The 61,082-nt window shown below is 35.6% G+C and overlaps 4 protein-coding genes, 1 long non-coding RNA gene and 1 pseudogene across 10 annotated transcripts; 2 read left to right on the forward strand and 4 right to left on the reverse strand.

The window, feature by feature from the left end:
• Nucleotides 1-15,151: 15,151 nt before the first annotated feature.
• Nucleotides 15,152-15,559, reverse strand: LOC140878861 (epi-neemfruitin B 7-O-acetyltransferse L7AT-like). Its single transcript, XM_073282483.1, has one exon. It carries the CDS (start codon nucleotides 15,557-15,559, stop codon nucleotides 15,152-15,154), a length of 408 nt encoding a protein of 135 aa, XP_073138584.1.
• Nucleotides 15,560-20,824: 5,265 nt separating this feature from the next.
• On the forward strand, nucleotides 20,825-23,455 carry LOC140880607 (uncharacterized). Its single transcript, XM_073285190.1, has 3 exons — nucleotides 20,825-21,263; nucleotides 22,388-22,665; nucleotides 22,879-23,455. The coding sequence occupies exons 1-3, from the start codon at nucleotides 20,996-20,998 to the stop codon at nucleotides 23,191-23,193; spliced, it is 861 nt and encodes a 286-aa protein (XP_073141291.1). The 5' UTR covers nucleotides 20,825-20,995; the 3' UTR covers nucleotides 23,194-23,455.
• Nucleotides 23,456-23,487: 32 nt separating this feature from the next.
• On the reverse strand, nucleotides 23,488-26,403 carry LOC140880606 (filament-like plant protein). Its single transcript, XM_073285189.1, has 5 exons — nucleotides 26,134-26,403; nucleotides 25,744-25,892; nucleotides 25,348-25,543; nucleotides 23,960-25,230; nucleotides 23,488-23,859 (listed from the first exon to the last, which is right to left on the reverse strand). Exons 2-5 carry the CDS (start codon nucleotides 25,852-25,854, stop codon nucleotides 23,497-23,499), a joined length of 1,941 nt encoding a protein of 646 aa, XP_073141290.1. The 5' UTR covers nucleotides 25,855-25,892; nucleotides 26,134-26,403; the 3' UTR covers nucleotides 23,488-23,496.
• A 2,305-nt stretch (nucleotides 26,404-28,708) lies between these two features.
• Nucleotides 28,709-32,869, reverse strand: LOC140884626 (uncharacterized). 2 transcript variants are annotated; one of them, XR_012150682.1, is made up of 3 exons: nucleotides 32,739-32,869; nucleotides 30,515-32,590; nucleotides 28,709-28,854 (listed from the first exon to the last, which is right to left on the reverse strand). It is a non-coding gene; the product is annotated as an uncharacterized lncRNA (long non-coding RNA). The 2 variants fall into 2 exon arrangements; XR_012150681.1 differs by having other exon boundaries at nucleotides 30,512-32,590.
• A 13,349-nt stretch (nucleotides 32,870-46,218) lies between these two features.
• LOC140878862 (phosphatidylinositol/phosphatidylcholine transfer protein SFH6-like) lies at nucleotides 46,219-48,737 on the reverse strand (annotated as a pseudogene).
• Nucleotides 48,738-52,322: 3,585 nt separating this feature from the next.
• Nucleotides 52,323-56,843, forward strand: LOC140880575 (IAA-amino acid hydrolase ILR1-like 6). Of its 5 annotated transcripts, XR_012149678.1 has the most exons (6): nucleotides 52,325-52,951; nucleotides 53,239-53,364; nucleotides 54,567-54,899; nucleotides 54,984-55,112; nucleotides 55,207-56,251; nucleotides 56,345-56,843. XR_012149678.1 is itself a non-coding variant. In XM_073285139.1 (5 exons), the coding sequence occupies exons 1-5, from the start codon at nucleotides 52,436-52,438 to the stop codon at nucleotides 55,251-55,253; spliced, it is 1,122 nt and encodes a 373-aa protein (XP_073141240.1). In that variant the 5' UTR covers nucleotides 52,323-52,435; the 3' UTR covers nucleotides 55,254-55,382. The 5 variants fall into 5 exon arrangements, 4 of the variants coding, with proteins under 4 accessions (XP_073141240.1, XP_073141242.1, XP_073141238.1 ...); XM_073285139.1 differs by lacking the exon at nucleotides 56,345-56,843 and having other exon boundaries at nucleotides 52,323-52,951; nucleotides 55,236-55,382; XM_073285141.1 differs by lacking the exon at nucleotides 56,345-56,843 and having other exon boundaries at nucleotides 52,324-52,951; nucleotides 54,567-54,881; nucleotides 55,236-55,382.
• Nucleotides 56,844-61,082: the final 4,239 nt, after the last annotated feature.

Below are 61,082 nucleotides of genomic sequence, written 5' to 3' on the forward strand. Positions count from 1 at the left end.
GGGGGAGGTACTTTTTTCAAAAAAATCTTATTTTAATATTCTATCTCTCTAAAATATCCTTAAATATTTTCATAAATCTCTATCATATCCTTCACCCATTAAATATTAAACATTATTTTAAAAAAATTACAAATCACATAAATTTTTCTAAAGTAAAATATTAAAGCAATTTTAATTTTTAATATAGGTTTATGGAATAATTCAAATTTTGGTCCCTCATTTTAGACCTCATTCTTGATTTGGTCCTCCGTTGTTTCATCGACCCAATCAAGTCCTTTGATTTTTACAGTTTTTTCGCAATTGGTCCATCCGTCCAATTAAGCGTCAAAATTAACAGGGTTGACCTCCAAAGCCCATTAAAGCATTACTTTTGTCTTCTTCAACCGGTCTTCATCAATTTATTTTTTCCCAAAAACGCTGTAAACCCTGAATCAAGAATGAAATTGATCCCTCGAATTTTTTTGTGAAGCCAAATACCTCAACCATCAGAAGCTCATCAAACAACATAGGCAGATTGTTTGAAGCGCTCACAGTGGCAAAACAACAAGCACTTGGCGGACAGAAAGTAGAAGACCCGTCCAATAGCAACGTAGCACTCCAAACCAGCTCCAAAATCCAACCAAAACAACACAAAATATAAGGCCCTGAAATATTACGTTCTTAATCGAAATTTGAGATTTAAATTCTGAAAATGGAAAAAAAAAATATGAATTGAAGAATTTATGAAAATTCGAGATTTCATTTCTGAGCTGGAAATATTTAATTTGAGAATTTACGGATTTTGAGATTTAAATCCCAAGTTCCAAGAATTAACGGATTTACTTTGAATTTAAACTCGTGCAGGGACTGATTTGCAAATATCAAAGTTTTGAGGGCTAAAGTGCAATTTTCCTTTTTAATTTTAATTCAAAAATATTTAATTTGAGAATTTTGGAGTTTAAAATTAAATTCTAATATTTTTAAATTATTTGGTATTGAAATTGAATTAAAACAGTTTACCGAGGGTTGACTTGAAGTTTGGAAGAACTTTCAAGGACCAAAATGCAATTTGGTTGCAAGTGGCCCAATATACTTAATATATATCTATATACGTGTGTATCAATTCCCAACCATCAGAGAAGCAGCCGAGGATGAGGAGAGGAAGAAGAAAATCAATTTTCTTCACTTTTGAGTTTGGTTCTTGTGATCCGCCCGGTAAAATTCAAAACTGATCGTATATTTGCGATCACGACTTCGAATGCTACGTTTTAACATAAATATTATGAAGTTCTATGATGTTTGAAATTTTATGGTATTGTTAAAATTAAGATTTGATTGGATAAATATGTTCTAGTATAGACGACGATAGCATATCTATGACGGATCGAGAAAAGATCGTCGTTTGAACATGTTTTTGATTTATTGAATTATTTCTTGAATTCTGAATATTTGGGGGCTGTTGAAAACGTGTATGGCTTGGAGAAATGAGATAGATATTGAGTTTAGATTATTGTTATAATGATTTTTGAGCTTTTAGAATTATCGAATTCGAATCGTTACGCCGTCGATTTGCATTCCGGTTAATTGAACAAAGAATTGAAGTTGAATAAGCTTTGTTTCAATTGTAATTTGATATAGAGAAGATAAGTTAGATTATATGATTTTATTTCAAATTTTAAATGAATGATATCGAATTCGAATCGACAAATTTAGTTCGAATGATGATTTAGTTGAAGTGTTTGAAGTTGAAATAAGACTTGATCAAGAAGTATTATGCATTCTGGCATGTGTTCGACTTATTACACATTTGATTATGCTGGTCCATGATGTTTTCTATGCTGATATATTGGGATTGAATTGGAGAAGACTGATACATATTTCTTGAATTGAATAGAGTCGGTTATCGATTTTGATAGCGTCATGCTACCGATTCAAAAATTGAATTACTTTCCAGTCTTGTTGTTTGAGGTGAACATGAGATGAGTTAATTGTTGAGCTTATTAGCTTATGATTACTTAATTTAAGATTGTGATGAATTTGAAGGGCTCGATAATTCAGTTGTTGAAACGGGATCGAATAGCTCAAGGTTGAAGTTATTTCACTTGAAGATTTGATAGTGAACTTGAGCTAAATTGTAATTGAGTTTGTTGTGTTGATTTCCAGATTTGAGTTTGTTGTGTTGATTTCTAGATTTGGAGCATCGCAAACACGACTGACAGGTATAAGATATATGATATCGAGAGTCAGGGATTTGAAACTCAAGAATGATGCTTCTTGAGTTATCCCGAATAAATCACATACTTGTTTATTTGATTTTTCTTGATGTAGAACTTGTGATATTGTCGATCCATCTCAGGTAGTGGATCTTTGATTTTGATTTTGATATGATATGATATATGAATTGATTCTTATGCCAAGGTCTGAGGCGACCTTATTTTCGAGTCAGATATGACTACGATAGATGGATATTCATGTCAAGATCGGATACAAATCTTGATGGCAGCGATTTGATATAAATCAATTCTTGATATATGCGCGCTATATAAATTTGAAGTATTGAATTGATATGTTTTGATTTGATAAGACTTGAGTTGATATGATATTGATCATATTTGTATATGTCTCTTATACTGGGAATTATATTCTCACTGAAATTTATCCGGCTGTTGTTTTGTTTGGTATGTGTGCATGACAACAGGTGGGACAGAATCTGACCAGAGTTGATATGGATAGCTTGGGATGAGAGATTAAATGTGGAGACTCGGAATTTAGATGTTGAATTGTTGTCAAAGATTTAGTTGGAACCATGTTTAGCATGATCATGTTGAATAGTTGGTTTAGCTTATTTTTACTTGCTCAAGATGAATGTAATAAAGGCATGAGACTATATTTAGAACTTGATATATATGTTGGACATGTTTTAGACTTGATAGCATGTTTATAGCATTGTTGGATTGAGATTATTTATGCCATGAACTGAATTTGGACAGCAACAGAAAGTCTGCAGTTTTTTTTCGAAAAGGGAATGTCAGGATCGATCCTGTGAGTTCTTAGGATCGATCTTGGCACAAAAATGGATTCTGGCAGAAACTTGTGAAAAGTTCCAGGATCGATCCTGGGAGTTCGCAGGATCGATCCTGACCAAAATTTTTTTAAAAAAAAATTTATGTCTTGCTTTGATTATTCTTTGACCAAGTATGATTAATTGTGTTTAAATATACTTTGTCCCTGAGATGAGATTAGCAACCCGAGGTCCCCACACAAAACCAGCCAACAACCATCCCTCTACCTGTTGATCGTCACCTTGTACGATAATCTACGACAGACATCCATCATCAGCTACTATCATTTTCACCTTGATCTGCTCCTTTCTCGACGCTCTTGTCCAATAATATGTGCCTATGTTGTATTAGTATGTACAAGTTTTTGGAAATAAGGGATTTCAATTTTCATGTTTGAGTCGAATAAATGAGCAGCAGAGTGCAGTGCACTTACGCGAGGGGACTCAGAATTGTAAACCAAAACCAATTGTTTCTAATGTCCGAAAACGTTACTGTAAAGAACGATGGAAACACTTGATAGGCTTATACAGGTGCAGAAAGTAAGAAGAGAAGCTTGACCACGGCTTGGAGCCATCATTCCCTCGAATCTAAAAATTACCAAAAAGTTGGAAATAGTGTTTCTACAAACAAGAAAAAATCAAGATTTCTTACATTATTGTTTTGCCCCGTTCCACCAAAGAAAAAATATTTCGGGTAAAGAAAGAAAGGATTTCCCCTGCCACCTTGTTAGGCGTCTTCTTCGCCTCCCCTTCTCCAATAAATGTCTTCTGCACAACCTGTGAAATCAAATATATCATATTTTAGCCTCTTTGGTTAATTTAAACTAAAGCAATACGAGGGCCAGAAACATGATACCTTGGATTTGACAGAACGTTTGATGAGGGACCACAGACCGGGAACTAAGATGATGAAGAGACAAAGAGAAGTGCAGTAACTGAGCAACGAGTAACTGGAACTCTTCGCTAGCCAATGATGGATTGGTTGTAGCGACCCTACCCGGATCAACTACCTAATCCAAGTTAATTAGCGCATGCATTAATATTAAAAGCGTAAAGAGCGGAATATTTATAATACAACAAACCCAATCGGCATAATACAACCGACGATAACAAAAGTGTATAATACTTATACAACCAAATCGAAAGTCTTTAGGGTCACAAGCCCTTCCGCTAAACTCTCACTGCAACAGGTAATAACCTCAACCCTGTTGTGAGTCACCTGGACCGTCCAGCCTCAAACCTGCCCCGCCACAAGGTATCCAAAAATACCAAACGCAGGGGCACGAGCGACAACGCTCAATACAAAAGCAATGATATATAAACTAATATGATGCAAGCAAATGACTTTAAAATATTGGGTAAAACAGTCTACTCAAGGCACAATGAGTATACAGTACCGTGCTAAGAGAGCGACTCCGAGGGGTACTCGTATATTCTCCTATCAACTATAGCGTCAAAACCCACCGTCGTTGCCGCTCTTAGTGATAGGAAAACCAGGGGCTGAGTCTCCCCTCCCCGAAACGAATCCATAAGGAGTAGCCCTCACCGATGGAAACTGTCAATGACTCACACCATACCAGATGCAGCCTACCGTAAAAATATGCATGTGCTAAAGCCGTAAAACGTGGTAAAACACATAACACATACTCATGCAACATATAAGCATATATATCATGTTGGCTATCTCGGTCAGTACTTACGTACCTCTAACATTACAGAAAATCCTAGCACCACTGGTCTAGATCCCACGCCTACCAGTCCACACTAAGGTGTCTACAATGCAAATACCCATGCATCATTAAATATGCTCTAAAAGTCTTAACTAAGCTATTTTATACTCCTAAATATTTTTAGGAAGTCAAAGCTATACCTGCATCCGTCGTCAGCCCTTTGCTGTCGCTTGCCTCAAAACTAGGCTACAGCTCCGATACGACGCCTGGATCGCTATGCCACTTCCGGATTCCCCATAGGATGCCTAGAATTCCCTAGATCTGAGTTAGAAGGAAGGCTAAGGAATCGAGAGAAGAGAGGAGTTTGGTGCGCTTGAAAATTAATTTTGGCTCCCCTATTAATAGACGGAGTTCGGACCGTCCGAACACGATCGGATCGTCCGATCCTGACTTTGGATCGTCCAAAGTCCCATCCACACATAAGCAATGACGTCACCTTGCTGACGTAGATGATGGCGTAAGCCCTGGCCCTGTTCGGATCGTCCGATCCTGTTGACGGACCGTCCAAACACGTTCGGAGCGTCCGATCCTCTATTCGGATTGTTCGATCCCATTCGATTCCTCCTAACCTAGTTCGGATCCTCCGATCCCTCCGAACCCTCGAAACCTCCCCGGCCATTTTCGAGCGTTCTAGACCCATTTTTTAACTCCTTAGATCCTTTTGGAAACCTCTTAATCATGTTTTACTTAATCTAAACATGATCATTGGATTAATTACAATTAATCCTTAATTCTTGATACGGGTCACTACATTCTCCCCCCCTTAAGAAATTTCGTCCTCGAAATTTAAGTCTAGAGGAAAACACGAAAAGTGAAACAATGTTCTTTATTACAACTGAACATTACAATTTACAAATCGTCCTCACAAAGAAAAGTACAAAACATCAAAACAACTCTGGATGCTCGGCTCGCATCCGGCTTTCCAGCTCCCAAGTTGCTTCTTTAGTTCCCCTGCGCTGCCACTGCACCATCACCAAAGGTATGTGTTTGTTACAAAGCACCTTGTCCTTCATGTAAAGAATCCTGAGGGGTCTCTCCACATAGGAAAAATCCTGATCCAATTGGATCTCAGTCGGATGCAAGATGTGCGACTCATCTGCCACGTACTGCCTCAGCAAGGACACGTGAAACACATCATAGATACTGGAAAGATACGGTGGCAAAGCTAAACGATAAGCCACGTCTCCAACTTTCTCAAGAATCTCGAATGGACCAATAAATCTCGGCAACAACTTTCCCTTGATTCCAAATCTCATCACCTTCCGGAAAGGTGACACTCGCAGGAACACATGTTCCCCTACCTCAAAATGTAAGGGTCTGCAGTGAGTGTTAGCGTAGCTAGCCTGGGCTGCCTTAATCCTCTTACGGATCATCTCCACTGCATCGGTCATCTGCTGAATCATCTGTGGACCTTCAACTTGATGCTCTCCAACTTCGTTCCAAAACAAAGGTGTATGACAGCAGCGTCCGTATAAAGCCTCAAATGGTGTCATGCTAATGCTGTTGTGGTAACTGTTGTTATACGCAAATTCTAGCAACGCCAAATGGTCATGCCACGCTGGTCCAAAATCCATCACTGTCGCTCGAAGCATGTCCTCGAGGGTACGAATAGTCCTCTCACTCTGACCGTCAGTCTATGGGTGGTAAGTTGTACTCAAACTCAGAGTAGTGCCAAGAGCTCGCTGGAAACTACCCCAAAATCTAGAGGTAAACCTCGGATCTCTGTCGCTGACAATACTCAACAGAATCTCATGCAGACGAACAACCTCTTGCACGTACAGACGTGCCATCCTAATGAAAGTAAAGTCCCGATTGTAGGGCAATAAATGCGCGGACTTCGACAATCGATCAACAACAACCCAAATAGCATCACAATTCTTGGAAGAAATCGACAAATGGTTGAAAAAATCTATCATCACATGCTCTCACTCCCACTCAAGAATCTCTAAAATCTGGAGCAATCAATCGGGACGTCGAAATTCTGCCTTGACCTGCTGACACACAAGTCATCGAGATACAAACTGGTAAACACTGCGCTTCATTCCTTTCCACCAGAACCTCGTACGTAGATCCTTATACATTTTCATGCTGCCTGGATGCACAGAAAATCTACTACGGTGAGCCTGTGACAGAATATCCTCTCGTAGTGTGGAATCATCAGAAACTATCACACGTCCAGAGATACACAACAGACCATCATTATACAAATGAAAATAAGAAATATTCCCATCCTGAGCTAATCGGGCTAACTTCTGCGTCTTCGGATCAACGGCCTGTGACTCACGTATACGAGTATACAAGGCTGGTTTGGCAAGCACTGACGAACGCAAACTCCCTGTTGTTCCTCCTTATGCCAAAAAGTAAAGCCCAAGGAACAACACTCCTCTTCCACTCGCGCAACTGAGCTGGTGCAAAGCATACTCACATAAACTTTGCGGCTAAGAGCATCCGCAACTGGATTAGAAGAACCTGGATGGTACTTGATCTCACAATCGTATTCCTTCAGAAAATCCATCAAACGTCATGTTCAACTCAGCCTGAGTGAACAAGTACTTCAAACTCTTATGGTCAATGAAGATCTCAAACCTTTCACCGTACAAATAATAACATCATATCTTAAGAGAAAAGACAATGGCCGCAAGCTATAAATTGTATACGGGATAGTTCTCCTCATGAGTCTTCAATTTCCTAGAGGCATAGGCAATCACATGACCTCTCTGCGATAACACACATCCCAAACACTGAAGAGAAGCATCGGTGTGAACTACAAAGCCACCTGATCCAGACGGTAGAGCCAACACTGGAGCTATAGTCAGATGGCATCGCAACTCGTGAAAACTCTCCTCGCACTCTGATGTCCAAACGAAAGGCACATCCTTCCTCGTCAGCTGCGTCAAAGGCTTAGCAGTCTGAGAAAAGTTCTCCACGAATCTTCGATAGTAGCCTGCCATTCCAAGAAAACTATGAATCTCTGAAACTATCGTCGTCCACGACCAATTCAAAATGGCTTTTGTATTACTAGGATCAACGAAAACACCGTCTTCTGAAATCACATGACCAAGGAAAACAACTAGGTCAATCCAGAAATCACACTTGCTCAACTTAGCGTATAACTGCCTCTCTCTCAATATCTCCAATACTGTACAAAGATGGAAAACGTGCTCGTCCATACTGCGAGAATACACAAGGATATCGTCGATGAACATTACTACGAACTTATCCAGAAAGTCATGAAATACTCTGTACATCAAATCCATGAAGACTGCTGGAGCATTTGTCAAACCAAACGGCATCACTAAGAACTCGTAGTGACTATACCGCGTACGAAATGTTGTCTTAGAGATGTCCTCATCTCTAACCCTCAGCTGGTGATATCTCGACCGCAAATTTATCTTCAAATAAACATAAGTACCCTGCAACTGATCAAACAAATCATCTATCCGTGGAAGACGATACTTATTCTTCACCGTCGCTTGCTTAAGTTGTCGATAGTCTATGCAAAGACGCATCGACCCATCTTTCTTCTTAACAAAAAGGACTGGGGCTCTCCATGGCGAAACACTCGGCCGAATGTAGCCCTTATCAAGAAGATCTTGAAGTTGCTTCTGGAGCTCTCTCATCTCAGTAGGTGCTAATCGATACTGTAAGGCCCGGGATTATTTAATTTTAATTCGAGAATATTTAATTTGGGAATATTTAGAGTTTATAATTAAATTCTAATATTCTTAAATGAATAAGGATTGAAATTTAATTAATCGCTTTTTTGGGGACTGAATTGTAAATAGCCCAAAGTTCAGGGACTAAACTGCAAATATACTTATATTTATCTATTATTCACGTGAAAACCATCAGAATTAAAAGGAAAAGGCAGAGAACACGGCTGAAGGGTTTCAAGACGCCATTTTTGTCCGTAAAATCTCCGATAACTCGTGATTCGGTTGTCAGAAATTTGAGATAAATATATATCTGCGATCACCCCTTCGAGAGCTTCGTTTTGGTACAAGTTTCATTCACTTTTCTCAGACTTTATTTTTATGTTGAAGATGGAATTTCATGATTTTAAGATATATGCATATATGAGCTGTACCGATTGTGTATTCGCAGACGGTTCGAAAAAAGACTATAATTCGGATTTTATATGAATTTAGAAGTAAAATTCGAAAGTTACTCTTTCTGATATGTTGCTGAAAGTCTATGTATATTGATGTTTTGTTGGAGATTATGAGTTATCTTGATTGTTGGATTGATTGTGATATTGATTTGGATTGCCGGTTTTTAGCCGTTATGTCGTCGATTCGAAAAATGTCAATACTTTAATATTGTTGATTGAAAGAAGCATGGTTTGAGTTACATCTGATCTTGTTAGTCACTCTACATTTCATTTCTCAGCTTTATATCGAAGTTGCCGAACTCGAGATCTCCGATTCGAACCGAGAAGGATTTGAAGAAGGTTTGAAGTTGTTGCATTGAGCAAGTAGCCATGACTTGAGCAGATTTTAATATATGTTCATCATGTTATGTTTTCAGATTTGAAGCATTGTCAGACTCGACATTGAAAGGTATAAATGACAGCTAATCCAGATGGGATAGAATACTCGAAATAGCTATTATTTTCGAGTATTCCCTTGTTAATCACATACTTGTTTGAGTTTGTATTCTATGTGATTTAGATGACTTTGATGCTTTGTGTGATTATGTGCTTATATGTTCAAGATAGTTTATAGTCTTTAATGCATACAGATTATGTTGCATTCATCTTGAACTCCAGCCTGACAAGCACAGAGGGTTGAAAAGCCTAGAGTGCATATAACATTTGGAGGGCTTTAATTGAGTGGCACGGAATTTAGACTTACTTCCAAAGCCAGAAGACTCGCTATAGTTGCACCAAAGTCAGAGAAAATAAAGTATTTGACTTCACCTCGATTGGGTGAGTTGGTGTTCGTTGAAGATGTTATTTTCTCGGGATCCCAAGAACCAATATCCTATTGTTATCAGATCGATAGCCTCTCTTTGACATATGCATTGCATTCACGTATATTATCTCGCGCTTTATGTTGTTTATACTGGGATTTTATTCTCACCGGAGGTATCCGGCTATTTTTTTGTTTTGTATGTATGCATGGCAATAGGTGGGGCAGGAGCTGGTCAGAAGCGACAGGGATATCTCAAGAGAAAGAGAGTCTTAGCATGTGAGGACTCGGGTTTTAGCAGAACAACTTGTACTTTGAGTTGGTTAAACATGTTAGAAATGATACAAGAACTTTGTATGTTGCTTTCAAGTACTTGTTAGCTTTCATATTATGTTTGTGAGATAGCATGTCTATTATTTTGTAGCTTGACAAAGATTATATATACATGTTGGGTTTGTGTTTTTGATGTTATCATCTTCTCTTGTACATATTTGGCATGTATAGATGCATTTCCATCATTTCAACCTTCAAGATCAGCAATAGAGCAGCAAATTAGCAAGTCGGGCAGAACTCAGCTTGCTCGAGTGAAGCCTGGGCTCGCTCGAGCGAGCCTTAGGTGTGTCAACCCGATAAGTGCTCGCTCGAGCGCAAGTGAGGCTCGCTCGAGCGAGCCACCTAGTTAAAAAAAAATTGTTGTTTCTTTTTGCGACGAGGTTTTGGTGTCGCCAATTGTCCGGTATTGTAGATTAACTATTTTAGTTATTAATCGCCCTATAAGATTTGATTAGCACCCGAGGTCCCCACAGATACGGAGCTCTAGAAATCGGTGCTGTCCCTGGCACTAACTCAATGCCAAACTCGATCTCCCTCACTGGTGGTAAGCCTGAAATCTCTTCTGGAAACACATCGGGAAACTCATGAACTATGGTATCTCCTGGATGTCTGGTCCCTCCAAGGATGCATTGATGGCATAGATAAGGTAGCCTTCCTCGCCAGACTCTAAAGCACGTCGGGCTTTCAGAGCAGAAACCACTGGCATCGGGGGTCGCGCTCCCTTACCATAGAAGTATCATTCCTCACCATCCTCAGGATGAAACTGAACAAACCTCTGATAGAAATCCACTATCGCTCTGTAGGTAGTCAAGAGATCAATCTCAATAATGCAGTCAAAATCCTCCATAGCCAGGATCATCAGGTTAGAACTAAGATGATACCCCTCAAAATCCAAAGAGCAACCAACTACTAGATTCTTAGCTAAGACCTCGCTACCCATCGGAGTAGAAACCACTAACAACACGTCTAAAGGAATAAACGACAATCTATACTTCTTAGCAAAACTTGCTGATATGAATGAGTGTGATGCACCAGTGTCAATCAAGACATACGCAGGAAAACCACACAAACTACAGGTACTTACAATCATACGGTCACTATCTGCCTCCACCTGCTCCTGGTTCAGTGCAAAGACTTGCCCCTGAACACGTGGCCGTAAGGAAAAATGACCTCGAGAAGAAGTCTGTCGTGGTGATGGATGCGACTGCTGGCACTGCTGATGAGAAGGCTGCTGCTGATATTGTTGTTGCTGCTGCTGTTCGGACGCCTGGGAACCTTTGGAACCACTAGCCGCTCCTATAAACATAGGGCAATCCCACTTCATATGTCCCTCCTGACCACACTGGAAACATACGCTGGCTGAAATAGGGCACGGTCCTGCAGGATGTCTTCGCTTGCATTGACGACACCGGATCATCCTCTGGCTACCGAAACGTTGCACTCCACCAGATCCGAAAGAAGAAGAAGAAGAAGTACCACCTTGTTTCTTGAAATACTGGCCCCTCGGACCCAAAAAACTAGTCGGTCTGGATGAAAAGGAAGGAATCATAGACCGGTTCCTCTGTAGACTGTCCTCGGCTTGATGGCAACGGTCCACCAAACCCTCATAGGTCATGTTGCTCCCAACAGCAACCATCTGGTGAATCTTAGGGTTAAGACCCTGAAGGAAATGATCATACTTGGCCACAGAACTCTCAGCGATATGCGGACAATAAGGAAGAAGATCAAAAAACTTCTGCTGATACTCCTCAATAGTCATCGTCCCCTGTCGCAGTCCGAGCAACTCACTAGCTTTCTCTTGATGAAGGGCTGGAGGAAAATACAACCTTTGGAAAGCAGTACGAAACTCAGTCCAATTAGCTGCTCCTCTTGCTGCTACAAACGGTGCGGAAGTAGATCTCCACCACTTTCTCGCTCGACCCTCTAGCAGAAAACCAAGAGTCTCCATCTTTTTCGCATCTGTGAAACGGAACTCTCTGAAGCAATGATCCATCCTCTCTAGCCAGTCCTCAGCGGCCTCTGAGTTCTCGCCTCCTGCTAATGGCTTAGGGCTCACTTGCATAAACCTATGCATGTTGACTCTCCTCCGCTCTTCGCGGTGTCCACGGCGATGTCGACGACCGTCTCCGCTGTCCCAACGACCATCACCTCCACTGTCGTGGCTCTCGTTGTAATCTGCCATCTGTCAATTAATAACAGATAATGTATTAATCCGTTTTACTAATTCCCAGTTGCAATGCGCTCTGATACCAATAAATGTAGCGACCCTACCCAGATCCACTACCTAATCAGAGTTAATTAGCGCATGCATTACTATTAAAAGCGTAAAGAGTGGAATATTTATAATACAACAAATTCAATCGGCAGAATACAACCAACGATAACAAAAGTGTATAATACTTATACAACCAAATCGAAAGTCTTTAGGGTCACAAGCCCTACTGCTAAACTCTCACTGCAACAGGTAATAACCTCAACCCTGCTGCGAGTCACCTGGACCGTCCAACCTCAAACATGCCCCGCCACAAGGTACCCAAAAATACCAAACACAGGGGCGTGAGCGATAACTCTCAATACGAAAGCAATGATATATAAACTAATATGCTGCAAGCAAATTAATTTAAAATACTGGGTAAAACAGTCTACTCACGGCGCCATGAATATACAGTACCGTGTTAAGAGAGCGACTCCGCGGGGTATTCGTATATTCTCCTATCAACTATAGCGTCAAAACCCACCGTCGTGGCCACTCCTAGTGATAGGAAAACCAGGGGCTGAGTCTCCCCTCCCCGACACGAATCCATAAGGATTAACCCCTTGCCGATGGAAACTTTCAATGACTCACATCATACCAGATGCAGTCTACCGTAAAAACATGCATGTGCTAAAGCCGTAAAACATGGTAAAACACATAGCACATACTCATGCAACATATAATCATATATATCATGCTGGATATCTTGGTCAGTGCTTACATACCTCTAACACTGCAGGCAAATCCTAGCACCACTGGTCTAGATCCCACGCCTACCAGTCCACACTAAGGTGTCTATAATGCAAATACCCATGCATCATTAAATAAGCTCTAAAAGACTTAACTAAGCTATTTCATACTCCTAAATATTTTTAGGAAGTCAAAGCTATACTTGCGTCCGTCGTCAGCCCTTTGATGTCGCTTGCCTCAAACTAGGCCACAGCTCCGCTAAGACGCCTGAATCGCTATGCCACTTTCGAATTCCCCATAGGATGCCTAGAATTCCCTAGATCTGAGTTAAAAGGCTAAGGAATCAAGAGAAGAGATGAGTTTGGTGCGCTTGAAAATGAATTTTGGCTCCCCTATTTATAGACAGAGTTCGGACCGTCCGAACCCAGTTCGGAGCCTCCGAACATGATGGGATCGTCCGATCCTGAATTTGGATCGTCCGAAGTCCCATCCACACGTAAGCAATGACATCACCTTGCTGACGTTGATGATGACGTAAGCCCTGGCCCTGTTCGGATCATCCGATCCTGCCGACGGACCGTCCGAACACGCTCGGAGCGTCCGATCCTCTCTTCGGATCATCCGATCCCGTTCGGATTCTCCTAACCTAGTTCGGATCCCTCCGAACCCTCGAAACCTTCCCGGCCATTTTCGAGTGTTCTGGATCCATTTTTGAACTTCTTATATCCTTTTGGAAACCCCTTAATCATGTTTTACTCAATCTAAACATGATCATTGGATTAATTACAATTAATCCTTAATTCTGGATACGGATCACTACATTGGTTTAGCAGGTAAACCTTGTTAGTTTTGACATTTAATTGGACGGATGGACCAATTACGGAAACATGTTGAAAAATAGAGGACTAAATTGGGTCGATGAAACAACGAAGGACCAAATTAGGAAGGGTGTCTAAAATGAGGGACCAAATTGGGAATTAACTCATAGGTTTATTATAAAACTATTTTCATATATGTATAACTCGAAACATTATTTTCATAGAATTATACTTTTTTTGGTAATTTTGACAATAAAAATATCTTATAATACCAAACATATCAACATCTTTAAGTTGTTTAAAATAAGTTTACCCAAACACTTTAACAACTTATTTTTAAAATAAGTTCTATAAGCTCATAAAACAGCTTTTAAGATTTAGGAGCTTATAAGCTCTTTTTAATAAGTATAGCCAAATATCTTCTAAATCTATAAGCTTTTGGAATTGCCAAAATACTCTTGTTCCACAAATATTTATTTTCTTTTCCAAAATAAAACGATTATTAGTATTCTTTCCTGAAATTTAATTTCATCAATAATGTTTTACTTTGAAACATAAGTACATAAAAAAAGGTAGATATTTCAAATTTTTAACATACTAGTATCAATACTAACATCATAAGTGGAAGCTATAGTACATATATATATCTAAGGAACATTGAAGAAAAATAAGATTATAAGAACCAATTAAAATCCAAAATTACTAAGAAGGAATTAAAGAACTTATAGGACCATGCGCATCAAGTTGACTGGACCTAATTAACCTCTCCAAGTGTATTTGAAATACACTGCACTATAGGAGGTCATTTTTTTAAAAGAAAGTTTGACCGAGATTAGATAATAAAATACGTCATTTGTTTTTAGAAAATGCATAACAAGAGAATATATATATATATATATATATATAGTTCTTTTATGGTGCCCAACACTATATGCCCACTCCATGCCCACCATGTACAAGTCAACTCATCTATTGTTCTGGTCAACTCATCTATTGTACATGGTGGGCATGAAGTGGGCATATAGCATTGGACACCATAAAAGAACTCTATATATATATTATAGGAACGTAGCACAGTACTTAACAAGTTGCACTAAGATTAATAAGAACATGATTAATCTGCAGATCGTCACTTTCCTTGAATGCGGCCGTAAGTTTTTAATTCAACCATGCTTCGATCCCATCCCCGGATCTTGTATCAATTAAAGTCACAAAACCAACAAACTCAGATTCAGAATTTGGACTCACATAATTTGATAACCGAAATCGACGTCATACAAACCGAACTTACACCAACTGGTGAAACACAACTGATTAGCACCCTTTCGAAACCCTTTCCTTGCCTCTTCAAAACGCTCATAGTATCCATCATTATTCTACAGAACTTTGACGAACTTGCTGTCGATTTTCCTGATCGCCCTATCGATTTCAGTCACCAAATCTTTGAAATTTGTTGTTGGATTGATGCATTTTGTTGCTGTCAACCAAATGAAGTTGCCGAAACTCTCTTCCGGTAGGGCGGGATCAGCCCTTGTTCTCAAGTTCACTTGATGAATGAGTAGAAAGGGCTCTTCAGTACTATTACATTTATCCATATAACATTTCCAAATGAATGTTGTTAAGACCTCTACGCTGGTTGGTTTAGCATGATCTGAACTCGTTGCTCTTTCCTTGAGTTTCGCTATAAGCGAGGCATCAAATACATATGATCTCCTAGTAACAAATTTTCCTAACCTCGCGAAGTTGGCGAAATAATAAGAATACAACTTTGATTCGCTTTTCATTGCATCAATGGATGGAAAAAGATCATGACCAATAATTTTTGGGCATATAAATTCGGCTTGATCATCACCAGTTGAACGAGCAGCAGCAGTTGCACAACCTCGAAGAAAAGTAGTGAGACTCGTCCCATCTTATAGCCATCCCCTAGACTTGGTGTGTGAAAATTAGAGAAATCAATAGGAAGAAACTTTATCATCATTTGCAAATCGGGTTGGCTCAGAAAACATTCAAGGTGGCCTCTAACTTTGGCTACGAAAAAAGGAATCCCTTGATCATCATGGCCGCATTTAGGCGAAGAGGGCTTCACCTTTTCTTTTGAAATTATTTCTACTTCCTTAGCCTTTTTTTTACTCAAGAAAATAAAAAAAAAAACTTAGATTCTTGTTCAAGGATCAGAATTTGCTCATGGAATGGATAATTTTGTTCCACATCAACTGAATTATAATTATATATATAATCATTGATTGATTGATTAATTTTTAGGTCATCACTCTTCATTAGGATCCATGATCCATCCATAAGTTGCTTTGAAAAGTCAAATAAATCGGGCTAAATAAGCTTCGAGCTAGCTATGGTTTGGGAGAACTTGAAAGCAACTTATTGGGTGTGCGATGCTAAAAGCTTTTAAATTATTTGGTGATATTTTTTTAAAAAAAGAGTTTACGATATGTTAGCCACTACAAGAAAAATGCAAAACAACAATAATTTTTATCCGTTGTTAAAGGTCATAAAAAACTGTTGTTAAATGTGATGCTCAAAGACAACGGTTAAAAACTGTTGTCTTTTCCCTCAAAGACAACATTTTTACAACGGTGAAAAACCGTTGTTTTTTTTTTCAAAGACAACAGTTTTTAACCGTTGTCTTTGAGCAATACATTGGAACACCAAATCATTTAACAACAGTTTTTTAGGTCTTTAACAAAGGATAAAAACCGTTGTCTTTTTCAAATAAAAAACAAAAAAAATTAAACAAGTATATATGTATTTGTCTAATTAGTTTATAAGCACTTACAATTACTTATAATAATATATTTGAGAGCTTATAATTTTTAGAAAATTTATCTGAATTTTATATATATATATATATACAATGTTATTATGTTGCACACCAACCGTACTCACCCATTGTGCACATCATGAGGTGTCACTCATCTATTAGATGTAATGAATTATACAACCAATGATTGAGTGCTACATAAATGATGTGCACAGAGGTGAGCACGGTTGATGTGCAGCATCAGAAAACTATATATATATATATATATATATATATATATATATATATAACAAGTAAAACTGCTTGTATGATACCGAAATAAGTTATTTGATAAGTTGGGTCACCTTTTAATGATTTAAAATTTTATCTTTTATAAAACTACAATATCTTCCGAAATTAGATAATTTTCAACCCTGTACACTATTTTAAATTTTTTTTAAAAACAAACTGGCATTACCGATGGTAATATTAGTGAAGACTTTAACGATAAAATCGTCATTAAATAATCTCAACGGCTTATGTCCAACATGTAGTTATTGTAAAGACCCGGTATAGTAACATGTATCCCATTTTACAAACATAAATTGTTAAAATTGATTAAGAGATTTTAATATGACTAAATATCAGACCAAGAAATCAACTCCAAGATGTCGAAAATGATCCAAGATTCAAAATTAACTCGGTAGTTCGGAAGGTCCGAACATGAACCATGAGAGATCGGAAGATCCGAAGTAATCGGACCAAGCGAAGGAGTTCGAAAGAAAGATCGGAACTTTCGTACCAGAGATCGGAGCTTTTGAAGAGTTAGGTCATGCAAACTAGTGACGTGTTGCCAGCGTTTTGACACGTAGACACATACATGAGATCGGAACGTCCGAAGGGTGAGGTCGGAGCTTCTGAACAGGGCAGTTCGGCATGTGGAAGACATGCGAGTTCGGAGCTTCCGACAAGTTCGGAGCTTTCGGAGTAGGGATCAGAGCTTCCAAACCCTTGCCTATAAATATGGGTCGATTTTCTCATTTTTGGTGTGTATTTGGAGGTGTTTCAGTACATTTTAGTGTATATTCTTAGTGTTTTAGCCATATACTAGAGGGTTGGGTATTAACAAGATGGTCGGCCGGGACTTGAAGCAGAGTTGTGCTCAGGAGTTAGGGCTTCGACAACAAAGGGATGACGACAGACGCAAGTATAACCCTAGAACCCTAATAGTATTAGTGAGTATCTATTAGCTTAGTTAAGACTTTTAGATCAGTAATGATGATGCGGTAATTATTAACTTGTAGTCTTGGACCCTAGACTTGTACTAATAGGACTGCCTTAGAAAGGTACGTAAGTATTGACTGAGATTGCCAGTGAGTATACATGTTTATATGTTGCATTTTATGTGTCATGATACATGTTTACTGTTTTAATATACTATGTTGCATGTGCATATTCATGTTGAGCCGAGTCTCCTTCGAGATAGCCTTAGTAGTAGGGTCGCTCAGCCCTACATTCCTTGAAATATTGTCTGACATCGGGAGACGACGTGATGATGGGGATTGACACTATTGTGGATCAGACGAGTGTGTGGAGGTACCTAACGGAGTTGACCCAGATAGTACTACATTCATTGACGTCCAAACTGAGCAGATATCATGTTAACTTTCACAATTCTGATTGTTGCACTCCCAAGTATAGGTTGTCCACAAGTAATGTAATATCTGTGAGTCCGAATTTCATATCCAGAGGGAAGATAAAGAAATAACAAATCTATTAAAATTTTATTACTATTATTTTTTTTCATTTTTTTTTTAAAAGAAGATTGTGAATTTAAGATGTGATCAAATTTAAACTAAGCCGTCGAGATTAGAGGATCCACTCTTGGTATTCTAATAAAGTTAACCTTAGTTAACAAAATTGGGTTCCATTTAATAAAATGGTTTCAATATATTAAATAATCATTATTTATATTATATATTTAACATCGTTTGGTTTGAGTGATAGGATAAGTAATACATGGATAAATAATATAATATAATTAAAAATAAATAAGAAATAATGGTTAATATATTATTTGATTTGATGGATATATTATAGTTTATTTGATTTGATTGATATAAAATTAATAATTAATAGATGGATAAATAATATGACGAGAATAACGCGAAATTGAATGAAATAAGTTATACATAGATTAATAATACACCAAACCAAACAATGCCTACAAATTAGTATGGATAACAAGTATTATATTATAAGAGCAATGTACAGCAAATTTAAAAAAAAAAAAAACATTAATACTTAATGATTTAGATTTTTGAACATATGTTCTCGAGTCTCGATCGACTAATGGAAGTCTCAATTTTCTTGTTATCACTTATCCCACTTAATTTTATTTAATGTACAAAATAACAATTACATATAATAAATAGTTTATATATTAATTTATTAGTCACAAAAAATTTATTCTACATAAACATGTTTTATTAATTAAAAAAAAGACACGAAACTCCAATGAAACAGTCTGACGAATCAATTTTATGAGACGATGATTATTCAACCCGACAAACTTAAAAAAAAAATATTACTCTTTTTATGTTAAAATATCACCTTTCAATATAAATATAAAACCGTTTCATCAACAAACGTATTCATCAAAAAAAAAAAGTCAGGAGTTGGTAGGTATGAAAATTTTTAAATCTCGAATCCCAAAACTCATTAAAATCACCTATGACTAGTACTTGTGAAAAGTATGAAATCTAATATTTTAATTATAAACTAGTTAGGGATGGCAAATCCGGCTTCATATTAAACCCGTCTCGCAGGAACAAGTTTAGACTCGCTCAAACAGGTCCACAAGCAAGTCCTAAGCGCCACATGGGTAGGTGCTCATAGAAGTGCTCACGATAGTTGCTCATATATATATATATATATATATATATATATATATATGCATATTATTAGTGATATAATTATAATTCTTCTTATATTAAATAATTAATATTTTATTCATAATTTTAATTTTTAATATTTTTTTATTAAATGAATTTATTTTATTATGATGTGTTAAATATAAAAATATATCATTATAATTTTTCTTGTGTTTAATTATTAATTGAGAATAAGTTCATAAATTTAACTTGTGATAATATTTTTTTGTCCTAAATATTATTAATATAAAGTTGGAAAATAAATTTAATGATTTGTTAATTCTTAAAAAAAATTATTGAATAAATGTACAATTTTATGTATTTTGATGTGTCTAACAGGTTTAACCCGAATTAGATCCGTCGGGTTCACGGGATGGGTTTAAAAGGAGACGGGATGGGTCCCGAGTTTAGCCAAACATGTCCCTACAACTAATACTTAGGGTTGATAGGTATGAAATTTTTTAAATATCAAGTATGAGAACTCGTCCCAGTCATCAATAAATAGTATTTAAATAAAAAAAAACTTAATTATTTCAACCTAGTTTAAAGTCATATTTTTAAAAATGGTCTTCTTAACTAAGTTTGCATCATGTCTTATATGATTCAAAAATCTTATAATACTTTCTATGTGTTTCACAAATTCTTTTATCCTTCGTTTGTTTATTTAATTTATATTACATTATTTTATTTTAACAATACTTATTTATATCAATAAACATTTTCTAATAAAATTTGTTGAAAATATTATACCCCTAATACATAAATTGCATCTTTATATGTATGCATCATTTTAGTTCAAAATTAAGCATATAAATGCTATAATATCTAATAACATAAAATAGTAAAATAAAAATTCACACACATATAGTTCAACTCCAATAAATCGCACACAAGTCCACTCCACTTTTAAAAAATGCATAATTTAAAGCTTCAAAATTATGGGAGGAATGATGACAATAATTAAGTCAAATATAAAAAAAAATTAAAAATCAAAATCAAAGGAATAGGTTCGTTAGGAAGGGCAGAACAAAATAAATTAGATGGACTGAATCTTAACTAAAACATGAGCAGATGTTTTTTTCTCAAATTTACGTTTGAGATGAGTTTGAGATTATGTAACTGAGAGTTTAAAATGAAGAAATTGAATGTGAATAGGAAAAAAAAAAAATTTAATGAATATCTTTGTAACTTGATATGATAAAAAAATTATTTTGATAAATTAACTTAATTAGAGGCTAAACTTTATTATTATGGTAATTTGGTCCGTATATTTTTAAGAATTCCCTTTAAGAATTCTATTTTAATTGACAAGGCCATTAATTTTCTTTATAAATAAATGTGGCTGATGACATGTATCATCAATCCCACAAGGGCGTTTTTGTCAAATCACCCCACCCGTCGTCGGGTCGCTATCTCCCGGAGATAACCGCACCCTTTCAGCCCGCACGGCGGCGGAGCTGGGCGGAGGGCCAGAGGCGGCTGAATCACGCTCCTGGCATCGAGGAGCTAATTTCACAGAACACAAAAGGATGGAGAGAAGAACCACCGGCGGCGGTGGCCGTAGAATCGAGAAAGAGAGCAAAGCTGGGCCGTTCTTTGTGGCGACGCTAGTGATGTGGTGTGTCTCAGTTTTCTTCGAAATTCTCTTCAACAGTCGCTATGAACTCTTTCCGATCCTCGTGGGAATCGTCTTCTTCCAATCCGCCAATTATGCGTTCCGGAATTTCCTGTCGCGTGACCCCGTCTTCGTCAACACTTGCGTCTCGCTCCTCCATTCTTCCATCACATCTGCCTTCGGTTAGGTTTCCCTGGAAACAGTCACTCATTTCTTTAACCTTTTGTTGCATTTTTGTGCTATTTATTATTATGAAATGGTGGAAAATGGAGTTGTGATTTTGTCTTATGATTGAGCTTAATCTTGAAGGGATTCATATTGCTCGATTGACCACTTGCATGGCAGCTGATAATATAAAATTTGAGGTTGGACAGCAAAATTTATTGAGCCATTGGTGTTTTTGGATGATGCACAAGAAACGAAATTTATCCATAAATACACTTTGAGAAATTTTACAGTTGAAATCCCATCCTTCATGTTCAAAATAAAGTCATGTGGTTCACTATTTTGTATTAAGTTCGTAGAGTTAATGGCAATTACGGCCATTAATTCTGATTCAGAATATTTAAGTCCAGATGGAGTGCTCATCAAGGCCATTAAAGATTTGTTGTCGGAGGACGTTTTCCTGGGGTTCAAACATACGAGCCGGCAATCTAACTCGGCAGCGCATAAGCTAGCCCAATTTGCTTTTTCCAGTCCTAATCCTTGCACTTGGTGCTTTGTTGATTTCCCCTCTTGGTTACAGGACATTGTAACTTTGGATTCAGTTATTTGATGTAGTGTTTCCGTTCAAAAAAAAAAAAAAATGCATTGATTGTTTATGATGTTCCACAGAGGGTAAAAGTTCGTGATACTATCTGAGAAATTCCTTGTATAGTGAGATGTTACTACTAAGTACTAATCATAACAGAAAAATGAAAAAGGATACATATGAGTCTCTTTACTAACCACATTGATGGCAAATTGGCGATCCTTAACGAGGCCTAGATCTGGAAGTAGCAAGCTCAGCTATTATGTATTCCATGAGCATTTGTTATAAATAATGGCTTTCATTGCTTCTTTTCTGAGGGGTTCATTCGTTAATAATTTATTCTTCTAGGGATTGATTTATTTTTTTTACGCGTGGTTCTTATTCGTAGGAACCCTTCTGTGAGTAATATTTTACACTTTTTTTGTCATTAAGATTTGATACTTCCTCCATTGCCAGATATAGATATTTTTCTAGCATGTTTGAATTCTTCCAGTTTTACACTTCTTGTTTGTTTGATCTTTCTTAGAAAATATGTATATACTTTCTTATTTGCAGTTGTACTGATTTTGTTCAATCAATGGACAAAAAGTGGTGTAAACGAGATGTTTGAACACTCAGAATTGGTCAAAGTTACTTGGCCTTGGGCCTTTCAAACATTGTGCTTTTCGTGCGGTTATTTTGCTTATGATCAGTTGGATATGCTGCTCTATCGTTTGTACAGTGGTTGGATCCCCTCAATTTTGGTGCATCATTTGTTGCTTCTTGTTTGCTTTACTCTAGCGCTGTATCGGAAGGTCACTATTAACTACCTTATCCTAACTCTCATTTGTGAGGTAAAATTTCCATTTTAATTGTTTCCTACCGCATGTGCTACCATCTTTTCAAAGACACCCACCCCCACATATAGGCTCTAAATTAGCTACATTTGTTTGTTTGAGCTTATTTTTAGGTTAATTATCAATTTATCATATGCATGTGTTAGAACCTAAGGGGATGAATGTGTAATTAGTCTACTTTCTCATATGCATCCTATCATTTGTGTGCAGCTACATTCAATTTTTCTGCATGTTCGAAAAATTCGTCGAATGGCTGGTGTTCGTGATTCGAGAAGCAATTTCGTGAAGGTGGAATGGCTTCTTAACTTGTTAACTTTTGTCTTCGCCAGATTCGCATCTCATGTTCTCATCGTAGTCAAGCTTATCAGAGATGCTCCCAAGTTTGACAAAGGTGTGGAACTCCCGCTCGCTCTATTTGGAATGGTGGGGATGAATTCGCTTAATCTATTCCTAGGAATTGATCTCTTTAATGCTTACAGGGGAGAGAGAAAATCTAAGAAAGATAATCAAAACAATCGCGATTAATATTTACACAAGTTTGCTGATCTTATTTGTTGATTGACGTGTTGCTTGTACTTTCTTTCGAGTGAATGATCTGTTGTAAAATTCTGGACAGATGTTATACAAATGTAGGTAGAGGGGAAAATGTGCAACACAGATTGTACTCTCTTAATATCTATGCTTCACTAAGTAAAAGTGTGAAGCATAAGCATGTAATTGTGGCATGAATCATGAATGCATTACAAATAGCAGAGAATTCAATGTAAAACACAATGTAATAGCAACTTCTTTTACTAGAATCCCCATTTGTCTACCCTGGTAGAGAAATTACGTGCATGAGTCTTGTCGATTAACAATTTCTTTAACACTTTTACTTCTTGAGAAAAACTTGCCAAAGCCATTGCGACTCTTGACAGAGGTTGTATGGTTGGCTGATGATGTTGATGAACATGAGTACCCAGGCGATTCCGCACTTTTACCATTTTCAATCTGAACAACAGCATCCATTGATATTCTTGAAGGATTTGAATCGCATTTTGGTGAGTTCGTTCCATTAGAAGACAGCCCTGGTATGTTTGAAGTATCCATCAAGAAATCTTCCAATGTTGCAAGAGATTTAAGCTGTCTTCCAAGTGATGCAATTGTTTTTTGACATTCTGCGAGCTTATCAGCAGCTACGGTTAAATCTTCCTGAAACAGAAAAGATATGTTATTTGCAGTATTTGTTTACTAAATACAAATCAATGCATTAGATCAAGAAATTTTTAATGGAAGTATAGTCAGGGCGGACCTTTTTGAGTGCTAATTCAGGATTTGTTATCGTACTCTGCTGCTTCAGCTCACTTTCCTTTTTTATTCTGGACAGTTCATTCTCCAGATCTTGACATTTGACCTTTAGCTCCGCGGATTCAGTCTGTTCCTTTTCGTTTTCTGCCTTCAGCGAATCAACATAGGAAGAAGTGGTTCTTGCCTCTGCTTCCATACCAACGAGTTGAAATTTGAGTAATTCTTTGGCTTGATTCACTGCTGTCAGCTCCTTCTGCAGCTCCTCCATCATGATTTCGAGCTCTCCAAGTCTCCCTTTTGATGCATTCAGAGAAGCTCCGCTCTCCTGTAAAGCTCTCTCCAGTTCTAATTTCTCGGCTTCTAATTTTTCTACACGTTTGATCAATGTTTCAAAGTCAGGGTTAACAGGAGTGTCTGCAGACACGGATCCACCAGAAACAGCTTCTGGTTCAGTCGATGGTGTGTTAATCTTAGCATCATCTAATGCAGCTAGGCGTTCCATCTCTAAAAAATCATCCATCATATCAATTTCAGTGCCACATGTAACTGCGAAACTTGTAGATGTAAGCTTCTCATTCTTCAAATTATCAAGCTCTGATATTAATACTGAAGCCCACGAATCCGAGCAGCTCGTTTCATACCCGTTTTTCTCCACATCAGTTCTCTTGTCATGTGCATCAATATCTAGTGCATTAAGCCTCTCCCCTCCATCCGACTGACTATCTGTGACAGATTCAGCATAAAAAGAAGAATCGGCAACAGATTTGTGTGGTCTTCTGCCTGCAGCTTGAAGTTTTCGACACTCGGTCTCAAGCTTGGCAATCTTTTTTATGCTATCTAACTGCAACTTGCTAGCTGTTTCTGCTGTTCGAGTGCTTAAATCCCTCTCTATCATCATAGTTTCTAAATCTCTACGTCGAGATAGAAGCTCATTCTTGAGGGACGCGTTCTCTTTCTCCATCGCCTCAAGTACAGGTAGAGTGCTGGTATCAGCAGAAGCATCATTCTCTTCTCTGGTAGCTTCCATTTCGGCCCGGAGGTCTAGGATTTGCTTGTCTAGTTCAGCCTTTGCCAAATCATATTCAGCATCTTTCTTGATGAGAGCGTCGGCAATTCTCTGCTCCTGCTCGTCTTTAGCTTGTCTCAATTGTCTGACACATTCTTTCAAGGCGGCATCAAGATGGCTGACTCTTACGTCCAAGCTCGTGTTCTGCTGCGTTGCTACCTCAAGTTGTTGCTTTAATGCGTCCACTTCATTTTCTGCCTTTTCCCAGCCTATTAGGTTTTAAACAAGTTGAAAGATGAGAACACTGCGTATGGAAAATTTGTTTGCTAAACACGACGAATTGATAGAATCCATAGCAATATGATATGTTGACATAATATCTTTACCTGCCACAGCTTCTTCAGCCACTTTAGCATGCTGCTGAACTAAGTCTTCTTTGGCACTGATGTTCACCAGAGCTGCTGCTAACTTTTCTGTCAAATTCTTCACAGTTTCCTTAACGTCATCGTCGACAAGAAGTATAGATTTCGACGTGACTTCAGGCGATTCTGTGCCCGTGCTTGGAGATTCTCTTGATGCATCCTGCCACAACAAATCAAGACAATTCATTATTCAATACAGAATCCAACGTATGGATGCCATCTCTTCTTGTTTATCTGTTTTCACCACCCTAGATACGCACTTTTCACTTTTCGCCGTTTCAAATCTTGAATGAACATTAGAACATTATAATTTGATTGAAACAGAGAGAAACATAAAACTAGCAAGAAAATTGTATGGACCTGTTCATCTGAGTTTCTCTCTGAATACAAAGAAAATGATCCGGAGCTGTCGCTTTTGCCCGGACTCCTCTCAGAGGACTTCCTCTTCCACAGCCATGTCCTCTTTTCCATTTCAATTGTGAATCAGAGGTCGCCAAGAACTCGCAATCCTAGTAAAATTTTGATTTTATAAGAGTTGGGAGAACCAAAAGAAGACATATACATCGGAAAAAAGATAGTACGGACTAGCCATACAAGTGAAATCATCGACCATAGCCATAAAGAACCGGAAACTAAAGGTGAACAGATATTCAAATCAAAACCATTTCAAAAGGCAGTAACAAAGCAACCCATAAGAAAAAGGAATGCAATATGAATAGAATAGTTGGCTAAACAAACAAAAAATCTTACTTGGAAACGAAAAGTCAAGAAATCCCATCACAAAGATCCAATCTTGAAACAACCCATGTAAAATAATCACCAAAAGAACCCAATACCCATCCGCGATCGATGTAAATATAAGATCTGTTTTTCTGGGCTTTTGAGTTTCCAACTAAAACATGAATCTCGGCAAAGATCAGGGGCTGTCCGGAAAAAATTTTCAAACAACCCACACTGCCATCTACTCAAAGAAAAGAAAATTACTCCAAAGTAGTATAATACATATTTTAATCTAGGAAATCGAGCGCATGTGATGTTGAGATGCTTTCAAAAGAAAAGATTTTTATGTAAAAACTTGCCATTTCTGGTACTGCCTTGACCTTTTGTGTGGGTAATTGTTTATTCATTAAATTTGAAATAAATGAGATGCTGTTCCCGCCCATTATGTGATGTAATGTAAGAGCGTCCGCTGCGACACTCCATGGCACAGTTATCCAGGAGTCAGCAATTCAAATGGGTCCCAAAGCAAGAGGTCGAATGGCCCGGGCTACGCTTTACTGGATAAAGATCACTCGGTGCAGCATCTGTCATTTATTGGGCATAGCATCCATCTGTCATTTATGTCCAATGAATGACAGATGTTGCACCGGGTGAAGACTACCCGGTGTAGCATAGCATCTGTCAGGTCGAATGGAGCATTACCTAAAATAATCTTAGTCGACCTTGTGGTGTGTTCAACGGTTTTCAAGCTGGTTGAATAGATAGTGTTTCGTCGCTAGTCAGGAAGTTCGATTCTCTCTATCGGTTAATACGTGGCACATAGTATGTTCAATGTGGTTTATTTAACTAGCATGGTTTGCAAATTATTGTGTGATAGAAGTGCTTGTCTAGTGTGGTTTATTTTTTGTTGCTCTGACAAACAAATATGTATATGTGTTAAAACTCCGTTTGGTTATAATGTAATAAAAAGTAAATAAGAAATGATAGTTAATTTAATATTTGATTTGATTGATAATTATAGTTTATTTGATATGATTAATTAAATTTTATATAAAAATGATAAATTATCAATTTGTCTTTTTTAATAATAAATAAAATATGAATTATATTATTTATAAGAGGTAATATAGTAATTTAAATTCAATGATTTAATTGATGTAAGATAAATAATTAATGATTTGATTGATGTAAAATAAATAATTAATAGATGGATAAATAAATAATATGACAAGAATAACGCGAGATTGAATAAGATAAGTTACACATAGATTAATAGCAACACGTATCAAACGGAGCCTTATAGCATAAGCCGGAGCTGATGATTCCTTTCCAATATCGTAAATGTTACTCACTCTTTTATTTTGTGTTGATTGTATTATGTATATATTATGCATCGTGTATAAAATTTTGGGGAGCTGGGAGTGTATGCGAGATTAATAAATGTAATATAAATCAGGAGAGTGTTATTTATTTACAATCTAAAAACTTCTAATTGCACGCATTTTATATTTTTATTCTCTTATTTGACAAAAGAGTAATGCTAGATGTACAATTTAGTATACACCTTAGTTAACACTCTTATTAATTACAAAAATTTTTTTGATCAACTAGATATATATTTTTTGAAACGACCAAAAACACGAGGGGTTTATATATATATATATATAGAGAGTTCTTTTATGGTGCCCAACTCCATGTATATATATATATATATATATATATATATATATATATATATATATATATATATATATATATATATATATATATCACATATACGCACATACTAGGGATGACAATTTCCTCCGAACCCGATGGAGAATTCGATACCCGACCCGAATAGAGGAGGGTATAGAGACGTTTTTTTTAACCGATAAAATAAATGGGTAAATGAGTATGGGAATCTCGAATATGGGGATGGAGAAGGATGTAGTAATATACTACTCATACCCGACCCGATATTCGATTAAATATATATATATATATATACATACACATATTAATTTATATTAAATAAATGCTAATTTAATTTTTTTGTTGAATTATGTTAGTTAGATAGAACAATGAAAATTATTAGTATAAAACTAATGCTTTTTTTTAGTAGTTTTCTTAAAAAATTTGGTATAAAAATTTTCTTTTATGTTTCATTTTTTTATTGTTTTATTAAAAATTTTGGTATAAAATCTAGTAAATAAGTATATTTTTATCAAAATAATTCAAATTTGAAAAAATACAATAAATGAAGATATGATTAGGGTATGGATATCCGATCCTCTGATGAGTATGGAGATAGGATGAAATTGAATACCCGATGGGTATTGGTATGGGTATAAAGATGAATTTAATAAATGGGTATGGGGATGGAGACACGATATCCTACCCATACCTGACCCCTTGTCATCCCTAGCCCATACATATATGCTTGAGTACAGAAAATAGTTTTTAATCCCGACAAGATATTATATATAATAGTTTGACTGTGTAATAGCAGTTAAAATCACTCGCAATAATATGGAATTCCAAGCACGAGAATGCGATATCGCAAAAGGCGGAAATGCGTAACTTAAAATTCCAAACACGAACAAAACATGAGGAAAGTGGGTAACATGTGTAAAACTAGTTTATTACAACCCTCAAATAAAAGTCTCATAAAAAAAGTGCGGAAACATAAATACTGCAGAGGTCACGGGCAAGCCAGCTAGCCGCAGATGCTCAGAGATCCTCGCCGCCAGTCGGGACCATCATCAGCAACTGTATCAAATGCACATGCACACCATTTAGATCTAGTGAGCATAAAGGTCCAGCATGTTCTATATTTAATAACGAGTACTACTAAATAAAACCACATGCAAGCGCATATCGTATATAAAAACAACTTGAGGATTCTAATGCATGCATGAACGTAAAATCGTATACATCATGCTAAATCGTATGCATAATCATAACATAAATACGTAGCATAATAATGACATGAAATATTCATAAAATCTTTACTCTGTGGGTCCTATCAGTGAAATGTGACCATAAACATAAGCGATTGATCAATCTAAAACCAACGTACGCGGCGACGAGGTTCACCCAACTTTAACACGGGGATTCCCTACGCCTCTTATGCCACTTCACCCAACCTTAAAACGGGGATCCGTATGCTCCTAAACATAATTGTCATAATTCACATCAACTTCCCAAAAATATTTTCTTCGCATGTCATTATCTTAATATATAAAACATATTCATGAATCATCATGAATTAAAAATATCAGTTTTCCTTAAAATTTTGCCCGTAAATATATATTTAATTGATTTTTATAAAAATCATAATCATATCAAAATATTACATATACGTCTATTAAATATATATTTACGGACTATTTAGTTTGCCACGGCTGGTTCGAGTTGCTGCCCCTCAACCTAGGCCCTGGAACTAAGTGTGGCCCAAATAATTATTTTGTTTAAGCACTAATAAAACAATTTCTAGGCCCAAATAATTATTTTGTTTAAGCCCTAATAAAACATTTTCTATGCCCAAATAATTATTTAAGCTCAATTGCTAACTTAACCCCAAATAATAATTAAGCCCAGTTTAATAACTTAAGCCCAAATAATAATTAATTAATTAAGCCCAGTAATATATTTAACTCTTTGGGCCCAATAGTAGTCTTAAGCCCAGAACATAAACTTGGACCCTAAACCTATTGGGCCCGACCCGGACCACTAACCATGACCCAGCTGCCCAAAGCCCAAACACGGCCCAAAAATTCCCAGCCCACGTCTCGCCTACATCACCTCAGCCGATCACTTCTTAGCCTATTTTCTAGACCTGGCCAAGGGTTGGACCCGGACCCGGCCCGTGGTCAACGGTTCCAACTCGGAACCAGAACCGGACCGGTCCCGGTTTTCTCTTTTCAAAACCGGCAACCCGACGGGTTGGACACTTGGCACCCATGTGGGTGCCAAGTGTCCAACCCGTCGGGTTGCCGGTTTTGAAAAGAGAAAACCGGGACCGGTCCGGTTCTGGTTCCGAGTTGGAACCGTTGACCACGGGCAGATGGCCAGATGATCCAACGGCCACAATCTTGTGGCCGTTGGATCATTCAATGGCCACGATTTCGTGGCTGTTAAAACCCGGCCGACCCGGCAGGTCGACCCGTCGGGTTGCCGGTTTTTTTTTTTACTTTTTATCTATAAATACCCCCAAGTTTCCTTTCATTTTGTTTACACAATTTTCTCTTCATTCTCTCCATTATCAATTCATTTTAATTTCTTGAATTATCAAAAATATCAATTTTTGATTATTGGTTTATTGTCAATTGTTTATTTATTTTCATATTTATACAATTACAAATGTTCGGAGCGGGATCAAGTCGTAGGGATGACAAAGAAAAAGGAAAGGAAAATAGCATCATACCACCCGAGGTCGAGTATCCTCAATTCAATGTCGATAGCTTTGATCTTGAATATTCCGATGATGAAATTCAAGAAATTCGACAGGAGACAACATGTTGAACAACCACCACGTCATCATGCAAGTCAAAAAAGTATGATCGATCCGGCGGCCTCTCAAAGACAAACTCGAGCGGTGTCTAGCCCGACATCCGATATCTTCACCAAACATTTCGACAAGGTGACGCTTCCCTCCGGTGATTTGCAATCCAAATGCAAATATTGTTCAAAATGTTACAAATTTAAACAATGAGTTGGTTATGGAACTTTGACGCGGCATATCGAGAAAAATCATCCGGTGGAAATTGGGATTGATCGTGCTCAAACTCAATTTTCGACATTCTCTTCTCAATCAGATAATGAATCTCAACTATTTAAATATAACGAAGCTAGATTTAGAGAAAAAACGACTAAATTTTGTACGGTTGAACAACTTTCTTTTAGTTTTAGCGATAAATTATCTTTTGAAAATTGGCTTTCTACAAGTGCAAATCCTTCTATTAGAAGTATTTCAAGAAATAGTCTCAAACGCACAATGATAGTGCTTTATCTCAATGTATTCTCGTCATGAAAGCAAAATGGAAAAAATATTTTTCCCTCGTTCCTGAAATTTTTTTATGTGCTTTTGTTTTAGATTCTAAACTTAAATTAGATGGCTTAAGCGACATGTTAACATTATATTATGAATCTTTGGAGCTTATTGCGGAAACGATTCTTTTTATCTCATTGATTTTGTTTAATATTAAAAGTCATTAACTTGATATTTATAATGAATATAACATCAAATATGGTGGACAAATTGTTTCACATGAAACACAATCCACTGCAACTAGTAATGTTACTTCTAAACTTAGTACTAAAGCACAACTTTTATTAAGGGAACGGACGAAACATCCACGAGGATCCTCAAGTTCCAGTCAGGAACTTGAGAATTATTTTACCACTACTTTTGATTTTAGTGATACAGATGAGGAAAACTTCGACATTTTGAGATGGTGGTCGCAAAAAACACAAATATATTCAATTTTGTCTATAATGGCAAAAAAAATTATAGCTTGTCCGGTTTCAACAGTTGCAGTGGAGCAAGCATTTAGTATTGGAGAAAATACATTGGACGAGAGACGTTCTAGCTTAAGACCGGAAATTTTGGAAGCCCAACGTTTGCTCAATGATTGGTCAAAAGTCGCTACTCGAACACAACATATTCAGAGTGATGAAGAAGACCAAGATGATACCTAAGGAACATCCGGAACTACGACGGGAGGAAATGCGAGTGAAGCAAAATAAAATGTAATAGATATTTAAATTCTAATATATATTTATTTAATAAATGTAATATATATTTGTTAAAGAGATATGAACTATTTGATTGAGTTTATTTAAAGAATATGTATTACAAAAAATATTAAAAAAAATTTGAAGAGCAAAAATCAGCTTAGCACCCAGGAGGCGCGGTCGCCCCTCTCATTTGGGCGGCCGCGCGGCTGCTTCGCAGAAAATAATGCGCAGCAGCCGCGCGGGCGCGCCACTCCTGAACATTTAGAAAAAAATAGCGCTATTTTTTTAAAAAAAATTATAAGGGTTGACCCGGACCCGGACCCGTCGGTTAACCGAACCCGGACCGGAACCGCCGGTTCACCAACCCTGATCGGAACCGGCCATGGGCGGGGCGGTTAAGGGTTGGTAAAACACCAACCCTGAACCGGCGGGTCCGACCCGTACCCGGACCGTGACCAGGTCTACTCTTTTCCCCCTGCTTCGGCCACCCATGGCCGGAGCCCGGCCGGCAGGACCATCCCGAGGTCCTGCCGGTCCCTCCTAGGCCAGTCACGGCTCGAGCCTTGCCTAACTTGGCTCGAGCGTGGTTTATTTCTCAAGCCCTGTTGCGCACAACTTCACCTACGTGCAACACCCAACCACCACTTCAGCCCTTGCGCCTCCCATCCCTTAACCTCATCGGCCCTCAATCTATAGCCACTACCAGACCATTTTCTCAAACAACCAGCACCAAGATCGAGCCAGGGCACTCCCACTCGAAACCAACCTAAAAAAAATATCATCGAGAAATCAAGATCCCAACCAAAATCATGCGTGAAACTTAAAATCAACCACAGGCAAATGCACAACACAGATTTAAACCTAAAATGCACATATAACGATCTAAATGGCGACAGCAAGGAAAAATCGCATACTTTAGACACAATAATAAGAGTATGGAAACGAAGCTTGCGACGATCCGCTCGATAATCCGTAAAAATCTTAAAATTTAATCAAGATTTGTGCGTCGTGTGTGCAAGTGAAAGGGACGACCAAGAAGGGTCCCTGTTCTCAGAAGAAGTTCGCGTAGGGCTTCTATCGGCTCTTTAAAAATCAAGATCTTGGGCCTAACTTTTGGGCTACCAAAAAAAATACAAATCTTTAGCTAGCCGACAACAAATATTTTGGACCCAAAACAAATGACAAGTTTTCGGATTTAATAAAAGCCCAAATTTAAAAATGTCCTAAAAGTTTTTAAAATGATCCAATTAGGTGAAAAATGAACTTTAAAATATTTACATATATAAAGCCTAAATTTTTTTATAAAATAAAACTTAAAATAATTATTTTAGGCTCATAAAAATTCTAAGGCAAAAATATCGATAAAACATTTATCTCGATCGATCACCGCCTGTCTACTAGCTCACAAATAATATTTTCCTTCAAAATTCATAACTCTTAAAATATCCGGATTAAAAATCTTAAATAAATTCAAAACACATAATCATGATAAATAAAAGTCATTTAAACCCTATATTTATATTATTATTATTCTATTTTAAATAATTTAAATTTTCTAATTATGCATATGGTTTACGTAAAAGAAATTCTAGGCGTTACATTTCTTATCATGGGTAGTTTGTATTTAATGAGGGAAATGAGAGAAATTTTAAGCAAGGATGTAAACCAATGTGTATATCTAGCATTTTTCTTGACAAAAATAATATTCCGTATGATTTTCTTTAGGCAAAAACTCCTATGAGACGGTCTCAAGGGTCATTTTTTAGACGGTCTCTTATATGGGTTATCCATTAAAAATATTACTTTTTATGCCAAAATTATTATTTATTATTATTATAAATATAAGTATGGTTGACTTGTCTCACAAATGAGACCGTCTCACGAATGAGACCGTCTCATAGGAGTGTTACTCAACATATTAAATGTATGTTGGATGCACATGGATTCTTTATGTGAAGCATCATTATTCCACATTGGAAGTGTCCATTTTCATTAGAGCCGTCAATTTGGGTTAGGCTCGCCGGGTCGGTCCGGCCCGCCACATAATTTAAGTGGGTTGGGTTGACATTTTTTCAACCCAACAAAAGGTGAGCCTAGATGGGCCAACCCGCCAAGGCCCGCGACCCGCGCGGGTTGGTCCGCGGGCCTTGAGGATTAATAATTTATTTTTATTTTTATTATCATATATGTATTTTTTTAATAAAAATTATGAATTTTTTTGTATTAATTACTTTATATAAAATTTACACACATGAAATCAATAATTTAAATTTTTATTAATATATTTCTATTAATATTTATTTATGAAATGATATTTATAATTAATTATAATTTTTTTTATTTATTTTTATTTGTCGTGAGCCAACCCGCGGGCCGGCCCGCCTAACCCACAGCCCACCTTGGGTTGGGTTGGGTTGAGGATTTTCGGCCCGTCAGGATGGTGGGTCGGCCCGCTATCGACCCTCCAAAAGATGAGTTTTTGGTGGGTCGGCCCGCCCCGCCATGGATTGGCCCGTTTGACAGCTCTAATTTTCATGGTATGGTTATTATTTCTAATATTATATTTTAAAAATAAGACTTCGCTTTCTATTTCTTTCCCAGCATTTACTACACTGTGCTAAATGTTATTTCTCTCTATTTTTTTATTTAAAAAAATCATTAAATATAATTTCTCATATGTACTTTCAAAATATATTATTCCAAGAATCTTATCAAAATTTTGTGTTCCTTCTCTTATCTTATTTTAAATAATAAATGCTAGAAAAAACAATAGACTTTTGAGTTGCCAAAACTTTAATTTAATTAATTAAGAGACATTATTTTTCATAAATACTTTGTAGCTATTTTTTTATACATATAATTTATAACTATGAGTTATTAATACAATAATACTGAATAAAAGATAATATTAATGGAAAATGATATTAGCGTGCTAATTCTATTTTCTACAATTATGAAGCTTAATTATATAAAACTTGATCCCATCTTCATATCAATCAATTCTATAACAAATGTTCCTTTGATTTTCAATATTTTTCCATGTAATTTACTGCTTATTAGCGTGTGTGCATCCAGATGTTATCTACATTTCACTTTTAGTTAAATATAGTCATCCATCGAGACACACATGTTGTATGTATAATATAATATATAATATTATTTATGAAATGTACATAATATATTTATATTTTAATTTATTATTAAAAAGTAAAGGTCACAAATGATAAGGTATTGAGATTTTTTTTTTGAATCGCTAAGGTATTGAGATGTTATAATTAATGAAGTAAAGATTTCATATTAACATTCCATGTTCTTTTACAAATTCCGCTAGTATGCCCGATTCTCCTATGTTTTAATGTAAGTATATTATTTTGAATTGTATTTACTTTATGTATATACTAATATACACAATAATTGAATTAATTTAAGGGCAAATTATTTTAAAATCCCCAAACCCAAACATTTCTTTCTCTTAACTCCCTACACTCCAATTTCTTTGTTTCAACTCCCTAGTGGTCCCCAAATTTGTCTTAATAAAGTGTTTAACATTTAATCCTTTGTACGTGGCATTGTTTTACCTATCGAACCAGTTCAGGCTAAGCCGAACTATCGGTTACGCAAGGTTTCCAGCCGATATATTTTGGATTAGGGTCCAACATGCTTCCGTAAAATGAATTAAATTCAAAAACCTCTTTGACCATAGTGTCGTCGGGTCATACCTGCCGAGTTTTACGAAGTGCTCCTCACACTCCAACCACGCAGTCGCAACAGATGGTTTCTGCACAAGCTCCTTCAACGACACCCAGCACAACCTTAATTCATTTTCTACCTTAAAGCGTATGGTATATGAATTTAATTATAAAATATGAGCATGAAAGAACAAGAGACTTTAGAAAAATTATCCAGACATAATATTATTACATAAATCAACTCCTTTGAAGAGGAGAAGACAAGTTGTTTAGCTACTCATAGTAGCCTTGTTTTTGAAATACATAAACGAAAACTTATATCAATAGAAAGAGAAATATTATAATAATTTATTTGTAAGAAAACTGAAGGGAATGATCGATATCTTCAGCTTCCTTGAACGCTTGTATTTATAGCTGAGGTTCCACTCGTTTTACCGAGAAACTTCAGGAAATCTTACAGCTGTTTGTCTTGTCCTTCTATGCCATTATTAATGGCATCTTTAGCTAGTGAATGAATCACCCGTTATCCACCTTGTCCTGTTATGCCATTATTGATGGCATCGTTTGTTGGTGGAGGAGTCACATGTCGTCCTTTTTTTTTTGGCTCTATACTCCTCACACGTCTTCTTTATTCTTGTCGGGGCATCTTCTCCTTTTGCAGTGGTCCCCTGAAAAAACGCATCTTTGGTGGTCCCTGTCCACCTTTGCTTGTCTCAGAAAAATCTTTTCGATCCGTTCGGGGTCTGAATGTTTTTCCGAACTCTGGCTCCTTCTGATCAGGACATTCTGGGTAGATAACTTCTGACCATCTTCCTATGTGAGCCATGTTACAAAATTTTCGACGAGTTTCTTTACTCCCCGACAGCTTGTTGTTCCACAAAAAGTTTCTCTTCTTTTCGAAGAGTTCTTCTGCGAAAGCCGAATTTTTTCCTGTCATTGTGTTTAACAGGAACGATCCATTCACAGAATTTTGGTAGAATTTGAACGGAAATTTGACTTTGTCCATCTCGGTGAGACAGACCCAAATACCCCATGCCCTTCTGGTTGAGATTTCATTTTCTCCAAAAGTGGACACCAAGGGTATTTCTTCAGCTTTAGGATCCTTGATAAATTTATGACTCGTCAAATCAGGTCTCCTTAGCTTGATGAAATGAAAGGGTTCGTGTGATCCTTTCCCTGTTGGTTCTGGAGCTGCACTGAAGAAATATAATTCTAGCACATCTCCTCTGGACAAATGATCATTATTTGCCCATGTTTCTTGAACTGCTTCCTGGATCCATTTTGGTAACTGTGATATCTCCGGGAAGCTTGGCGACGTTGTATAAATTGAGGCCAAAACCCCAAATTCATAGCAGAGCTTTACATCCTTAGGATTGACATTGTTTTTTAGCCAAACCCTTGGATATATTCCTGCAACATCAACTCTGCAAGTGTTCGGATTGATTTCACTCCTTGTCCTTAATTTCTCCCACCTTTGTTGATAAACCTGGAATGGAAAAATAATAGCTGGATTAGTATCAATCTTAGATTTACCCTTGTCAGTGTTGGGCCTAAGATTGATCTCTTCCTCTTTTACCCCAGAGGCGGAGGGTTGACTTGATGAGTTTTTCTCATCAATTGTTGCTTCATCCAATTCATCAAAAGCTAATGATAGATTAGCACTTGTTTCTTGGGTTTTGGAATCCTCAACCTTTTGTTCTACAACCAGTGGCTTTAATTTTTTTTCTTGTAAAACCAATGGTTTTAACATATCATGTTTATGAGAAACCAATGGTTTCTCTATAGCCTTAACAATTGGCCCTTGAATAGCAGCCCATAGTTGAGTTTGAGTTTGCATACATCCAGTAATACTATTAGATACTTTGATCCGATCGGCTTGTTGTAACCTGCCAGCCATTTCAGCATTAATGACTAACTGGTTGAACTCGGTTTGAAGCAACCCAAGGTGTTCCCTGAGATGCCTCTGCATTTTCATGATGGAATCCACGTCACTGCCTTCCATCTCTTGTTAAGAAATCTGCAAGAATATTTTCATGAGATTTAATAATAACAATATCAAAAATATAATTTTGACATAATGCTTGCCATCTTAATAACCTAGCTTTCTCAGGTTTGGATTCAATCTTATTTCTTAAGAAAGCTTTTACCTGGGTGTTATCAACCTTCAGCGTGAATTTTTTAGCAAGTAAAAATAATGGCCATTTTTCAAAAGCCCTTTTAACTGCATAGAATTCATTCTCGTTGATATGCCATCTGATGGCCTCAGATTCTGAAAAAAGACCGCTACAGTATCTGCATGGTATTTCTCCATCCGGGGTGATCTTTGTAAGGACTGCAGCCCACCATTCATCACTGGCATCCGTGAATAATACCAGATCATCTTCATCTACGGGTATAGCCATTTTTGGGAGATTCTTACATATCTCCTTTAATTGGTTTACCCCTTTAGTATGGTCATCGGTCCATATAAATCTGGCATCCTTTTTTAACAAAGGACTGAACACCTTTCTGTACATTTCTAGGTTGTTTATGAACATCCCTGCAAAATTAACTACTCCTAGAAAACTCTGGAGTTGCTTTACATCTTTGAGTTTATCTGGAAAATTCTTTACCTTTTCCACAATATGGGGTTGTAGAATTATTCCAGTTTCATCAATCTCAATACCAAGGAATTCAATTTTTCTTGTTGCTATGACTGCTTTTTTTTTCAGATAAAACCAGTCCTTCTTGTTTACAAATCTTAGAGAAAATCTCTAAATGTTTAACATGTTCGTCTATGTTTTTTTGATGCTATAAGAATATCATCAATATAAACAAACATAAAGTTGAAGTAATCTTTAAAAAGATTATCCATCTTTTGTTGAAATATTTGGGGTGCATTGGCCAATCCCATAGGCATAACTTCCCAAATATAGTGTCCTTGTGGAGTAGAGAAGGCTGTGAATTTCTTACTGCCTTCTTCCATTCTTATCTGGTAGAATCCAGACTTACAATCAAATTTTGAGAACACTCTAGCATTTCGTACACAGCTAATTAGATGTTCTCTACTAGGTATGAAGTACCCGTCAAACTCTAGGATTTTATTAATACCTTGGTAGTTAATAACTAACCTGGGTTTCCCTCTTTTTATTTCACCATGATTTCTGACCAGAAAACATGGGCTACTATATGGTGAAACTCCTTCTTTGATTAGACCAAGGTCCAAATGTTCCTTGATAATCATTCTCATATCCCTTTGATCTGTTATGTTCATCGGGATATGCTTATATCTGACGAATTCATACTCTTTGCCTTCTTTTAGAGTAAGACTGGCTTTGAGTTGATTTCTATCCCACCATGCCAAAGGATGCTCATTATAACTTTTTTTGACCCTCTTTTGGACATCTTCAAGGGATACCTTATTTTTTAACTTTATATCTCTATGATTTAGTGACTCATTGTCTTGTGTGTACTTCTTAAACATTTGTAAGAAGTTATTTCCTAACAGGATATCAGCTCCTGTATCATGGAAATAGATTGGTGGTGTTTTTACCTTGTACCAAGGTGTCTGACCTGCTCCTCCTATAAGGATCTCTGCTTGTTTTATTCCTTTGCAAAGAATTAAAATTCTTCGAGAGAAATCTCGTCCAGCAATTTTTGGCAAATCTTCTTCACATTTTTCAGGGAAGACTCCTCTTTTTGCAGTACAAATTTCTGCTCCCGAATCAATATAAGCTGCAAAGTATTCAGCCTTATATTGTTCATACAACATCCTTATCAAAATGTATATGGAGAAAGGACTTGTTGTCATTTTTTAAAGGGATTACTAAATGGCCCTGCCATTTTTAACAGACTGTGTTGTAACTCAGTAATCCGATTAAGACTATTCACCTTTAGTCTTCCTAAGGCTTCAGAAGGTAGAGTATGGTTACTCCTTTCTACCTCTTCAATGCGATCTAGTAAATCATGTTCACGACTTACTAATTTCAACATCTGCTTCTTTCTCTGTTTGTAAACAGAGTCCTCGAATCTGATTAAGGGATTGTCCCTTATCCAATTCTCTTGGTTTTTCATTTCGTAGAATTCTTATTGAATCCTCCAAGTCTTTTCTTTTGCCATGAACTCTATTCCTTTTTCAAGGCGTTTCCATGGTTTATGGTCCTCCAGAAACTCTAGGCCAAGAATGAGCTGATCCACTTCTTTTCCTGGAACTCCAAATATTTGAACTTCCAATTCTCCAATATTTATCAACCCTTGGTAAGTTTCTTTTTCATGTTGTTCCAAATAGTAAATCGAGTTACAAGGGAACTGGTTCCGATGACTTGTAATATCGAATACTATTTTCACTTCTTTCCATCCTTCTGGAGATCTAAGTTTTCCTATTATAGAAAACTCTTTTTCTTCTGGTGGAATTTCTTGAATAGAAGATTTGTCCCATCTCCTACTTGTCATTCGGTTTCCTTGAAAAGATAACCTTCGAGGTTCTATTTTAAGGTCTCTGTATAGAACCGGTCTGTCTTGAATTTGAATGTTTGTTTCCTGAATTAAAGGAAACTCGATTTTTTCTGGGTATATTGCATGAGCAACTTTCCCAAAGATCTCTGAAATTTCAATGAACTCATTTCTAATAAATAATTCAGAATGATGAGTGTTAGAAAGAGCATATGAAATTTGATATGTAATAGAATATGGTCTATTACCTTCCTTCATTAGTCTCTTTTCCTTGAAGTTTTGATGCAACGTCAAGGCTCGACTAAAGTCCCTGTCAGCTAAATTGTAGGCTATTCTTGGATAGATAACTCCTACAATTTTTCCTGCACAAAGATTTCCTGAGATAGTACCCAGGACAGCATCTTGAATATTCCCCATTTTTTTATCGCATACTACGATATCTATGGGTGAATCTATTCCTTCTTTAAAAGTTGCCTTGATCATTATTTGGATTGCTCCAATATGAATCCAAGACATCGTCCTTGCTACCTCACCTTTCAACTTTTGCAATTCATCTCTTATTTCTTCAAAAAGAATTAACTGCATCTCTATTTGATTACTTGTTAACTCCATGGGGATTGCCATTTCCCTTTTGGATACTTTGTAAATCAAATTATGTCTTTTTTGTCTAAGCCCTAAGTTGCCTAAGACTCTTTCTACTTGTCCTGCCGAAAATCCCTGGTACTTTTGTAACGTTGAATTTTCTCTCATAATCCTTTGGACCATATTATGAGATATCGTGGTTTGGCTAAAGAATTCAGCCAAACTTTCATGTGTTTCATGCCGAAACATTTCTTCTCTATTCTGATTCTGATTCTGATCCATCCTCAGAATCTTCTTGACTAAACAATATCTCTTCTTCGTATATGCTTTCATCTGAGGGGATATCCTCAAATTGATATACTTGGACTAGATCTTGAAAGAAGACCGCATCATCCATATCTGGTGTTGCTTCAAAGAGTTTAACTCCTTTTTTCTCGTTTTCTGGACAATTTGTAGATATATGTCCTCTTGCTCCACATGTCCAGCAGTTGCAATCCTTGAAACTTTCACTTGCTCTTGTATGAGTTCTTTTGAAAGTTCTTTTTGATGGTGTTCTTCCCCTGCTTTGTGATGAGCTTGTTACTGGGGATGTTCTTGTAGGTCCACTTCTTCTTCCTGACCTATAAGATCTGGCCTTTTGTTTGGACCAAAATGTTCTTGGTTTTCAAGAACTTCTCATTCTTTTATTGTAGGGATTACTTCTGAATTTCTTCCTTTTAAATCCCTGTGATCTGTTTCCAATGATTGTTGGAAGATTATTATCTTTACAACATAAAGGTGTACGTTTATTTATACCCCTTATTTTCTTGTAGTTCTTCTGTAATGCTGCCATATGGCACCATTCTGCCAATTTTCCTTTCAAAAAGGACGCGCGTCTTGCCAAAGTGTCAAGATGACCTGGAACGTATTCTTTAATCAGCATTTCTCTCCAGGGACTTGGCATTTTTGCGAAAAATAGCTGAATAGCTACATTTTCCTCGACTCTTGAATTCCATCTGTATTTAGTGAATAACATAATGTATTCATCAACTAAACACATATCATGTAACTCGAGGCTATACAGAGCTTGAGTATATCTTCTCTTTTTCTCTGTATCTTGATTGTTGAAATAGTCTACCCCTATGAATTGTGCTTTAAATAGGGTGGCCATTCTTTCTCCAATTTCGCTAAGGGATTCTTCTGCTAAGATTGATTCCTTCGTATCTGGCATAGTCATCTCCCAAGCAATCTTGACAGATCCCATTAGACTCATTTCTAGAAGTTTAATGAATCCTTCTTTATTGAGATCTAATGTCCCTGCTGCAATTCTCATAGCTGACGTCCAATCATCTATAAGATCTTCTCTGTTTTTGAAGTCCAAAACATCAAGGTTTAACATAACCCCGTAAGGATGTATTGGATCTAAAACAGTTTTTCCGTAAGGAGTTTGATGGAGTGGAATTTTTACTCCTTCTTGATCTGGTTCCTGCTGGATGTGAATTTTCTCCAACCTGAAACTCACTATGTGGTTCTTCTGTTTTAACCGCATATCTTGGGGGATTCCCTATGGGTTGTTCACCCTTAGGGGAGTTCATTTTTAGATCTACTACTTTGAGATTCGCAAAGGAATCCGCGAGATCTTGTAGATCCTCGAGATTTAATCTCTCTAAAGTAGTCATCAGATAGTGTTTTTCTCTGATACTGCTTTTATAAGATTAATCATCATTTCATCATCAGTTAAAGGTTTTTGAACTATTTTGGTTTTACCTTTCTGATGTAACAACGGTTCGGTACCAAACGAGAGTGGTAACCTTCCTCCTGTATTTCCTTTTCTAGAACCTGAAGTTTGTTCTAGATTTTTGATTTTAGTTTGAAGATCCTTTAGGGTTACAAGAATTTCTTCTTGTTTCTTAAGGATTCCTCTGCCGAGGTATTTCATACAGCTGATTGCTGTAATACTGTACCGTCTTTTGAATTTTTCTAAGATCTCCGGAGAGTTTAGAGGAATCTGGGGTAATTTCTAAAAATTGAGAGTTAGAAATCATCTTTCTGTCGTAAGTAATCTATTGTGAACAGATTAACTTGTTTATAGGATTTCATATAAATAAAATCCTCTTGATTCAAACCTTCGTTTGAAGTCATCTTTTGTAAAAAATCTTCTCCTCAACAAAGAAAAGTATGAGTTAACGAATAATATTAAGTCTGAATATTTAACCTAAAGCTTTGATACCATTTTTGCGGATGATTCAAGTACCATAATTGAGCACAAACATTGCATAAATGGAGTACATAAATGCATAAATTGGGTACAAGAATTAAACATTGAAACTGACCAAGTTTGGTGGTCCTAGGGAGTTTTAAAAAAGAATTTTTATTGTAGGGATTTATAAAAAAGTTAGGTTTGGGTTTAGAGATTTATTCACAATTGACTCTTAATTTAACCGTCAAAAATAGGGCTGGCATACCGTACCAAAATACCGGAATTTCGACATACCGTACCGAAATTTTTTCGATATATAGATATTTTTTCCATATACCAAATTTTTTTCGATATCTATACGGTATCAATATGAATTTTTTCGTACCAAAGTTTTGGAATTTTACTATCGGTATCGGTATGAATTTTTTTCGTACCAAGGTTTCGGAATACCAATATTTGTAGTAAGATATACCGAAAAGCCACCCCTAGTCAAAAAAATATTTATAATAATTTACGATTATTTGTTTTTCGACTTCGAGTGATTTTTTCATAATGCTAACAAAACATTTGATAAAAAAAAATTTATCTCTTGTTATTATTCGTCTTTCTTTTATAAGATATACTAAGGATCGAAACACACATAATGTACGTGTTTTTATTTTATTTTATAAGATATATTTGCGACCGAGATACACGCGATACATGCGATATGTAATAAAGAAAAAACTAAGTAAATAAAAAATTGAGAAATATGATGAAAAAAGAAATACGTGGAGTATAAAGAAATTGATAAGCAGTTTCTACAATTGGTAAATTTAATATATATGATGATATATTCTCTCAAATAATAGAGATAACATAATTTTGATTTCGACCTCATTGCACTTTAACAATATAAATGAATGATATTTTATAAGCTTTAGTGTCACATCAAATCAGTTAGTATACATGCTCAAAATTTACATATAGTAAGTATAAAAGTATAGATACATTTAGATACTAACAAGATATATATTAGATGTTTATTAATAATATTTATTACATTTCTTTAATTAAAACACTTAATATTTAGGTAGTATTCGAAAAAATCAATAATCACATATTTTTAAAGGTTGCAAACACTACTACTAATATTTTACTTTAAATTGTGTCATTGCAATAAAATGAAATTTCTAATTGGTTATGATTTTTTTTTATTAAAATAGTAAATGAATAATAAATGTATAATTTTATTATATAACTATAGAACAGTTAATAACGTGTACTACTTCTATTTATATGTAAAATCAAGATAGATTTTTTTTAAAAAAAACAAACAAAAAAAAAAAAAGATAATAAAGTCTTCAAAGCATATTTGAGGAAAAACTGTAACATTTTATTGATGAAAAATGAAGTCTTTCGTTACAAGATTGACCAGATAGTACGGGAGAGGTACAATTAGTAACGATTGAAAATTAGATTGTCATATCTTATGAATTGTATTTATTTGTTGAAGATAAATTTTTTTGAAATTTTTTAAAACTATATTTTTTATGAAAAAAATAGATTTCTTTGAACTTTTAGGGTTTTTTTTAATTTTTAATGTAAATAAAAAAATTAATTTCAAAAATAATGCGAAACGGGGGTTATTACACGTCAAATCGAGCGTCCGCCACTCTACATGGCCGCGTCCGCCAATCCGCTGCCTACATGGCAATTGCCTATAAATTTATATATATATATATATATATATATTTATATATACGAAAAATCGATATTTATATATATATATACACGCGATATTTATATATATATTTATTCATATATATTTATATTTATATTTATATTTATATATTTATATATATATATATCGTATATCGTGTATATGTATACGTATATATATATATGGACATTGATATTTACACTTCATCTTTTGTTAAATGCACTCTACCTTTAAGTTTTATAATATAAATTGACAATTATATCATTTTCTTCATTAGTCTATTTCAAGTATATATATTAATTTATTCAAAAAAAAAGTATATATATTAATGATATAATTGATTAATTTCTAAAAATTTTCCTTCATTATGTTCATTCATTTACTATAATTTTCTATCATGTATACATAATATTTGGGTATAAAAATTTGGAATAAAATACGATGTTGGGAAATTTAGTGTTGGTGTTTACAAAATTACAAAGCCTAAAAGATGACAAAACTAATCAAACAACTATAAAAGCGCTAAACTGATATATGGAGCTAAACTACTTCACACTCAATCATTGCACTAAATTGGCCAAAGATGCTAAACTGATTTCATCAGTTTACACTCGCTAAATCGACTTCATCCGTTTACCCCTCACCAGTCAACTACCTTGCCTTTTATGGATAAATTCTTCCGTAGTCTGACATTCTCTGCAGAATGAATTGTCGCGATGCAAAGGGCTATGTCGGCTCCAGAATTTGTTGTTGATAGTGACAAATCCAACAGAAATAATTCAAAATCTTATCTGAAGATTCAATTTGAATATTATGACCGTTAACAATCCAAAGGGTATAAATAGAAATCTTGATCGATCAAAGACTGTCTCGCTCAAACTCTAAAAACTCTGCTATTTTACGAGAATACTCAAAGTTTTTCACACTCAAAATTTGATCAAGGAACTCGAAGCAAAAAACGCCGAAGTGTTATTCTGATAATTGAAGGATCAATATTTTATGCTAAGGATTTCAAGTTGTATTCACTTTGTTCTATCATCAGTCTAGGACTGAAACTGAAGTGTTGTATTAGGAGTTCTTGTTTAGACAGTGTTAAGTCCTAAACTAGATCGGGGTTTTGCAAATTACTTGTAAAATTCAAAGTCTTCTATTGATATCCTTCCGATGCGGAAGAAGGGGTGACGTAGTAGTATTTGAAATCTCCAAACATCCATAACTACAAGAAAAAGGACTTTTCGCGGCGTGCGATGTGCGTCGCGGATTGTTATCCGCAGCGTACATGGCACGGTGCGGTGCACGCTGCGAAGTTACAAGTCGTCGAAAGTGAGGTACTTTCCGCGACGTGCGTCATCAACTTTATTAACGTTGGGCACTGTGTGTCGCCGAAAGTGAGGCACTATCCGCGAGGTGCGATGCACGCCGTCGTTAAATTTATTAACAGCGTGCACCGCCTGCCGTCGAAAGTGAGGCACTATCCGCAGCGTGCACTGCACGCCGTTGTTAAATTTAATAACAGCGTGCACCATGTTCCATCAAAAGCGATGTCTTATCCGCAGCGTGAGATGCATGCCCTCGTTAAATTTAATAACAGCGTGCTCTGCGTGCCGTCGAAAGAGAGGTACTATCTGCATCGTGCAAATTTTTGTTGTTTTTTTTTACGATATAAAAATTTTGTTGTTATTGCGGTGTTTGTATGAAAAACTTTTTAACTCCCAATGTGCAGTGCAATTAATTAAGCCTATTAACCACTGAAACACTGAAATCAAATTTTAAACAAATTATCACACGTCATCCAATCATTATCACCACACTTAAAGCAAAATAATAAGATAACATAAAAATAATTAAAAAATGTTCATTCTCATTAATCCAATAAAAAAAATGTAATGAAGTATAAAAAAACACTAAGTAATATGATTTTTTTTTCTACAGAAATGTCCTTTAATCAATCACACAAAATGATAAATTTAGAAAACCATGCTACTGTGCTTCCTACTGCATCATCGAGAAAAATCATTTCAGAATTCGGTTGAATTAGGTCTACCTACTCCACAAGACTCTACCAACCCAAACTTTCCAATAGGATCCACAGAAAGGACCAGGAAGAACTTTTACTGTTTGATCCGTAGATGCTATTTGCCCTTCTGCAACAACTCTGTCACCACACCAATGAAGCAACTTGCATTTAGTATTTTCAGGAATATCTCCATGATTAACATTCATCCAATTTGACTGCATATTAACGATATAAAGTATTAGTTCTACCGTGTGTACTTCAATAAAAAAAATTTGGTTTAGATTTAACACATAATTTGAAGATAGTTACCTGGTTTCCAACTTGATTTTGGTTATAATTATCAACATTACTACTTTTTTGGCCAATATCATTGCCAAGACCGATACCACCAACACTATAAACCTGCATATTAAAATAAAACACAAACATACAAGTTTCAGAAACCAGAGGAAACTCGAAGAAAATACAATAACTACAAGTTTTATGTGAAGTTCAACTTCGAAAAATCATATAAACTACATTTTACATCCAAATGGCTTGTAACTAGTGACACTTCAAATAAAATACAATCATTCTAAAATGTTATAGTACTGAAATAAATTCAGTATACTAAAATGATGAAAGAAAATCAGTATACTACAGAACCGGAAGCAGCAATTTCATGGCAAATTCAAGATTCGTCACTCGATAGTGTAAAAATCATATGTAATTCCTCTTTAATCCAAAACAAGTTCTGTAAATTGAAAATGAAAGCTAACTCAATTTTTTACATTTCATCTTTTCAAATATTTTTCAAATAAGATCATTTAATATGCCTATTTCTATATGCAAGAACACTCATAAAATAAGATTAAAGTTTAAAATAGTCAAACTTATATGCAATTTTTTGTATCTCTAAATTTTCCATTAGAACCATTAAGAACCATCTGCTCCACCAAGTCTTGATGAAACAAAGTTGTGAAAAGAAATGCATCTGCCAGCACATTTAAATGAACACACACACGTTAACATAAATAAAACAAGAATCACAATCAAAATGTCTAGGGAATCTGGGATCCTGAGCATCGGACCTTTAATATCCCTGGATTTTTCCATGGCCCTTTATCAGAGTGAAGACAAACCCTGTTGTTCTGCACAAGTACACGTCCCTCCAAAAAATTCAGGCATTTCGCTGCACAAGTGCATAAAATAAGCAAAAATTTCATTAGCAACTTCAATAATGATTTGTCAAGAATAAGATTTTTTCATATTCAACAACAATGATTTCAACCACCTAGACTAGCATCTACGATTTCAAGCAACTTGTTCTGATATTTTTTTCCAAGCACCTGCAACAGATACAAGAAAAAAAACAGAAAATGCAATTTATGATGAATATTGTAGTCAGTTAAAGAACATTTCTTATTGATGATCTGAAAAGCAACACACATGAATCTTAGTGGTGGTCTTGGGATCTATAAGAATTTTTACTGTGTTCCATAGTAGTCTAAAGCCTGGACCAGCATTGATGATAAACATTTGATGGAGTGTCTGCAATTAAAAAGCATACCAGTTATTTTTCTTCATAACTACACATAAGATAATGAACTAAAAATTAAACAAGTTAAGAATATTACTTCAGGATAGTTATCACCATCAATCTTCTGTAGTCGGGTAACGAGGTCTCGTGCATTCTTAATAAAAATTTTTAAGACCCTAAGAAACAATCCCGAACATAGAGCAGAGGGATAATATTTCGTAGTTTGTCAAAATAACAAAATAATAACAGAATTGCCTATCATAATAGTTAGTTAAAAAAAGACAAAAAACATGAAACATACCACACCGTGAACATCCAAAATCGTTGTACTCGAATAAATATGCCGTTTTGTGGCAATGGTGCAAGTTGGAAACTTAATGGCAAAGCTTCTCTCAAATTCTCGCACATGATATTTTATGTAACGGTCCATGGTGGTAACTTGCATGAGTTTGTTGGGGTCCACTTTCCCAAGTCTCTCAATATATACTGGTATGCCTTCTTTATCAACTCCATGATAGCCGTGAGGGTAATATATTAAAACTTCGTCCAATTCTTTAAATTCAAAATCCTGATACAAAAACAATTTGATTGAAAAACAACTTAAAAATCAAATTAAACCTGGGATCCAAAGTACACCCAGAAATAAAATGATTTTTCTTATTGAAATGAGTAAATTTATTAAACCAGTTTACCTCCAAAAGTGTGTCAGTACCAAATTCTTTCCTCCATTGAATCATATCAGCCCACGTGAGCTTTGCCTTTTAAAGATCGAATTTTCTTGCTTTCAAAAACATGAAAAGTCATTGAACCACCAAAGTGTCAAGAAATTGAGGAAACAAAATAGAAGGTAAACAAAACATGAGAAGAAAAGCCCCCTTTCATACAGTTAACAACTTTTTTAGTCCAGTTACAATAAACCCAAAACGATCTAAGGACCAAGTGCAGGATGTAAGCCTAATTAGTGAACTTAACACAAGTTGCGAGTGTTATTTTAAAATCACATAGAAGCAAAATCCATGAACATATTTATAATCCCGAAGACAGACACGAGCGTAAACCAACTTGTTCATTATGATTTAGTATTTTTTTCCCTCAGTAACATCAATTAGTTTTCCCCTAATCAACTAGAATTCACATACATTGAAGAAGGCGTTCAAATACTGGGTCATTATATTTTTGAGCAAAATCAGAGAGAATGCAAAGCTTACATTTTTCCAATTTGGTTAATTTTTTCCTTTCAGAACTTTTATTAGTTTATTCCTCGGTTGATGCCTCCTCATAATTTGCAAATGAAAATTTTCAATTGATGAAGGAATTTCGAAATCAACAAAGGAACAGATCTCTAAAATCACACAGATTTAAACCCAATAACTTTTGCGGCAGAAATATAATAAACAACGACATCACGTAGATCAGAAAAATAGGCACCTATTCGATGCGATCGAAGCATTAAGAAGCACCGACGATGATGTTGTTGATATGAATGAAGATCAATTTAATGAAAAAGCCTACGAATCCCATAACCATGAACCCGATCGCCGTACCATTCGCTACCTTCGGGAATTCTACACACACAAATCAATTAAACCACTAATCACTCACAATTACAAAAAAAAAAAATAGCGATCAAAGATTCAAAGTTCCTGAAGAAATCGAACCTTTGCGATCGTGCTTGTGGCATAGCTTAACAAGGCGAACGATATCCTTGGCAAAATCTCTGAGCGGATCGAAAACCTGGTCCAAAGCATACTGAGGAAAATCTCATAGTTGAAGGTCGGGAGATGGAGATACTCATGAAGGGGTGGATCAAAATGGGGGGTTTATGGATTGAAGGGGAAGTCGTGTTATTGCTTCAAATGTTAGGGAAAATGAGATTTAATTGAAGCTGGGAGAGAATGAGACTTTGGGATTTGGCGCTTGCGAGTGTGGGCAGTGAAATTTTACCGTAGACTATGACTATTCACGTCGCGCAAATTGCACGCTGTTGATAAGAGATTTAAAAGAGTACTATGTATATAAGATATGAATGTATTAACAGAGCCAACAAATGTGTGTGCTGTAACATCAACGACATGCTTTTATTATGCGCCGTTTATGTCGCGCTGCAAAAAGCTATATTTTTTGTTTGCTTGTGTTTTTTCAGTTTATCTTATGTCTTTTCATTACCCAAACTGATAACCTTTTAGTGTTCAAATCTGTAATTTGACATATTTTCGCACATACTTTTGTTTGTCAAATTACATCAGATAAAAAGATAAGTCTAGAAATCATTCCCTAAACCGATCGAGTTCAACTATTTTTATACCAAATTGTTTGAAAATCTATTCACCCCTCTATACTTTCAACCGATTCTAACATACGAATTTAAATAATTTTATTTATTACATAATATTAAAAAAATACTTACTTTTTTAGTTTATATTATTTTATTTGTTTTTAAAAAAACGGTAAATTTTATAATTTTAATAAAATGTTGTGAACATTACCATACCATTTTTTTATTATAAAAAATAAAAACAAATATATTAACTATTTTTATAAATTTTTATTACTTTTAAAATATATTTTACTTGAAAATTTAAATTTTTATATTTATAATAAAAATATCATCATGGAATAAGATATTAAAATATGAGAATGAAATATCACTTGGTTGAAAATAAATTAAAAATAAAAAATAAAAAATGGTTTCTTTACCTTATTGGGGTGTTAACATTACTTAAAACATTAATACGTAAAAATTTAGAAAACAATATTACAAACATAATTCATTACGTTATTAATTATCGCTACTTTTGTTTTCGGTTTCTTTTTACCATTTTTTATTTCTTAATTTTAATTTTTTTTATTTTAATATTTTTTTTCAACCAAGTGATATTTCATTCCCATATTTTAATATCTTATTCCATAATGATATTTTTATTATAAATATAAAAAATTTAAATTTTCAAGTAAAATATATTTTAAAAGTAATAAAAATTTATAAAAATAGTTAATATATTTTTTGTATTTTTTATAATAAAAAATGGTTATGGTAATGTTCACAATATTTTATTAAAATTATAAAATTTACCGTTAGACATTTTTTTAAAACAAATAAAATAATATAAACTAAAAAAGTAAGTATTTTTTAATATTATGTAATAAATAAAATTTTTTAAATTCGTATTTTATTGGATTTCCCCCAATAAAATTATATACGTATTTTATTCCAAATTTTGTGTGATAACCCTCGTTTCACATTATTTTTGAAATTAATTTTTTATTTACATTAAAAATAAAAAAAACCCAACTTTTAGATAGAAAACTTATGAAATGGTAAAATTATAAACTTCGTAGGTTTTTTTTCCTTTTAAGTAGGAACTTCCTCATGTTTGCTGATATATATATGCAACGCCATATTAGTGTAGAAAACGATCAAAACTAGGGGGAAATCCAATGATTTTATTAATACTAAATTTTGACCATTTACAACCATGTTTTCATAATCGGATCGGTGATCAAATCGATGGATTCTAAAAAAATAGTTCAATCCGTCGGATCATTTTAACCGGACGATCGGACCGAAAAATCATTTATGGATATTAATTATTTAGTATAAAAATATTGTTTTTTTATTATTAATATTACATATATATTTTATGTTTATATATATATATATATATAATATACTTTGGTGGGGTGAGTTTGACTACACTCGAAACCCGCCCCAAACCCTCTTATGAACCCGTCCCATCGGAGTGGGTTTAATGTGAGACCGAATCTAGACGTGACTCATTGTCCATCCCTAAATTAAATGCACAATAATTTAAGAAACAACGACACTCCTTATCCCTACAACAACTAACAATAAAATATAAAATTTCTGGTTAAATTCGTTATAGAAAATACTAAAACACACCACCGACTTTTAGACCAACTTAGCTGAAGTCTAAAAATATCGTGCATGATAATAAAATTTATTACATATATACGATATATTTTCTCTGTCTCACTCATTTAAGCTGTGTGTGTATTTTCGCACAAATTAAAAAAAGTGTTTGAAAAATTAAATCAACAATCTAATTTATAATTTTGATCTTATTTAATCAAGATTTTAATAAAATATAATAAAATACTTATACAATTAATTAATGGTATTAATTTAATATAAATAAATTAATAAAAATATAACATTATATATGAAAATTATATTACAAAATATAATTTAAGATTAAACGAGAGTGAGACGGAATAGTGCAAATTATCTTTCCCCAAGTGGTGGACCCCATCCCGCACTTGCCTCGTTCTTCAAACATTAAATTCTACACGTGACAAATATCCTCGTACAAGCAACACTATCTTTAATCCTTTTTCAACACGTGTTTTTAAAGTAATCCCCCTTATTTCTCCTTCAACCTTTAACCTCCACAGCCAGAATTTTTTTTATGAGCCATCTCAACTGAAACAATAAATACTTCACAATATCTTTCTTTCTCCTCTGTTTCTCTCCATGCACAGGAGGAAAAAGATGATGATTCCTGGCGAAAACCTTCTCATTTTGGCTCTGCTTCTTCTTTCTTGCATGATATCAGGCAAAACCCAGCAGAAATCTGCCGATCACGGCGCTGTTCCCCGCTTCGAACAGGCTCAGGCGACCCCCAGAAACCCCACTCCGAGTTCCAAGAACCTGTCAGCTTCTCCGGGGAAGGAGAAGGAGAAGGAATCCTCGTCTCCGGAAGTCGTTGATCGCGGCGTTTGGAGCAGGGCTTGTTCGGAGGAGATCCTGAGAATCGCGAAGAAACCCGGGAACGTGAGATGGATGAAGTCGATCCGGAGGAGGATCCATGAAAACCCTGAACTTGCTTACGAGGAAGTGGAGACCAGCCGGCTCATCCGCCGAGAACTCGACGAAATGGGCGTTGGTTACCAGTTTCCGGTGGCGAAGACCGGAATCAGGGCCGCGGTCGGCACCGGAGGACCGCCGTTCGTGGCCGTCAGGGCGGATATGGACGCTCTGCCCATTCAGGTTCACCATTTATTTTCCCTTTAGGTGGTATTAATGGTCCATCAAACATGTAGAAATTTCAAGAAAACTTATGGATTGTCACTTTCTTTTTTTGCTGTCTGGTTGGCCTTTTTTTGGTGGTGTTTTGGTCGCATGCTGTGTATTGTTTCACTTCTTTTTGTATCGACATTGATGATATATATTGCAGCTTTAAATATTAAGTAGAAGACCAGAAAGGGCCCATGCAGGTATAAATTAAATGGACATTCGAAATCAGGGGAACTCACTGTGCATTAATGCTTTCTCAGGAAGAAGTTGAGTGGGAGCACAAGAGCAAGAACACCGGCAAGATGCACGCGTGCGGCCACGACGCGCATGTGGCGATGCTAATTGGCGCTGCTAAGATCTTGAAAACCAGGGAAAAACACTTGAAGGTACTTTGTTTTGTTCCATCTTTCCTTTGTGCGTTCGAAAACTATAGTTTTTGGTAGAACGAATTCGATACGTGATTCTCGGTCAAATTCTTGATCATGGACAAGATCGAAGACTTCTGGCCTTAAATGCCATGGGTCAAATAAGGGGTGTGTTGAAGGGAATGAGAGATTAATTGAGGACGTTTTCCTGACTAAGATTGAAATGACATGTCTGGTTAATTTTGAAAAGGCCCCATGCCATTTAAGTACCCCCACACCTTGTCCGGGAAGGAGCCAAACCACACTTCACATAATGACACCATGTAATCAACGTCCCCACGGAAGAAATAAAATGTATTATTCGTTAACTAATTTTTCCAAGCCAAACTCGAGCATACATCATTTTGTTCAATAGTTCCCGGTCTATTATATTTTATGAATATAATATAACTATGTATTAAATAAATAAACATATGTTGAACCCTTTCGACTATTTATTTTCGAGCTAACAGTTCACAAATATGTTCGAATCTTTTATTGTGAAGATAACAACAGCCAACAGCTGGCAGGGACCACTTTACTTCAGATGCATGCCTTAGAAACAAGAGTTACTTTTGGAGTCTCTCTCAGGATGTCATTCAAGTTTCTATTACGAGAATGTTGTTAGAATAAGACACCTAATCTGCCAATGAGATAAAATCGTATCAAAGAGCCCTTACAAGAGTTGATTTTGATTGCATGCCCAATGATAGATGGTAACCTAAAACAGCTGGCTTTCTTGAAAGATTCCTTGATGAAACTTCCATCGTTGGGAAATATCCAAAATTCAGGTGGATGAAGGAAATCGAGACTCGGACTGAGGAATGGATACAATCAATATGGAGACCAAAACGTGTATTTTGGCCTGTGTTCTTTTCCAGTTGGAAGAAGCGTAAATAACCAGTCTCTAGAAACATGGATTATTCATCAACTACACGGACCCCAGTCGCCCTATTCATGTGTACCTGAGTAACTTGTCATGTATTCCAAGAAAAAGCCATTGCATCATCTTGATAATTGCTGCATTTTTAATGAAATGTTGATGAGAATGAAACTTTATAATGCTAATGCTTAAATGAGGCTAAAGCAATAGTGAATAATGAAGTAGAGTCAGATACCTGAAGACGTGAATTTTCTTGGTTCATTCTTCCTTTTGTCAAATACAAAATTGATTCGACTTGCAGGGGACTGTGGTGCTGCTGTTTCAGCCGGCAGAGGAAGCTGGGAACGGAGCAAAAAGAATGATTCAAGAGGATGTTCTTAAAGACGTTGAGGCCATATTTGCAGCGCACGTATCACATCAGCTCCCGACCTCTGTCATCGGATCAAGACCAGGCCCTTTTCTAGCAGGTTGTGGCTTCTTCAAGGCCGTTGTTACTAGTGAAAAATGCACTTCCAGGAGCCTCCACGACTCAGTCGACCCTGTCTTAGCAGCCTCAGCAGCAGTGATCAGCCTACAGGGCATCGTGTCCCAAGAGATGAATCCATTGGACTCACACGTAGGCACATATTCAACGGTTTCACATTACGCCCGAATCAGCTTCCATTTTTGAGAAACGTGGTTTAAAATTATTTGTCAGTATTTTTGTTTCCCATTTTAGGTGGTCTCTGTAACTTTCTTCAAAGGAGGCGATGATCTTGATCCGATGCCAAACCGGGTTGAATTTGGCGGCACTTTGAGGGCTTTTTCTAACAAAAGCTTCAGCCAACTTCTTACAAGAATACAAGAGGTTAGACATTTCGTTGCTCATTATGTCTACCTCTGCTATCCGTAAACTAAGCCAACAAACACCACCATTGAAATACCTTAAACATTTCAAACAGATTATCGTAGCTCAAGCTTTGGTTTTCAGATGCTCAGCATCGGTTGACTTCTTCAAGAACTCAGACTCGATTTACCCACCTATGGTGAACGATGACAAAATGTACAAACACTTGAAGAAAGTTGTCGACGATCTAGTAGGACACACGAATTTCCAAGTCGTCGAGCAGATAATGGGGGCAGAGGACTTCTCGTTTTTCTCAGAAGTGATTCCTGCAGCCTTTTTCTTCATTGGAATCAAGAATGAAACTCTAGGATCAGTACACTCTGCCCACTCGCCTCATTTTTCTATAGACGAAGACGCACTTCCTATAGGTGCAGCAACTCATGCTGCCATTGCTGAGAGATATCTACATGAGCGCGTAGTCTCCTCATCATGACAAAGAAAATCACAGAACTGTAAATGGAGGCAAGTAAATAAATCTTACTTTTGTAGTAGAAGTGTTCTATACAGAAGAATGAACATTAGCTCATCTATGTTTTATGAGAAAGAATGAGAAGCATCAGAGTATTTGTTGATTGTTTCTTCCTCTTCATGTGGATTTGAATGATAATATCACTACTTTGAAATTGTTGTCAATACATTGACAAGTATTAAAGTTAATACATTTCATTTGAATTTGAACTAACTGATTTGAAGTCCAACAGTCTAGATTCTAATTGAACTTCGATTCAAGACGAAAGCATCTCCTCTTCCAAATAACGGCATATAACAGCTTGTAAAGCAAAACAAGTGAGAATAATCTCCACCTGCTCTGAGAAGATACATACATCAAACCCCATCATCACTATCTCCTCATCAATCATTTTAACACCACCTCCAGCCTTGATCATGGAGTATTCACCAGAAACCTGAACGAACACATCGACTCAAACGCCCAAATGTTACAAACCGCAGTTCCATGTATTCCCATTCACCAAGTTAGAAGCACAAGTTTTAAAGATTATTATTATTTTTTTTGCTCTGTCAGATCAGAATACAAGCAGTGTTACATATACATGCACAGTTAAGATTCTAAAGACCAAGTATGACAGGGAATAAACAAGGTAAAAATTGTTGCTCTCCTAATACCACTTTTAAATTTACTTGAGACACTATCCAACTACAAGTGTGACTGACTTTAAGTATCTGATTTGCAGAAATAGCGAAAAAGGCACCACCAGAGTCCCAGGTGGTGCAGCGGAGATGCTTCCGGGATAATCCCTGCAACCACAGCAGCAGCCTCAAGCTTATCATCACCAAATCCCATCTCAACAGCCCATATTTCTTGTGTCACATGCCTTTGCTGCCAGCATCATTTTCGTCGAACGAGGCCAAACACACAGCACATTCCAATGCAATGCACCTTCAATGGCTTCAGACCAACATAATCAAACTTGGGCTGCTCGATTAACACCACAATAACTTATTAGCGACTCAAGGAAATGACGAAGTCGTAACGAAAAGAAATTTATCACAAATCTAACTCCCTGAGCAAATTTGGACTAAATGATCGGAGAAGTGGCGAAAAAACAGAGAATTTTTAATATGAGACAGAATTTTTAAGCCGAGTCCAGCAAAATTCTTTAAGAAATCCCATCCATTGTGGGAATTCTTAAGCCGAGTCCAGCAAAATTCTCCAAGAAAATCAGGAACACCACAAAACTAGAGCAGCTCAAATTGGGTTAGGCTCGCCGATCGCCCGGTACGTTACATAATTTAAGTGGGTTGGGTTGAAATAATCTAACAAAAAGTGGGCCAAGATGGGCCAACCTGCCTAGGCCCGCGACCCGCTCGGGTTGGCCCGCGGGCCTGAAAAATTAATAATTTATTTTTATTTTTATTGTTATATATGTATTTTTTAATAAAATTTGTGGATTTTTTTTGTATTAATTATTTTATATAAAATCTACACACATGAAATCAATAATTAAAAATTTTATTAATATGTTTCTATTAATATTTATTTATGAAATGATATTTATAATTAATTATAATATTTTTTATTTATTTTTATTTGTCGTGATTCAATGCGCGAGTCGGCCAGCCTAACCCGCAACCCACCTTGGGTTGGGTTGGGTTGAGTTGAGGATTTTCAGCCCGTCATCGACCCGCCAAAAGGTGGGTTTTTGGTGGGCTGGCCCGTCCCGCCATGGGTTGGCCCGTTTGACAGCTCTACACAAAACCCATATTTATATATTCGGAATTCTTACCTGAAGAGCTGAATAAATCCCATCCATTGTGGGAATTCTTTAACTGAAAGAGCTGAAGGAAATCCATTTTATTGATTTATTGAGGGCTCCAATTTCTTCTTTTTTAAAAAATAAAATAAAATCCTTATTTCTCCCGTAAATAATTGCTATGGAAGCCATAATTTTTCAATAGTATACACCCAAGCACACGCAACCAAAATATATTTTTATAAATTTATAAATTAGGATAATGGGTAAAGAGATAGTGATATTTATAAATTAAGATAATCAAATAGTGGAGAGAGAACTTTGGGAAGTGTGAATATGGGGGTAGTCTATCTGTTCCGGGAGGAGTACTCCCCTAGGCTCAATGAATGACATGTGTTCATTTTTGAATCCATTCTGCTTTTTTTTTTTTCCCCCTTTTCGTTCAGTTTTTTTTTTTTTCCTTTTGTTTTTATGGTTTTATTTGATTTTGGTTCTTTTTATTTAATTTTTTTTAGACATGAACGGTTGATTTGTTTTTATTTTTTTTCTCTTTATTTACTAATTTTTTTAAAATTTGAATTTTTTCCTTTCAATATATAATCATTAATATTTACTAATAAGAATTCAACTGTAAATGCTAAAATTTAAACTAAAAAATGATAAGACTTGAAAAAAAGGTTTGATTCATAAATCGTGTGTGTACACACATATATATATATATATATATATACAATTTCGCTATCTTGCCAACTCACCGTGCCCATCTAATGTGCCCACCATGAGGTGGCACTCAACTATTGGATGTGATGAATTGTGCGTCCAATAGTTGAGTGCCACCTCATGGTGGGCAGATTATGTGGGCACGATGGGTGGACAGGATAGCAAAACTATATATATATATATCAAATATTACGAATGACCTAATTAATACATACTATTTAAATTAGGATCACTTTTTGATAAACTATAAATAGCGTGCACATTTTACCCATACTTAAATATGAGTTATAAGAGATAAAATGAATATTTTAGTTAAATTTCATTACAAATTCTAATTTGAAAATTAGTTTTTTTTGATAACGTATATAAATGTATTATCATTTTTAATTTAATAAAAAAATTCAAAATTTGAAATAAAAACGTAGCTTTTTATGGATAGTTTTATCTTTTTTTATCATTATAATTTATGTATTAAATGATAAGATAAAAAAAAATAAAAACAAATCAACCGTTTATGTCATAGATAAAATAAAAAGAACCACGATCAAAGAAAATTATAAAAACTAAAGGAAAAAAAAAAAGAACAAAGTGGACAAAAAAAAAATAAAAAATAAAAAATAAAAAAACAAAATGAGACACATGTCATTTATTGGACATAGAGGGAGGGAAGAACATAGAATCTCCCGTGAACATGTTATATGTTGAAAAAATGATAATGATAAATTTAAAAATCTATTAAAATGATCAAAAGTAGTTTTTTTAATGAGTTTATCTATTTTTTTAAAATAAAATACACTTTGAAAAATATCAAATACATAAGTCCCGTGATACAACAGCATTAAGCCAAAATGAAATACTGCTATTCATATATTCGAAGTTCGAATCAGAAATCAACACTTCCTAGCTAGACAATGAGCCACATTATTTGTCGATTTGCGCATATGCTTCAAAGACAAAAATACCGGAGATTGAAGACAAGACCATATTTGTAATATCCAGAAAATCCATAAAACTATTCTTGATTTATTAAAGAAATTTTAAATGAATTTTAAGTTATTTCATTTGATTATTTATGATTTAAATGTTATTGCTATTTAAATTCTTTTGTCATTTAAATGTTTTATTGTGTTAAATGATGTTTAGTTATTTCATTTTATTATTCTTGATTTAAAAGGTTATGCTTGATTTAATGGTTTTATATGTTAAATTGTTTTAAGTTATGATTATGTATATGATTTCATGATTTGTGTGTTTAATGTTTTAACGTTCTCGGTTGAACTAATCATTTCAGGGCGAGTTTGATTCTGAACTCACGGAACGAAGCTAACCGATGAACGAGATCGTAGGAATTATTTTTACGAGTATTTTAAGTATAATATTGTAATAATTTTACTTTAATCTTCAAGAGGTGGAATATTTTATCAGTTCGTTTCGAAACGTGTGACCTGAATGTGTTTTAAGTAATCAATACACGTTATTTATTAATTAAACGTCACCTCATCCATCTACCATTTACCCACCTCATTAATCTATGGTTTCCCCCTCCTACTACATGCTCAACCCCACCCCATTATTCTATCATCCCCCCTCTTCACGTCAACTTTTTCCCATTCATTCTCTTTCCTTCCATTCTTCTTCCCTCTTCATTTCTTGGTTCCATCGGCTTCCCCAAATCCAAAGTAGTTTAGCTTCCAAAATTCCATTTGCGCCAAGGTTAGTCCGTTGCCGAGGTTCCGGATCTTCTCGATCTTCATTCAAGGCAAGTTTTTCAACAAGTATTTTAAGATTTTGAAACCCATTCAAGATTATAATTATTTTAATATGAAAATGTATGTTTATGTGCATGTTTTAATGGTTTATGATTTTGAAGAAGCATGAAATTACGAGTGTCAAGTTATGAATTGTTAAAATTGTGAAACGTGGTCGTTCTTGACAAGTTTTTGATAGATGTGTAGAAAATAATGAATCTTTGAAGATTATGATGTTATTGAAAGTTTTAAAGGTGAGAAATTGATGTTTAATTGAAAGAAAATGAATTTTTGAGATTTTGAAGAAGTTGAGAAATTTTGATAGTATTTACGGTTTAAAAGTTTTGAAGCAAAATCATTTAATATTTTAGTGTTTTGAAGTTAGTTAATCCATTTTCAATTACAAGAAGATGAATGATTTATGTAGTTAGGATTTTGGGTAAAAGAAGTTTATGTTTGAAGTTTGAAGTGTTGAAGTTGTGTTTGGTGGCACTGGATTACCGATACTTGTTATGATTTTGAGAATAATAATTAGTGTAGTGATCCAAATGATATGAGGCTAATTTTATTTGAAATCTAGCTTATTTATCTACAACTTTGATGTTTTGGGTTTTGTCAAAATCATTTTGGAAGATTGGTCAAAATCACCCCAAAGTGTGTAGAGTGTTTTGAATTCCCGGCAGTGACACATCTGGGGAGAATGAGTATAACGTTTTATTGAAAACTCCAATTTAGGTGAGGTTTTCGGCATTAGGAAGCCAAGATCCAGAGCTACAACTTTTATGTTTACCATTTTTTCAAATTCCGGCTTCAAAATAGAGTTTCAGAGCGAGCAAGAAGACCCATCTGCGCAGGTTAAGCGCGCCCGCGCAATGGAGCGGCCGCGCCTAACCTTCGAATTTCAAGTTCTTTTTATGTTATTTTAGGGTCTTAAATTAATGTTTATGATATTTTAAGGCTTCTAAAATATATTTAAGAGTTTTTATGCAAAAAGTTTCAAGTTTTAAGTCAAGAACGACAAGAACGACTTACGTGGATCGATTACGCTATGTGATGCATGTAAATGTCTAAGTTTCATTCATGAAACCTATGTTCAATATGAAAGTATGATTTTTATCATCTATGACATGCATGAAGTAATGGAGTAAAGTTTTATGTTCATGAAATGAAAGTTATGACGGAATTTACAATGAAACAATGATGTTTCATAATGAATGAAATGATATGATGAATGATGTTAAGATGAAGCA

This window comes from Henckelia pumila, chromosome 2 (genome assembly GCF_033568475.1).
Source record: "Henckelia pumila isolate YLH828 chromosome 2, ASM3356847v2, whole genome shotgun sequence".
NCBI lineage: Eukaryota > Viridiplantae > Streptophyta > Magnoliopsida > Lamiales > Gesneriaceae > Henckelia > Henckelia pumila.

What these genes read in the sequence shown, in the direction of transcription:
- LOC140878861 (XM_073282483.1), bottom strand. Translation starts at nt 15,559, where the DNA reads ATGAAAAGCGAATCAAAGTTGTATTCTTATTATTTCGCCAACTTCGCG.
- LOC140880607 (XM_073285190.1), top strand. Translation starts at nt 20,996, where the DNA reads ATGGAGAGAAGAACCACCGGCGGCGGTGGCCGTAGAATCGAGAAAGAG. An exon ending in TTCCATCACATCTGCCTTCG is followed by an intron (nt 21,264 to 22,387) that starts GTTAGGTTTCCC and finishes TCTTATTTGCAG; the next exon opens with TTGTACTGATTTTGTTCAAT. An exon ending in TCCTAACTCTCATTTGTGAG is followed by an intron (nt 22,666 to 22,878) that starts GTAAAATTTCCA and finishes ATTTGTGTGCAG; the next exon opens with CTACATTCAATTTTTCTGCA.
- LOC140880606 (XM_073285189.1), bottom strand. Translation starts at nt 25,854, where the DNA reads ATGGAAAAGAGGACATGGCTGTGGAAGAGGAAGTCCTCTGAGAGGAGT. An exon ending in AGAGAAACTCAGATGAACAG is followed by an intron (nt 25,544 to 25,743) that starts GTCCATACAATT and finishes TTGTTGTGGCAG; the next exon opens with GATGCATCAAGAGAATCTCC. An exon ending in CTGAATTAGCACTCAAAAAG is followed by an intron (nt 23,860 to 23,959) that starts GTCCGCCCTGAC and finishes TTTCTGTTTCAG; the next exon opens with GAAGATTTAACCGTAGCTGC.
- LOC140880575 (XM_073285137.1), top strand. Translation starts at nt 52,436, where the DNA reads ATGCACAGGAGGAAAAAGATGATGATTCCTGGCGAAAACCTTCTCATT. An exon ending in CCAGGGAAAAACACTTGAAG is followed by an intron (nt 53,365 to 54,566) that starts GTACTTTGTTTT and finishes TTCGACTTGCAG; the next exon opens with GGGACTGTGGTGCTGCTGTT. An exon ending in ACGTAGGCACATATTCAACG is followed by an intron (nt 54,900 to 54,983) that starts GTTTCACATTAC and finishes TTCCCATTTTAG; the next exon opens with GTGGTCTCTGTAACTTTCTT.